The sequence below is a fragment of the Equus quagga genome, chromosome 16 (assembly GCF_021613505.1).
Source record: "Equus quagga isolate Etosha38 chromosome 16, UCLA_HA_Equagga_1.0, whole genome shotgun sequence".
In the NCBI taxonomy this organism is placed as follows: Eukaryota; Metazoa; Chordata; class Mammalia; order Perissodactyla; family Equidae; genus Equus; species Equus quagga.
This window is the reverse complement of record NC_060282.1, coordinates 23,280,493-23,352,581: the sequence shown is the minus strand read 5'-3', so window position 1 is coordinate 23,352,581 and position 72,089 is coordinate 23,280,493. Positions and strand designations below refer to the sequence as shown.

General features: G+C 36.7%; 1 protein-coding gene across 2 annotated transcripts; it reads right to left on the bottom strand.

Moving 5' to 3' along the window:
* Positions 1-14,618: 14,618 nt before the first annotated feature.
* RAD21 (RAD21 cohesin complex component) lies at positions 14,619-43,474 on the bottom strand. 2 transcript variants are annotated; one of them, XM_046642245.1, is made up of 14 exons: positions 43,266-43,474; positions 36,038-36,212; positions 31,402-31,531; positions 30,069-30,168; positions 28,247-28,353; positions 27,337-27,540; positions 26,736-26,861; positions 26,296-26,418; positions 24,055-24,278; positions 22,380-22,539; positions 21,772-21,920; positions 18,510-18,659; positions 17,038-17,121; positions 14,619-16,340 (listed from the first exon to the last, which is right to left on the bottom strand). In XM_046642245.1, the coding sequence occupies exons 2-14, from the start codon at positions 36,179-36,181 to the stop codon at positions 16,149-16,151; spliced, it is 1,893 nt and encodes a 630-aa protein (XP_046498201.1). In that variant the 5' UTR covers positions 36,182-36,212; positions 43,266-43,474; the 3' UTR covers positions 14,619-16,148. The 2 variants fall into 2 exon arrangements, with proteins under 2 accessions (XP_046498201.1, XP_046498200.1); XM_046642244.1 differs by having other exon boundaries at positions 27,337-27,543; positions 43,266-43,471.
* Positions 43,475-72,089: the final 28,615 nt, after the last annotated feature.

The window sequence follows — 72,089 nt, the reverse complement described above, 5'->3', positions numbered from 1 at the left end:
ATTCTAAATACTGAAAGACAAAAACTTTTAGCCAAGAATATTCTATCCAGCAAAATTATCCTTCGGCTATGATGGAGAAATGAAAGCTTTCCCAGATAAACAAAAGTTGAGGGAGTTCATCACCACTAGACCTGCCCTTCAAGAAATGATCAAGGATGCCCTCACACTGGAAACAAAAAGGCAAAGGTCTACAAAACTTTGATCAAATAGATAAATAGACAAAATCAGAAAACTGCAGCTCCCTTTCAAAACAAGGAAGCAAATACTTAAATATAACTTAAAAGATAGACGGAAGGAAAGCATCAAGAGTAACTACCCAACTTCAACTTAGTCACAAACTCACAACACAAAATAGAATAATTTGTAACAACAACAACTCAGAAGGGGAAGAGGACAGGGATGGAACTTTCTTAGGCTAACGGAGATAACAGGCTATTAGAAAATGGATCATCTCATCTATGAGATCTTTTATACAAACCTCATGGTAACCAATAAACAAAAAACCAGAACAGAGCCACAATTCACAAAAAAAGAGAGAACTGAGAAGACCGCCACAGAAAACCTCCAAAATGAAATGGCAGTAAGAAATACAATGGAAGAGAAACAATGGAAACAGAACAACCAGAAAACAGGAGATAAAATGGTAGTATTAAGCCCTCATATATCAGAAATCACTCTAAATGTAAATGGATTGAATTCTCCAATCAAAAGACACAGAGTAGCTGGATGGAATAAGAAACAAGACCCAACAATATGCTCCCTCCAGGAAACATATCTCAGCTCCAAATACAAAAATATGCTCAGAGTGAAAGGATAGAAGATAATATTCCAAGCTAATGGCAAACAAAAGAAAGCAGGTGTTGCCATACTTATATCAGACAAAGCAGACTTCAAGATAAAAAAGAGGGCTGGCCTGGTAATGTAGTGGTGAAGTTCACACATTCTTTTTTGGTGGCCTGGGGTTCACAGGTTCGGATCCTGGGAATGGACCTAGCACTGCTCGTCAAGCCACCTGTGGTGACATCCCACATAAAATAAAGATTGCCACAGACGTTAGCTCTGTGACAATGTTCCTCAAGCAAAAAAAGGAATATTGGCAACAGATGTTAGCTCGGGGCCAATCTTTCTCACACACGCATGAAAAAAATAAAAAAGACAATGAGAGACAAAGAGGAGCAGTATGTAAAAGGGACTCTCCACCAAGAGAACATAATGCTTTTGAATATATATGCACCTAATACAGGAGCACTAAAGTATATAAAGTAACTATTAACAGACCTAAAGGGAGAAATTAACAGCAACACAACAATAGTAGGGGACCTCAACATACCACTTATATCAATGGATAGATCATCCAGACAGAAAGTCAACAAGGAAATAGTGGATTTAAATGATACACTTAAGCAGATGGACTTAATAGATACATATGGAACATTCCATCCAAGAACAGAAGAATACATATTCTTTTCAAGTACACGTGGAACATTCTCAAAGGTAGATCATATGTTTGGAAACAAGGTAAGTAGCAATAAATTTAAGATTGAAATCATCTTTTCTGACCACAATGCTATGAAAATAGAAATCAACCAGAAGAAAAAATCTGGGAGGTCAGAAATATCTGGAGACTAAACAACATGCTACTGAACAACCATTGGATCAATGAAGAAATCAAAGGAGAAATATAAAAATCCGTGGAGACAAATGAAAATGAAAATACAACATACTCTTATGGGATGCAAAATTCACAGCAATACAGGTTCACTTCAACAAACAAGAAAAATCTCCAATAAGTAATCTTAAACTACACCTAACAGAACTAGAAAAAGAAGAACAAAGCCCAAAGCCAGAAGGAGGAGGGAAATAATAAAAATTAGAGCAGAAATAAATGAAATAGAGACTAAAAAAAGGTAGAAAGGATCAATGACACTACAAGCTGATTCTTTGAGAAGATAAACAAAATTGACACTTAGACTGATCAAGAAAAAAAGAGATGGCTCAAATAAATAAAATTAGAAAGAAAAGAGAAATTACAATATATACTGCAGAAATACAAAGGATTATAAGAGAATACAATGAAAAACTATATGAACACAAATTGGACAACCTAGAAGAAATGGATAAATTCTTAGACTCATACAACCTTCCAAAACTGAATCAAGAAGAGATAGAGAATCTGAATAGACCAAACACAAGTAAAGAGATGGAAACAGTAATCTAAAACCTCCCAAAAAACAAAAGCCCAGGACCAGATGGCTTCTTTGGAGGATTCTACCAAACATTCAAAGAAGATTTAATATCTATCCTTCTCAAACTATTCCAAAAAATTGAAGAAGAGAGAACACTTCCTAACTGATTTTATGAGGCCAAGATTGCCCTTATACCAAAACCAGACAAGGACAAGACAGGAAGGAAAAATTACTGGCCCATATCAGTGATGAACATAGATGCAAAAATCTTCAGCAAAATACTTGGAAACCAAATCCAGCAATACATTAAAAGGATCATACACCATGGTCAAGTGGGATTTATAACAGGGACACAGGGATGGTTCAATATTGGCAAATCAATCAATGTGATTGATTAACAGAATGAGGAATAAAAACCACATGATCATCTCAATAGATGCAGAGAAAGCATTTGACAAGATACAACATGTATTTATTATAAAAACTCTCAAAAAATGGGTATAGAGGAAAATACCTCAACATGGTAAAGGTCATATATGATAAACGCTTAGCCAACATCATAATTAATGGTGAAAAACTGAAAGCTATGCCTCTGAGAACGAGAACAAGAACAAGAGAAGGGTGCCCACTCTTGCCACTCCTATCCAACATAGTACTGGAGGTTTTGGCCAGAGCAATTAGGCAAGAAAAAGAAATAAAAGGAATCTAAATTGGAAAGGAAGAAGTGAAACTCTCATGGTTTGCAGATGACATGATCCTATATGTAGAAAACCCTAAAGAATCCATCAGAAAACTATTAGAAATAATAACTACAGCAAAGTTGCAGCCTATAAAATCAATTTGCAAAAATCAGTTGCACTTCTATACACTAACAATGAGCTAGCAGAAAGAGAAATCAAGAATACAATCCCCTTTACAATCATAACAAAAAGAATAAAATATCAGGGAATAAACTTAGTCAAAGAGGTGAAAGACCTATACACTGTAAACTATAAGACATTATTGAAAGAAATTGAAGAAGACAAAAAGAAACGAAAGATATTCCATACCCATGGGTTGGAAGAATCAACATAGTTAAAATGTCCATACTACCTAAAGCAATCTACAGAAGCAGTGCAATCCCAATCAGAATCCCAAAGACATTCTTCACAGAAATAGAACAAAGAATCCTAAAATTTATATGGAACAACAAAAGAACCCAAGTAGTCAAAGCAATTCTGAGAAAAAAAGAACAAAGCTGGAGGCATCACAATACCTGACTTCAAAATATCCTACAAAGCTATGGTAATTAAAACAGCATGGTTCTGGCACAAACACACACACACAGATCAATGGAACAGAATTGAAAGTCCAGAAATAAACCCACACTTCTATGGACAGCTAATTTTTGACAAAGGAGCCAAGAACATACAATGGAGAGAGGAAAGAAAGTCTCTTCCATAAGTGGTGTTGGGAAAACTGGACAGCCACATGCAAAAGAATGAAAGTAGATCATTATCTTCCACCATATACAAAAATAAACTCAAAATAGATCAAGAACTTGAAGGTAAGACCTGAAACCATAACTCCCAGAAGAAAATATAGGCAGTACACTATTTGACATTTGTCTTAGCAACATCTTTTCAAATACCATGTCTACTTGGGCAAGGGAAACAAAAGAAAAAGTTAACAAATGAGTCATCAGATTAAACAGCTTTTGCAAAGCAAAGGAACCATGAACAAAACGAAAAGACAACCCACCAACTGGGAGAAAATATTTGCAAATCATTTATCCGACAAAGGGTTGATCTCCAAAATACATGGTGAACTCAACTCAACAACAAAAAACAAACAACCCGATGAAAAGGTGGACAGAGGATATGAACAGACAATTTTCCAAAGAAGATATACAGATGGTAAACAGACGTGAAAACATATTCAACATCACTAATTATTAGGGAAATACAAATCTAAACTACAATGAGATGTCACCTTGCACTGGTCAGAATGGCTATAATTACCAAGACAAAAAACAATAAATGTTGGAGAGGTTGTGGAGAAAAGGGAACCCTCCTGCACTGCTAGTGGGAATGCAGACTGGTGCAACCAATATGGAAAACAGCATGGAGCTTTCTCAAAAAATTAAAAATAGAAATACCATATGACCCAGCTATCCCACTACTGGGTATGTATCCAAAGAACTTGAAATCAATGATCCAAAGAGATTTATGCATCCTTATGTTCATTGCACACTCACAATAGCCAAGACATGGAAGCAACCCAAGCGCCCATCAACTGATGACTGGATACAGAGGAAGTGGTATATGTATACAATGGAGTACTACTCAGCCATAAAAAAGACAAAATCATCCCATTTTCAACAAAATGGATGGACCTTGAGGGTACTATGTTAAGTGAAATAAGCCAGACAGAGAAAGACAGACACTGTGTAATCTCACTCATATGTGGAAGATAAACACATGGACAAAGAGAACAGATTACTGGTTACCAAAGGGGAGGGGGGTTGGCGGCTAGGCAAAAGAAGTAAAGGGGCACGTATATATGGTGATGGGAAAAAATTAGAATATCAGTGGTGAGTATGATGCAGTGTATACAGAAACTGATAAATAATAGCATACACCTGAAATTTCACAGTTATAAACCATTATGACCTCAATACAATTTTTAAAAAATAAATTAAAAGATGTCTTAAAACCTACCATTTCTTTCTAAGATGATGAAATGTGTTGCCAGTTAACTATAACATTCATTCATTTCATTTATTTTTCTTTTATTTTTCTCCAATTCTATTGAGATAATATTGATATATAAATTGTGTGAGCTTAAAGCATACTTGTTGATTTGATACACTTACATATTGCAAAACGATTACTACCATAGTGGTAGCTAACAGTTCTATCTTGTCACGTAATTACCATTTCTTTTTTGTGGTGAAAACATTTAAGATCTACACTTTCAGCAACTTTCTAGTATATAATACAGTATTATTAACTATAATCACCATACTGTATGTTAGATCCCCGGAACTTTTTTATCTTATAACTGAAAGTTTATACTCTTTGACCAACATCTCCCCTTTCCCCCCATCCCTTAGCCTCTCGTACTGCCATTCTCCTCGCTGCTGCTATGAGTTGTGCTTTTTTAGATGTCATATATAAGTGATATCATAAAGTATTCATCTGTATGTGCCTGACTTATTTCCCTTAGCATGATGCCTCAAGGTCCATCCATTTTGTGGCAAGTGGAAGGATTTTCTTCTTAGACTGAATAATAAATAATAGTCCACTGTGTGTATACCACATTTTCTTTTTTTTTTTTTTAAAGATTTTATTTTTTCCCTTTTTCTCCCCAAAGCCCCCTGGTACATAGTTGTATATTCTTTGTTGTGGGTCCTTCTAGTTGTGGCATGTGGGACTCTGCCTCAGCGTGGTCTGATGAGCAGTGCCATGTCCGCACCCAGGATTCGAACCAACGAAGCACTGGGCCGCCTGCAGCGGAGCACGCGAACTTAACCACTCGGCCACGGGGCCAACCCCGACATTTTCTTTGTCCATTCATCTGATTCCTTATCTTGGCTTTTGCGATTAACGCTACAATGAACGTGAGAGTGCAGCTATCTCTTTGAGAGCCTGTCTTCATTTCCTTTGGATATATCCCAAGAAGTGGGATTGCTGGATCATATGGTAGTTCTATTTTTAATTTTTTGAGGAAAAACTCTGTACTGTTTTCCATAGTGATTGCACAAATCTACATTCCCACCAATAGTGCACAAGAGTTCCTATTTCTCCACATCCTTGACAACACTTATTATCTCTTGTCTTTTTGATAATAGCCATTCTAACAGGTGTGAGGTGATATTGTGGTTTTGATTTGCATTTCCCTGATGATTAGAGATGTTAAGTAACTTTTCATATACCTTTTGTCCACTTAGATGTATTCTTTGGAAAAATGTCTATTCAGTTTCTGTGTCCATTATTAGTTAGATTGTTTTTTGCTCTCGAGTTGCATGGGTTTTTTTGTAATTTTGGATGTTAACCCTTTATCAGATAGATGATTTGCAAATATTTTCTGCCATACGTTGTCTTTTCATTTTCTTGATAGTATCCTTTTCTGTGCAGAAGCTGTTTAGTTTGGGGAAGTTTCACTTGTTTATTTTTGCTTTTGTTGCCTTTGCTTTTGCTGTCAAATCCAAAAATTTTTTTTCCACGATAGATGTCAAGGAGCTTACCCCCTGTGTTTTCTTCTAGGAGTTTTATGGTTTCAGGTTTTACATTCAAATCTTTAATTCATTTTGAATTAATTTTTGTGTATGGTGAAAGATAATGGTCCAATTTCATTCTTTTGCACGTGACTGTCCAATTTTCCCAAAACCATTTATTGAAGAGACTGTCCTTTCCCATTGTATATTCTTGGCTCCATTGTGGTAAATTAATTGACAATATCTGTGTTGGTTTATTTTGGGGCTCTCTATTCTGTTCCATTGATTTATGTGTCTGTTTTTATGCCAGTACTATACTGTGTTTGTTTTTTGCTGAGGAAGATTACCCCTGAGGTAACATCTGTGCCAATCTTCCTCTGCTTTATATGTGAGTTGCCACCACAGCATGGTTGATGAGTGTTGTAGGTCTGCACCTGGGATCCAAACCTGCCAACCAAGGCTGCCAAAGCAGAGTGCGCTGAACGTAACCCCCGTGCCACGGGGCCAGCCCCCATACTGCTTTGATTACAATAGCTCTGTAATATAGTTTAAAATCAGGAAGTGTGATGCCTCCAACTTTGCTCTTTCTAAAAATTTCTTTGGCTATTTGGAGTCTTTCATAATTCCACACAAGTTTTAGGATTGTTTTTTCTATCTCTTTTGGAATTTTGATACGATTACATTGAATCTGTAGATCACTTTTGGTAGTACAGATATTTAACAATACTAATTCTTCTAAATCATGAGCACAGAATATCTTTTCATTTATTTGTGTCTCCAATTTCTTTTATCAATGTCGTATGGTTTTCAATGTCTTTTACTTCCATGGCAAAATTTATTCCTAAGTATTTTATTCCTTTTTGATGCAATTGTAAATCAGATTATTTTCTTAATTTCTCCTTCCCATATTTTTTTAGTATACTGGAACACAACTGATTTTCATATCTTGATTTTGCATCCTGCAGCTTTACTGAACTAGTTTATTAGTTCTAACAATTTTTGGGTAGTCATTAGGGTTTTCTATACATAATATCATGTCATCTGCAAACAGATCCAACATTACTTATTTTTTGATTTGGATTTTTCTATTTCTTTTTCTTGCCTAATTGCTGGGGTTAGGACTTCCAATACTGTTTTCAATAAAAGTGGCAAGTGTGAGCATCCTTGTCTTGTTCCTGATCTTAGAGGAAAAGCTTTTAGCTTTTCACCATTGAGTATGTGTTAGCTGTGGGCTTGTAAGGTATGGCCTTTATTATGTCGTGGTACATTCCCTCTATTCTCATTTTGTTGAGAGTTTTTACAAAGAAAATATACTGAATTTTATCAAATGCTTTCACTGCATCTATTGAGATTATCATATGATTTTTACCCTTTTGTTAAGGAAGTGTGTCACACTGATTGATTTTGAATGCTGAACCATCCTTACATCTGTGGAATAAATCTCACTTGATCCTGCTATATGATCCTTTAAATGTGCTATTGTCTTAGGTTTGCTAATATTTTGTTGAGGATTTTTGCATCTGTGTTTCTTAGGGTTATTGTCCTGTAATTTTCTTTTCTCGTATTGTCCTTGTTTGTTTTGGTATTAGGGTAGTACTGATCTTGTAAAATGAGTTTGGAAATGTTCCCTCTTCCTCTATTTTTTAGAAAGATGAGAAGGACTGGTATTAATTCTTCTTTAAATATTTGGTGGAATTCACCAGTGCATCCATCTGGTCCTTCGCTTTTCTTTATTGGGTGATTTTTTTTTTTTTAAAAAAGATTGGCACCTAGGCTAACAACTGTTGCCAATCTTCTTTTTCTTTTTTGTTTTTTAAGGATTGGCACCTGGGCTAACAACTGTTGCCAATCTTTTTTTTCTGCTTTATCTCCCCAAACCCTCCCTGCACACAGCTGTATATCTTAGTTGCAGGTCCTTCTAGTTGTGGGATGTGGGACTCCACCTCAACGTGGCCTGACGAGTGGTGTCATGTCTGCACCCAGGATCCGAACCCTGGGTCGCCGCAGCAGAGTGCGCGAACTTAAGCACTCGGCCACGGAGCTGGCCCCTGGGTGATTTTTGATTACTGACTGAATCTCCTTACTAGTGATTGTTCTGTTCAAATTTTCTATTTCTTCATGATTCGGCCTTGTAGGAATTTATCTACTTCTAGGTTGTCCAATTTGCTGGCATATAATTGTTCATAGTAGTCTCTTGTGATTGTTTGTTTCTTCCTTATCAGTTGTAATGTCTCCTCTTTCTTTTATATCATTATTTGAGTCCTCTCTTCATTAGTTAGTCTAGCTAAAGGTTTGTCTATTTTCTTTATTGTTTAAAAATACCTGCTTAGTTTCATTGATCTTTCTATTGTCCTTTTAGTCTCTATTTCAGGGGATTGGCCCTTGAATTTGTAATTTTTTTCCTTCTACTAATTTTGGACTAAGTTTGTTCTTTTTCTAGTTCCCTAAGGTATAAAGTTACGTTATTTACTTGAGATCTTTCTTTTTTCTTAACATAGATGTTTATAGCTATAAATTTTCCTCTTATAACTGCTTTTGCTGCGTCTAATTAGTTTTGGTATTTGTGTTTCCATTTTCACTTGTCTCGAGATACAGGCATACTTTGGCGATATTGTGGGTTTGGTTCCAGACCACTGCAATAAAGTAAATATCACAATAAAGTGAGTCACACTATTTTTTTTGGTTTTCCAGTGCATGTAAAAGTTATGTTTACCTTATACTGTAGTCTATTAAGTGTGCAATAACATATCTAAAAAACAACATACATACCTCAATTAAAAATATTTTATTGCTAAAAAGTGCTAACAATTGTCTGAGCCATCAGCGAGTTATAATCTTTTGCTGGTGGAAGATCTTATAAAAAACACGGTATCTGCAAGGCTCAATAAAGTGAAGTGCAACAAAACAGGGTATGCCTGTATTTATTTCTCTTTTATTTTTTGACCCATCGGTGGTTCAGAGCTTATTGTTTTATCTCCACAAGTTTGTGAAGATTCTCATTTTCTTCTTAAAATTGATTTCTAGGTTCATCCCATTGTGGTCAGAGAAGATGCTTGATATGATTTTAATCTTCTTAAGTTTGTTAAGACGTTTTATGGCCTAAAATATGATTTATCCTGGAGAATGTTCCACGTGTGCTTGAGAAGAATGTGTATTCTGCTATTTTTGGATGGAATGTTCTGTAAATGTCTGTTAAGTCCGACATCTGTTCTAATGTATAGTTCAAGTCCACCATTTCCTTGTTTAATTTCTGTCTAGATGATCTAACCAATGTTGAAAATGGGGTATTTAAGCCCCTTACTATTATTATATTGCTGTCTATTTCTCCGTTCCTAGATGTTAATATTTGCTGTATACATTTCAGTCTCTGATGTTGGGTGTATATATATTTATGATTGAGATTATGTCTTCTTGATGAACTGACCACCTTTATCATTATATATTGACCTTTTATGTTTCTTGTTACTATTTTTGGCTTAAAGTGTATCTGTCAGGTATAAGTGTAGCTACCCCTCACACTTTTGGTTTCCACGTGCATGGAATATCTTTTTCCACCCCTTAACTCTGAGCCTATGCCTGTTCTTAAGCTGAAGCAAGACTCTTGTAGGCAGCATCTAGTTGGGGCTTGTTTTTTGTCCATCCAGCCCTTCTGTGCCTCTCGATTGGTTAATTCAACCCATTGCATTTAGAATTGTTATTGATTTGTAAGGAATTACTAGTGCCATCTTGTTAATAGTTTTCTGATTGTTTTGTATTTCCATTATTTCTCCCTGTATTTCTGTGTCTCCCTTTGTAAAGTGGTGATTTTCTGTGGTAGGGTCTCTCTTTCCCTTTTCTTTATCTTTTGTGCTTTAACTCTAGGTTTTTGCCTATGGTTACCATGAGGCTTACACAAGACATCTCTTAGACAACAGTCCATTTTAAGCTGATAGTAACTTAACTTTGTTTGCCTACAAAAGCTTCACCCTTTTATTTTGATGTCATTATTTACCTCACCTTATATTGTGTATTCATTAACAAATTATAGTAGCTATAATTATTTTTTGTCCTCTTTTCCTTTGACCTTTATACTACAGTTAAGTGGTTAACACAACATCTTATTACAGAATTAGAGTTTTCTAAGTTTGTACGTTTACTTTTGCCAATGTGTTGTATACCTTCATATATTTTTGTGTGTCTGACTAGCATCTTTTCATTTTAGCTTGAAGAATTCTTTACAGTATTTCTTGCAAGGCAGGTCTAGTAGTGATGAACTCCCTGAGCTTTTTTTCCCTAGGAAAATCCTTATTTCTCCTTCATATGTGAAGGATAACTCTGCCAGATAACTTTGCTGGCTGACAATTTTTTCTTTCAACACTTTGAATATGTCATTGTACTCTCTCCTGGCCTACCTAGGGTTTCTGGTGAGAAATCTGCTGTTTGTATAATGGGGGTTCCTTTGTAGGTTACCATATTTTCTTCCTTGGCTGCTTTTAGAATTCTTTCTTTACCTTTGATTTTTGACAGGTTCATTTTTATAATGTGTCTTGGATAAGCTATTTTACATTGAGATAATAGGGTGATATCAGCTTTGTGAACTTGGATATCTAATTATCTCCCTAGGTTTGGAAAGTTCTTAGCTATTTTTTCTTTCTTTTTTTTAAATTGAGGTATAATTGCCATACAACATTATATTAGTTTCAGGTCTACAACATAATAATTTGATATTTGTATATATTGCTAAATGATCACAGTAAGTCTAGTTAACATCTGTCACTATACATAATTATAAAAATTTTTTCTTGTTATGAGAACTTATAAGATCTATTTTCTGAGCAACTTTCAAATATGCAATACAGCAGTATTAACTATAGTCACCATGCTATACGTTATATCCCCATGACTTAATTATTTTATAACTGGAAGTTTGTATATTTTGACCCCCTTCACCCATTTAGCCCACCCTTACCAATCTGTTCTCTGTATCTAAGAGCTCCACCCCCTTTTTTAGATTCCACATATAAGATTATACAGTATTAATCTTTTCCTGTCTGACTTACTTCACTTAACACAAGGCCCTCATGTCATAAATTGCAAGATTTCATTCTTTTTTATGGCTGAATAATATTCCATTGTATGTCTATACCACATTTTCTTTATTCATCCAAAGATGGACACAAGTTGTTTCTGTATCTTGGCTATTGTAAATAATGCTGCAGTGAACACGGGGTGCAGATATCTTTTCAAGATACTGCTTTCATTTTCTTCAGATAAATACCCAGAAGTGGATTTGCTAGATCTTACGGTACCTCTATTTTTAATTTTTTGAGGAACCTCCATATGATTTTCCATAGTGCTTGCAACAATGTATATTCCCACCAACAGTGCACGAGGGTTCTCTTTTCTCCACTTTCTTGCCAATACTTGTTATTTCTTGTCCTTTTGATAATAGCCATTCCAATACATGTGAGGTGATATCTCATTGTGGTTTTGATTTGCATTTCCCTTATGATTAGTTATGTTGAGCATCTTTTCATGTATGTGTTGGCCATCTGTATGTCTTCTTTGGAAAAATGTCTATGTAGATCCTCTGCCCATTTTTTAATGTTTTTTTTTCTATTGAGTTGTATGAGTTCTTTATATATTTGGATATTAACACCTTACCAGATAGATGATTTATACTTTCTCCCATTCAGTAGGTTGCCTTTTCATTTTGTTGATGGTTTCTGTTGCTGCACACGTTTTCAGCTTGATGTAGTCCGTTTTTGATTTTTGCTTTTCTTGCCTTTTTTTTTTTTGGTGTCAGATCCAAGGAATCATTGCCAAGACTGATTCAAGGAGATTACTGCCTATGTTTTTTTCTAGGCATTTTATGGTTTTGGGTCTTACAATTGAGTCTTCAATACATTTTGAGTTAATTTTTGTGTATGGTATAAGGTAGTGGTCCAGCTTCCTTCTTTTGCATGCAGCTGCCAGTTTTCCCAATGCCATGTATCAAAGAGACAATCCTTTCTCAATTGCATATTCTTTGCTCCTTTGTTGTAAATTAATTGACCATGTATGTGTGGGTTAATTTCTAGGCCCTATATTCTGTTCCTCTGATCTATGTGTCGATGTTTACGCCAATATGACAATATGTACTGTTTTGATTACTGTATCTTTGTAATATAGTTTGAAATCAGGTAGCATGATACTTCCAGATTTGTTCTTCTTTCTCAAGGTTGCTTTGGCTATTTGGAGTATTTTGTGGTTCCAATGTTTAGAATTGTTTGTTCTACTTTTGTGAAAAATGTCATTGAAATTTTGATTGAGTCTGTAGATTGCTTTGGGTATTATGGACATTTTAAGAATATTAATTCTTTCAATTCACAAGCATGGAATATTTTTTATTTGCATCTTCTTCAATTTCTTTAATCAGTGTCATATAGTTTTCAATGTACAGGTCTTTCACCTCCTTGGTTAAGTTTATTCCTAGGTATTTTATTCTTTTTGATGCAATCATAGGTTGCAAATGAAATAATTTACATTATTTGACAGTACTGAAGGAATATAACTTTAACATAGGATTTACACTTGATTAGGGCCCAGATACTTACACGTGTTTTTTGGTTTACCACCCTGTCAATATTAGCTAGCTTTGTATTCAAATCAGTGATCTTAATTCAGCATTTGCCTTTTCACTGACATTAAAAAAGTCCTATTCCTTAAATTCTTATTATCCTGCTAGTTCCCTTATTAATGAGCTAAATAGAATTTTGACATGTGCTATTTATATGAGCATTGTGAACATTTTCGTAATTGCTGACAGTACTCTTAAGTATCTTTTGAATGAATGAATGAATTGGGTTGTTGCAGTCATCTCTACAAGTCTTAAATAATGCTAACAAGGGAATGTATTGAAATAAAAGAATCAGCAGGTATTGAAGACGTAGAAGGTGAAGGAGCCACTCACCAAGGTAAGGCATTAGCGGGTGTGAAGAAGCAGAACTAGCTCAGTTTTAGATGGATTGAGACACATGTGGTCCTTCCAAGTGGAGATGTCCATCTCACATGAGGTGCCCTAGTTTAAGAACCTTGCCCAAGTGCACACACACTGAGCGGCCTGAATCAAAGCCAATGTTATCCCCATCATACAAAGGTTAGCTGCTTTTCAAATTGCTTTTAACTAGCTCCTAGGATTTTTACAACTCTTGGAAACAGGTGGAACTTGATGTTTATTTTATCTTAGAAGCAGGCCCTGATAGAGAATAAAAGCTTCTTGAATTTTAAGCTTCATAATCAAATTAAGATTAGGAGCTGGGTTTCCAGACCCCTGACCCATTGCTCTTTCTACTGCACCCTTCTGGCAGCTCTAAGATTGAAGAAGTAAATCGAGACACACGGTTCTACTCTCAAGACTCCACCTAGGCTTTTTGTCCCAAGTCAAACACTTACTGGTTCTGCTATACCCAAAACAAAACCATTTCACCTTACTTACTATGCTGAGCTATCACTCAGATCTAAGCAAAAGCTGTCTGTCATCTGAGAATACCTTCTGGACTACACCCCAGGAACTTTGGTATGCTGTACTCTAGGTTCTCATCCTTTTTCACAGGTTATAATCCTTTACTACTCCATGTTTACCGTAAGCGGGGAGTCCCAAATTAAGGCATCTTTGGGTTTAAGCAGAATTGGTGCTTAGCAACCACCGGTTTTCCTACTATAAACAGCATTAAACTGTGTAAGCTTAAGATACAGCGGGGCTTAAACCATGCAGTCTTAGTATCTTAAAACTCACAGCTGGGAGTAGGACAAACCAGAGGCTTGAACGCAAAGGCAGGTACATTCCAAGTTACTGAAATCCCTGGCTTTTGGTTGGCTTCTCAGACGGACCCAGAAAGCCTCTGGTACATGCTCATCAGCTGAGTCTGTTTAGGATCCCAAGGACATACACCCATAGGCATCTCATAATTTGTACCTATTTAGCATTTACAGAGATAAATCTGTGCCCCAAATATTCCTCAGCACAAGCCATTTGCTGGCTTCATTTTAATCTTAATACATTCTAAATTATATTATAGAGATTATACATCTACCAAAGTTTCAGCTTCCATGGCTCTTCTGTTAACTATTCTAGCCTCTCATTTTTTAAGTCTAAGACCTTGAAAAATTCACTATTTGAATAATTATTAAGGCAAATAAAAGAGGCGGCATAATTAATTTCTTTCATCAATGTCCTGGGGAACAATACCAACTGAATGATCAATACTCCAACATTTACAGCTTATAACACAACTTTTATTAGAAAAGTTATACATAACATAGCATCAACTATTTTCAAGAACAATATTAAACCCGATAAGCAACAAAAACCAGACTAACAAAATGTGTAACAAGAAACTAATGACCTTTCTATAATCAAACATTCAATTATCTACAATGTCTTTTTACAAAGGGAGAAAAATCCACGGTTTACAGGCACATCATATTGAAAATAAAGCTGCAATAGCAATTTTATACAATTACAATTCTCAAGAAACTGAATCATCAAAACAGTAATTACGAGTTCACAAATTTAAAACATTTCACATAATTTTTAAATTATTGGGTATACACTGAAGTCTGAGTTTCAAAAGTGATTTTTTTTCCCACAAAAGTGCCAACACTTTTTCAGTGTGAGTAATTTTGCCCTAAAAAGTTAAGATATGTTTTGATAATCATCATAGTCACATAATTTCTGGTGCTATCTGGTCTGTTAATAATAATAAAGCCTTTATTTGGATGTGTGTTTTTCTTCACTTAAATTATAGGAAACCAGATATAGGATTTCTGTTGCAAAGCTATTAAAATAAAGTTCCAAACACAGGAGTGTGCAGCATTGGAAAAAGAGACCAGTACTAAAACTTATAATAAATATGAGAGAAGCCATTAGTTTTTACAGCGTTGTCTGCTTAAAGGTTAAGTCTCCCAGGTGTACAATTTCCCATCAGTTTGTCCTTTTAGTTGGCATAGCAATTTCTATTTTCATGATCTGAATACTCAAATATATTCAAACATCTTTTAAAACTTTGATTTATAGCTCCTGGAAAGTTATGTTTTTTATATTCACTCTATTCTAAAAAGTCTATTTCTGCTCATTTTAGAGCCTCACTAAAACAACAGATTTCAGGATAGTAAGGTTCATTAAAAAGTCTCAAGTGGAATGATTTAATAAAATAGAACGCTTTAAACCAAGTCCTATCTTTTTGTAGCTGAAGGGGACTAGTTATAACACAATTTCACACATCCCCTTGGTCATTATGGAATTATACTTTAAAACATATCTCAAGAGGACGATCTCTGTTTCGGGCACCATCCCTAAGCACAGTTGTTACCAAAAAGATTGCTGGTGTTACTGATGGGAAAAGACAATTTCTTTCCGTCCAAGACTCACACCATAGCTCTTAAATTGTCAGCCATTTATCCTGACAAGTTTCCCTTTCCAATAGAGAATGGACAGCTAAGATAAAAATCCTGACTTTTGACTGCTACTCAACATTATTACATGCGCCAATATTGCACAACATCTGTTCTGAACTGTTAAAACAATCTTCTGGGTCCTTGTTTTCTCCATCAGAACACAATCACAATCCATACAAGCAGTTTCTCTTAAAGATGAAATTGTTAAATTTATAAAATGAAGAAAGAAAAAGGCAGACACTTTGTACAAAAATCTAAATTTTCTCAAAGGGTTTTGTGTGCCCTACACATGGGGGCAATTTGTACACACTAGTGAAATGAACACTAGCTATAATGTTTCTAGCTGCTCAAATAATGTGGAACCTTGGTCCAGGCGTTGCAATGATGTCACTGTATGGTTCTTCCTGTGTCAGCTCAATAGCTTGCTGCTTTTTAAGAACCAAGAAGCTGTAGAACTTTGCTGCAGCTTGCTTTCTGTTTGTGTTTCGACATAACTCAAGCAAACTGATGGATTCAGCTCCAGTTTTAGCAAGAGCTCGCTGAAATAAAAAAGGGAAGAATTAAGCGAAAGTAATCTACACAATAAAGTAGTAATTTTAAAAGGATGCCAATTTTGAATCTTGGAAAAAGTATACTGTATATTCTGTTGGAGGCTGGGAGTGGACTTTTTGGAACAGTTAAGAAGGTAAAAGGACAAAGTAGATTACATCTAAAATCAAAAAAAGCAAAGTTGTTCCAACAAATATTAAAACAATTCATTTCTTTGGACATCTATTGCGATAAGTAGTAAAATCTAGCGCTTTCAGGTCTTAAAATTTCAACTGATTTTTAAATCTGACTGACCTTTGAATCTATTTTAGGAAACCTTGAATAACTTGCCTGGTATTTCTTAGTTGTTCAAGATATCTCATATATATCTGATACATTCAGGCCCAAGGATAAGTGACAATAATTAAATCTGCTAAACCAAAAATAAGATGATGCAGACACAAAAGAAGTTCCATCAAACATCACTACAGTTCTGCTGTGCAGGATAACCATTTGGAAAGTGTTCACCTGGATGCCTTCCAGGAAAACTCTTGGCCTAACGGTTTACGTATTAAAATAGTTTGAAATAAGTAGTTTTGGAAAAAGTTTCACAAAGGCAGAATTTTTGGTTATAGCATTTAACTATTTTTTGAGGGAGCAATGCCAAAAATCTTCCAAGTCTTTTTCTCTGAGACTGCACTGGCATACCTGAAGCCCATGAAGCATCTGCTGGGTCCTTTTGTTCCATCTTCTTTCTTCCTGATCCTGATCACCCCCTGAAGCATCTTCATCCTGAATGAAAATGGTCCCCCAACAAAAAAAAGCTGACAAAACAATTCTGCTGAAAAAGGAAATATTTCTGTATCTTCTCAAAGCTCTGAATTAGAGTATTTGGACTGATAGAAAATTATACTTTATATTGCTGAGAGAAAAAATCACTTAGCATCTAGTATGAACACTGAAGTTTGTCTTTCCTAAATTACAAAAAGAAAGTCCTCTGTACCTGCACGCAATCATTTGGCTGAATATATGACTGTACTGGTCTATAAGGATATGGTCTACACGGTCCCTGGACCACTTCTAGGTGGTGAACCGTTGGTTATAGTCTGACAGACTCCTAATCTCATTGTGGACCAGTACCAAGGACCCTGCAGACTCACGAGTACTGGTCTATATGGTGTTTTAAAAGAAATGGGTTATAATTCATAAAATACATTTTACTTGAGCTGCCCAGTTCCCAGTCACCTGCCACCTACAGACCTGCTTCCTAAATGACTTTCTGAACTGTAAATACTGATTCATCAACAATAAGTCTGAGATAATGGCACACCCTAGTACATAGGCTGCTCTGGGGCTAAATTTTGACTTTAAAACAATGTAGTCCTCATAGTAAAGATAAGCACTAAGTGGTTATGCAATCTATAGCTGGCATAATGATAAATTACAAGTACAAACAGATGCTACTGAAAATGTACCCAACCCATAACCATTAGCCTTGGGAGAAATTTAAAAGCTTCAATGCTACCTGAAGACCCTTTAAATTTAAAATAAAGGTCTAAATAAAACATCTGACAGAGCATCAAATAGAAGAATATATTCTAAGTCTTACACAACAACCTCAAAGATCCAGAAAAAAACGAGGAAAAACAAAGACCAGCCAAAGCATGCCCCAGGAAAGGGAAATCCCATAAAGCATCTCTACTTTTTAGAAAATAAAAGTCATTCAAGCCTTCAACCCGTCTATTTCAAGCCAAGACACATCCCACTGCAGTCTCACGAAAACAAAAACAAAACCCACACAAGTAGAAAATGATCTTATTTCCAGGGCACAGACAGAGAGGTATTACCAGAGACAGATGTTAATAGCAGTTAAGAACTGACCCCTGGACCGCAGGGTAATAAAGCAGCTAGAAACAATTTAGAAGTCAAACAAGAAATCACTGAAAGGGTAGTCCACATCCTTCAAAAGCCCGCAAAGGAACCAGTGAGCTATAGCACAGCATAAAATTTGACGTTCTTAATGACCACCAAGAATCTGGTTACATTTCAACATTTTCCATCACCCTGATGCTCAACATCAATTAACTTAGCTCAAATATGAAAAGTAAAAGGGAAGTGGTTGAAGATTTTTGCTAAATCTAGAATGGGAATTTATTCATAGGTCTTTTACGTTTCCTCACCTCCTCCTCTTCATCATCTTCTTTCTCCTTCTCCTTCTCCTTCTCCTTTTCTGGTAGAAGTTCTAACTCTGGAATTAACTGACAGATGTTTGGAGGCTCTTCGGGAGGCAGCTCTACAGGAGGTATTTCCATCTGTTCCACCTGCTGAGGCTTAGCGCAATAAAAACAAGGCAACTTAAGATGCACATTTTAAGGGTAGTGTCTTCTAAATACACAAATATATAGCTGCTGAAGTTTTTAGAATGGAAATACTTGGGTCATATCTCCATAGTGCTACACAATAAAAAACTGATTATAGTGTAGATTTTGTTCTTTTATCATAAAGTTACAACATTAAAGTAGTTTACAAAAGAAATTAATCCATTATCTTCTTATCATAGAACAAGTGTTTTGTTTTTATACTTATTTTCTGGGAGTCAAATACTTAAAGGTCTACATGAGAAATTTGCAAATAACAAGAAAAACAATAAACAGTCAAAAAGCCAAAAACCTTCTGTAGTAGCATTTTAGGAAAGAAACAGAACTCACTCCAGGGCAATGCAAAAAGGCCTTAACATCAATTAGCCTGCTACTGTCAACCATTATCACCTAATATTGCCTTAAGGCTATTAGAACTAAGCTTGGCTCTGAGTGGGAGTCTTGCTGGTCTTATAGCAGCAAATAATAGGAATGAGGAGACTATTTTTCTGGGTCCATCTCTTGAATTTCCTTCTTCTCAGACTTAACATAAACAGTTGAGAACATTAAAAAATAAAGTCTTTAACGAACCAAAGGAATGACAAGGGAGCAATTACCAGGAGAGTAGTACTAGAATAACCCACTCATTACCTGTTCCCATTCCCATTCCTGAGCTCCTACAGAAAAATGCTTTTCTGACAACTCCTTACCACCAGAGGGCACAGAGAACTAGTTCTTAAAATTAGCAGAGTATTCTTCTGCCACTCTCTCTCAATGGACGCTGAACCAAGAGCCTAAGGTTACCAAAAAGCCTCCCTTTGCCCAGATTAGGTTATTCTATAGATTTCAATTAAGGTTGGGAAGCCTTAAACCAGACCTTACTTCCTTTACACATATTTTAGTTTTCCTGTCCTAAGTGAACCTCATGGTAGTCCGTCTGAATGAAGTAACTTGAACGAACGTCGCTTCACTTTTTTTTTAAAGCAATCTGACAAGCATTCTGATTACTTAAATAAGACAGCCTAAAACTGCCTAGTATTGGAGATAAGCAGCAATGTTGCTAAAGAATAAACTAGAACCTGAAACAGGATAGCCCAGAAATAAACCCATCCATATATGGTCAATTAATTGACAACCAAGGAGCCAAAAAGATACAATGGGGAAAATATAGTCTCTTCTATAAATGGTGCTAGGAAAACTAGACAGCAAGATGCAAAAGAATGAAAGTGGGCTACTACCTTATACTATACATAAAAATCAACTCAAAATGGTTTAAAGACTTGAATATAAGATCTGAAACCATAAAACACCTAGAAGAAAACATACGCGGTAAATTCTTTGACATTAGTCTTGACGATTTTTTGGATTTGGCAACAAAAGCAAAAGTAAGTGGGGCTATATCAAACTAAAAAGCTTCTGCAAAGGATACCATAAATAAAATGATAAGGCAACATACAGAATGGAGGAAATATTTGCAAATCATCCGATCAAGAGTTAATATCCAAAATACATAAAGAACTCAAGAGCAAAACAACAATCTGATTAAAAAATGGAGAGAGCATCTGAATGGATATTCTTCCAAAGAAGATATCCAAATGGCCAACAGGTACATGAAAAGGTGCTCAACATCTCAAATCAGGGAAATGCAAATCAAAACTACAATGACGTATCACCTCACACCTGTTAGAACAGCTATTATCAAAAAAGACAAGAAATAACCAGTGTTGGTGAGGATGTGGAGAAAAGGGAACCCTTGTGCACTGTTGGTGAGAATGTAAGTTGGTGCAGACAATATGGAAAACAATAATGGAGGTTCCTCAAAAAATTAAAAACAGAACTACCACATAATCCAGCAATTCCACTTCTGCATATTTATCTGAAAGGAAATCACTATCTCGAAAAGATATCTGCGCCCCCGTGTTCATTGCAGCATTATTTACAATAGCCAAGACATGGAAGTGTCCTAAGTGTCCATCAATGGATAAAGATGTGACATATATACATCTACAATGGAATATTATTCACCATGTGAAAGAAGGAAACTGTGCCATTTGCGACAACATGAATGGACCTCGAGGCCATTATGCTATGTGAAATAAGTCAGAGAAAGATATATACTGTATAATATCACTTACATATGGAATCTAAAAATACTGAATTCACAGAAGCAGAGAGCAGGTTGGCGGTTACTAGGGGCTGGGGAAATTGGGAGATGTTGGTCAAAAAGTATCATCTTATAATTGGAAGTTTATAACTTCTGGGGATCTAATACACAGTATCATGATTATAGTTAATAAAACTGTTATATACTTGAAAGTTGCTAAGAGAGATTTTAAAAGTTCTCATGACAAGAAAAAATTTGTGACTGTGGTAATCATTTCATAATATATACATGTATCAAATCATTATGTTGTACTCCTTAAAAGTAACACAGTGTTATATGTCAATTATATCTCAATAAAACTAGAAAAAAAAGCCGTTTAATCATGCTGACAAAGAAATGAAAAAACAAGATAAAAATACAGTGGTCAGACATCTGAAACTAGGCTGATAATTACAAAAGTGACGATCTGTCCCCACCTGGCCTGAAATGTGCAAGAATCTACTAGCTTATTTTTAAGCACAAAAATTCTCTTTTATTTAGCAGGGAGTTTGTTTCATTTCACTTACGACATCTTTCATACTTGTAGAATTTAACAGGTTCCATATACTGCTTTTGTTATTTTACTTAGAACTGTCCCCTGGATTCACCCTGGACTAATGTTTGAGAAAGAAAAAAATACAATATGCCAGAACTAAGTTAAGAGTCAAGGAGGTCACATTAGCCAAGAGTGCTCACTCTGAAGCAAGACCCCAACCAAGAAGAGCGAGAGACTGAAAACGTCTGGAACCTCATCTCCCACTTAGCGCACACACTGTGTTCATATCCTCAGACGCCATTCTTTCTCTCTGGACCCATTTCTTGCCATTTTCTTCCTAAACCAAGAAACTACAAAGAGCTTAAACAACACTTGCTACTACTAGGGATCTAAAATAATCATCTGAATACCCCAAAACATCTTGAGGGAGACATGCGCTTACTTACAGGGATCACAGGCTCTGGGTCAATCTGTCCTGCTTTTCGCTTAACCCCCTGAGGTGGTGGTGGGGGCATGGCTGACTCATCCAAGTTTGTTCTGCTGGTCTCCATCACTGACTCCTGGAGGCGGCTTGGCTCTTCCAAAATGGGTTCATCTGCAATTGGTTATATGAAGAGGAGACTTGGGTCATATGGTCTTCAACAATATTTCTGAACTATTTACTTTTAATACTAATACACTGAGACACAGGTACTTTTTCTAATGAAGACAGCTGAAAAAAATCTTACCTCTGCAAAGATTACTCAATTTATAACAATACACTTAAAGGTGGGAAGGGGCCTTAAAAGGCCAAGTCCCACCTCCCGTCCAACGCAAGGCAACCCTTTAGCAGACTACCACTCAGCTAATTCTGAACCTTACATCATTCTGAAAACAGAAAGCTTCCTTTATCTAACAAAATAATCAGACAATAGAATAAGGCATGGATTCCCCTATCCAAAAATTTGAGTATACTCCTTTCTTCCTAATTTCTTTTACTTTGGCAATATATAGGTAAATTTTATGCCAAATGTTCATTTAACTTTCATCAAGGAACTCTTTCAATAGAACAGACCGATAACATCACGCTGCTGATGTTGCTGGGGCTGGTCCTCTCTGGGAACCTCTGGATTCTCAAATTCTTTGAGGAATTCATCCAAATTATCAGCCTCGCCTCCTTTCCTCCTTTTCCTAAGGTCTTCTGGTACTAGTGGTGTAAGACAACGTGTAAAGAGCTGTTTAAAAAAAAGGAAAATCTCAATTATAAAATGTCACATTAACTGAAAATCCACTGGAGATTTCTGTTTTCCATAAGTATGTTTTAATAAATATAGTCCTAATCAGTTTATATATAATCTAGCATGATTTCTATTTAGTGTTATATTCATTCTTCATTGTAAATACAGACTTTCAAATTAAATAAGATTTTTATTATCCATTGTCTTATAACCCAGAAAGATAACACTAACGTTTTAAATTTACTTGCCTGCAGTTTTTCATATTTATACACTTAAAACTCAATCTAAGTGGATTCATACCAAATAGCTTAAAATATTAGTGCTTTCTTCACTTAATATTACATGATAATTTTATTAACTATCATTTTTAATATTTTTAATGACTGCATAAAATTCCAGAGTGGAGAGAGATATATGTGTGTGACATATATGAACCACTTTTCAATATTTTAAGTTTCTTTCTTTAAAATTTAACTGTAAATGATGTCATCAACACCTTTACAAATGTAGCTTTTTTTCAGATTTTGAACTATTTGCTTAGGAAAACTTCCTAATACTGAGACCACTGAAGTCAAAGAATATAAATATGTCAAGGACCGTCTTCCAAATGATTATATAACTGTGCTTCTAATAAACAGCAGTTTTACCATAGCCCTGCTTTTTTGGAACACTTTAAATTTACAATACAGTAAAATATATAGTAACATCAACTGGTTCTATCTATATTTCAACTTTAGACAGAGAAATACTCTAACCACACTGCCTTACTCCCTGGATGCCTCAGAACCTTGTTTTGGAATAGTCTAGAACCTAAAGTGATCAGAAAAGGGCCTGAAAATGAAAAAAAAATTCTCATAAAGCCAGAATTCTTTTTTTGGCTGGCAAAGATTTGCTGAGCTAACATCTGTTGCCAATCTTCCTCCCTCTCTCTCCTTTTTCCCCCACTCCCCGAAGCCCCAATATATAGTTGTATATTCTAGTTGTAAGTCATTCTAGTTCTTCTATGTGAGCTGCCACCACAGCACGGCTACTGACAGTTGAGTGGTGTGGTTCTGCACCTGGGAACTGAACCTGGGGGACCGAAGTGGAGTGTGCGGAACTTTAACCACTAGACCATCAGAGCTGGCTCCAGAATTCTTTATTGTGGGAAAAGAATCCCATGTTTTAGCCAGAAAGCAACATGTGAAGATTGCAGCCTTCAAAGACAGTACACACTAAGGCAAGATAAGTAATAATTTATCATAGGAGGTTGAGGAGAGAGAACTATTATTAAAAATGTCAGTGGGTTTTTAGGGAACATTCATTCGGCATCTTTTAGAAATGCAGGTGTCACTTATCATGATCTTTCAGATTAGTTTATGTTCAGTATACTGTGATTTAAGGGAGACAGAGAAGATGCCAAATAGTTGAAAAATACTTGATCAAAAACGATCCACAGGTTTTAAAAGTTTATTTTTAAAAATGGTCAAAATGTATGTGAAATAAAAAATTTAAAAAGGCAAACTGTATTACCTTCAGTAGTCTGTTATTCCACAAAGGCTGAGCAGGTAAAGAGAAGAGTTTTTCTACTCCCCCTGTCTCTTTCCACATCATCAATTTCTTGGTGGGTGGTGCCAGATCCAAAGTAGTAACAATATCAGAATAATCACTAAGTTGGGCTCTAATTGTCTTGCTATCCAACTCTTTGACACTGTCAACAATTAGTTTCCTCTTTCTCTTGGCTTTTGTTTCTTTGACTGGAATCAAAAAGAAAATAAGGTCATTTTCCTGAGAGGCCAGCATGAAACATACAACTATCAGATTGGTCTCATTCTATCTCTGCTTTTCTACACACCTAGGAGAAAAGTTAAGCCTCGAGGGCAGAATCTGCTTTAAGTGATATTTCCCAGGTACTATGTAGAATAGAGGCTAGCAAACAAGAGGTGTTCAGCAGAAATCTGCTGAATGAATGAATAATTACGCATAGACTTGTAGCACAAAACAAGCAAAATACTGCAAGAGCCAATACATTTTTGCCCATGTAGCTTTATACTGTAAACATGGAACATATGAGACTTGATTCAGAGTTGGGCTCAAGTTCTAGGTGCTGCCATTTATTAGCAGAGTGACCATTAAGAGAAGTTAATTTCATCTTGCTTCCCTCTTCTTTTTCTCATTTGAAGTATGGCCAACCACTTAGGGGTTGTAAAATACTTAGTATAGTGTCTGGCATAGATTAAGTCCTCCATAAATGGTTCCAATTACTATGACTTTTATTGGAAAAGTTACAATTCATATACAGCAATTATACAAGCAGCTCGATGAAGTGAAACAATCCCAAACCCAGTCAGATGGAACAGGAATTCCACCTTAGATACTGTTTGTATATTCATTTCTAATTCTGACTAAAACTCTGCAAAGACACAGAAAAGCTCATGGGATTAAACAAATTCCTTAAGATTTCATCCTGACAGGTTATATACCCCATAGTTTTTATATATAAAACATTCATGTGGTTCAAATTTCAAGTCAAGAAGATGTTACACAGTGAAAGCCTCTGTCCACTCCCTGGCCTACAGCTGAGCTCCCTTCCCTGAAAGCAAAAATTCAAGTTCTTCCAACGGCCAGCAAAGCCTATCCTATTTTAAACAATGCAGTATTTAAACACGCTTACCTCGTTTATAGTTGTCTGTAATATCTGTCACTAATATACTACCTATTTTATTACCCATGATCCCCTAATTAGTATCTAAGTTCCACGAAGATAAAGACTTGTTCACTGTTATATTTTTAGTTACGTAATAGTAAGCATGCTTTATAAACCAGAAGCCTAAGTTACAATTTTTAGCGATCAGATTCTAAGGAGGAACCCCCCCAAAAATTAGTCTTGTTCTACTCAAAAGTCGTAACTATATCTTGAATTATACTGTGACTGATCTCGAGTTTTCTACTCCCTTATAACCATAAACCATCTAGAAATTTAAAAATTCATGTCCAAATTACATCTCAAATTGCCTCTTTTACTCAGAAGCAACACCCCCAATTAAATGTTTTGCTATGTTTATTTTTTTTGAGGAAGATTAGCCCTGAGCTAACATCTGCTGCCAATCCTCCTCTTTTTGCTGAGGAAGACTGGCCCTGAGCTAACAGCCATGTCCATCTTCCTCTACTTTATATATGGGACGCCTACCACAGCATGGCTTGCCAAGCGGTGCCACATCCGCACCCGGGATCCAAACTGGCAAACCCCAGGCCGCCGAAGTGGGAATGAGTGCACCTGACCACTGCGCTACCAGGCCGGCCCCCTGCTATGTTTCTTAATAAACACTAAAATAAACAGAATACTGATTTTAGAACCTCTGATATTTCCAGTTAAAAAAAAAAAGAATTTTAGATTTTTCCAGATTGTAACCCAACTATACAGAATCTAGAATTTGGAAGATAATTGATTAATAAATCTTGTACTTTACTGTAAAATGCCTTGCAATGTTTTCTGATTGTTACACATGTGACCTGCTAGCATTTTGGGAACCCCAAAAGACTAAGATAAATATTAGCAGAAAGCTTGTTCTATACTTTTATATTTCACAGCAACTCACACAGATGTTCCATAAGATACTTTAATTATAACTGAATTAAGTAAAGATTCTATGATAGATGACTGTGACAAAGGAGAAAGCAGCTTAGTCATCTAAAATGAGATCAGCAGATTAATGGACAAGAGCCAGAACTAGGACTTTATGTTCTTATTAGTCAAAAAGTTTATTTGCTCACCAGTGATATCAATAGGTTCCAAAGCAAAGGCTTCTTCCTCATTCGGAACAAGTGTTGTCTGATCAGTCATAGTTGGCATTGGTTCAACAGGATCCACGGAATCAGGACTATCAGGCCCACCCACTATAGAAAACAGAAATTTGGTCACAAAAGGCTTTGGTAGTATTTAATATATATCCTACAAATAGGGGGGAAAATCCCTCTGAGAAACTGAAAGAAACCACTGGTACAAAGACGGTACACTTTTCTAATTATGAGGAAGTCCCTCCAGAGTTGAACCCTCCTGGCCAAAAAAGGGGGAGGGGCACAGGGTTAAACAATAAGAGAATCAGAACTGGTAGCTCATTAAAAGCTGGAACTTTTAGTTTGTGGTGTTCTATGTTAAATCTTCTTTGGATGCCATACAATCATGCCCAGAGTACAGAAGATAAAATGCTTACTTGACACATTATCATCCTCATCCATATCATCATGTGCAGGCTGCTCTGGCAACATCACCCCTGCCTCAGACAGGGCAGGGGGATCATCAAAAATACCGCCATCATTATTACTAATAAGTTTGTCATCTGAAATAGGGAACGTAGTTTAGTTATAATTTCAAAGAGAAATGTTAAAAGAATAATAGCCAGTCACTGGAAAAATAAAATTAGGTTAAAGTGGATTATACTAAAATCTGTATTCAATCTGCATGTACTTCTCTTCAAGGTAGTGTACAAAAGTATAAAACCCTCAGTATACGAAAAAGTTTCTCATTCTTAATTTACATTTTCTAGTTCATATCTATTTAAAACATTTACTTAATGAGATATCAAAAACAAATAGGCTTTAAGAACTAGTAAAACTTAAAACTCTGAGATAAGCACACTTAAAAAAAATCAGGTATTGTTATAACATTTTTAGGTTACAGTTTTACAGAAAACTTTATTGAAGCAACTGGTCACAATTTACACATATATAGCACCTAGAGAGCTGCTCTAGAGCCAGAATTAGCTTTTGCTCTTAAAAAAGTTATGTTAGAATAACCACTTTGTTGTAACCTACCTAATATACCACCATCATTTCCTTCTCCAAAATTGTCATCCTTATACTGGTCTTCATATTCTAAATGGTTAATTTTCTCATTCAGATTGCTGGTGCTCTGTTCCGGCTCTAATAGGAGGTTTGAAGCACTAGTGCTTACTAACATGTCGTCATCCTCAAAAGCGCTGCCTTCTCTCATTATCTCACGATCATCCATTCCAAAGTCTCCTGAACAAATTTCAGTCATTAGTTGAAAAAAGCTAGAAACATCACTGTACAAAAGACAACAGCCTATAATTTAGTATAATTATGTCGTCACATTTGCTTACTCCAGCCTTATTTATCTTTGAATGCTAAAACATGTAGTTTAAACTTTAAATCTGTAGTATCTACATTTCATAAACTGATTCTGGGACATGACTAACAAATTCAAACACAAGATTCAAATTTAGGTTATCCTAAATATGTTAAGTAAATCTAAATATGTATATACATTAGGTTGCATTAACATTCACAGACCTAAACTTTCTTGATAATGTATTTTCATGAAGAAAAGAATTTGACTTGCAACCAGTTTTGAATAGTATTCAAAAAGAATAGTAGGTACACAATGCAATTGCTCCAACATGAAAAAGCAAGCACTACTTCCATGTTGGGACTTGTCACACAAATCAATATATAAGGTTCTATCACCATGTGTGTGGGAGCTGGAGTAGGGAAAGAATGAGTTCTAAGATTGGTGCACAGAAATAATGCTTAATACACTGGTAGGAAGGCGAATTCTTTTCTTGATGAAAATGCATACGGTGAAATTTTAAGTCTTTTTGTCATTATGAATGTAACATATGTCTGGTTTTCTTTTCTAAATTGCTAGTGTCACAACATAATTACAACGTTATAGCTAGTGGCTAGTGATTTGGTTCTCTATTACCAAAATCATTTTCTTGTAGGATACTGATGTTTCCAACTTCTTCTCTCATGGTTATCTCTTCCACTCTACTCTGGTTCAGGCTGAACTGCTGGGCCACATCGATGTCACTTTAAAAGAATTTCAAATACATTTTAGTCTCCAGTCTCACTGTAATGTATTTATAAGGAATAAAATATCCCAACTCTCTATATGAAAAAAAAAGACATACAACCTATCAAGGTTTAGGAGCCTTAATATTTAATACTATATAAATACAATCCAAGAATCTGAATAACTACTTGAAAGTTAATTTAATTTATATTTAAACTTTAAAACCAATAATGACCAGCAAAGAAAATTTAATATGCTGAAATCACTACAAAAGGCGACATAGTATATAGAGGAAAAACTAAGAAATGCATGGGCTAGATAGGCATGAGTTTTCATCAGGGTCCTGCAACTTACAGGTGTGAACTTTGAAGTTACCTGGCTTTTCTGAGACTCTGTTTTTTCCTCTAACAAATAATAACCTCTCATATTGTTTAATGTTACATGTTTTAAAAATTTATTTAATATTTTTAAATACCAATGTGGAATATCATCGGCCAAATTCAGAATGTAAGTACTTGGAAACAAATCACCAGATTTTTTTCAGCACATAAATGGCAAGGAAAAATAAAAGAGGGATGCAGAGGTGTTACAGATTCTTAAGAGAGACTTATGAGACATCAACGAAATGCAGTCTGTAGACTTTAGAGACTCTAACTTAAACAAAATGAGAAAAAAAAGGGCTGTGTGTCAACTGGAGACATCTGAACACTAAGTGGATATTAAACAATTATTTTAATTTTTTTAAAGGTGCAATGTTATTATGGATATGTTTTAAAAATTCCTTACCTCTACAGAGATACATACTGAGGTATTTACAGATAAAATATCTATTTGCTTCAAAATAATCTAGGGGGGTTGGAAGGTGAGCTGGGAAAATATGAAATAAAACTGGCAATATATTGATAATTAAGAAGCTGGATGATCAGTGTATGTTCATAATACTAATCTCTCTACAGTTTAGCTATGTTAAAACATTTCTATGATATAAAATTTTAAAAAAGGAAAACAATAGAAATAGAGGAAAAAAGTAAAGGAGCTAGACAGTGCCTAGCACTAATTAACACACACAATCAAAATCATGAATTTATTTTAATTAGGAATCACAGATCATTTTTAAAAGCAGAGAAATTTGTCAAAAAATAAATGGGGCTTGGTGTAGAGGGTTTCTCGGTTGTCAGTTGTGATAATCACTTGGAAAGTTATAGTCACATTCCATCAAGGTAACGATAGCTGGCTTTGGAGGACTTCAGAAGATGGAAACATACCACAGTATTCTGCTATAAAGGCCATCTCGGTACAACTTTCTCCTCTTAAAAGTGTGTTGTGACAAGGACCCTTTCTTGCTCTTAACATAAAGTTGTCTCAAGTTTGTTAAAAAAAAAAAAAAAAATTGTGCCTGCATATAGCTTGGCCAAGAAGATAACCAGTAGATCACTTTAATATATACCTCTGAAGAAAAATCATGAAACAATAGTTCAAGTAAAGCACACAACTGGACAACAGTTCAGTTTACACAACCTCTGGCCCAAGCATATCAGAATTCTTATATTTTAGCTGTGTTAGAACACTTCTAGATTATATGTTTCATATTTATACAATATCCTAAATGAAAGCATACGGATTTTAGCTACATGTTAACTCAATGTTAAAACACTCCAAGTAAAACTATACATTTAGAAGCCAATGTTTCTTGTAGATTAAATGAACTGAAAAAAAAAAGAGAGAGACATACTCTAAGTCAGGCAGTGGCTGATCAAAGTCATGAAATTCCTCAGGTAAAGTAATAGCATTGTAAGCAGCTTCTCGATTTTCCTCAGGCAGGTCAACAACACCTGGAAAAGAAATGGTAAGCTTGAAGGCCTGGCTACACCACATATTATCTGGGAATCAAAAGAAGGTAGTCAGTATAATTTCCTAAGGTTATACTCTAGAAAGGTTGCTAATATATGCAAAATACCATTGAATGAAGCACGACTACTTTTGTTTTTCTATAATCATAAGCCACACTACTACTTGCTTTACCAAAAAAAAAAGAGTCAAAGCACTAATAATACATTAAGCTGATGTCTCTAAAAGAACATAACAAATAAATATTAATAAGTTTTCTAAATAAGCATGAAATTTATGAGGAAAAGGAACGACTGAAAAGGAGTACCCCAAACGTTAAGACGACTTGGTTATTTCAGGGAGAGTGAGACGACATGATTTTAATATTCTTTATATTTTCCCCTATATTTTTCAAGCTGTCTATAATAAAAATGAGTTGCTTTAAGAGACAAAAATAAAAAGCATGTTATTTAAGCAAAATGCACTTAGTAGCCACATGTATCACAGCCTCTGCCTTAAACATTTTACTTTTAAATAAAATCTTAGATCTCAAAAATTTCACTGTCCATAAATTAAAGTACTAGAATATAACCTCAATAGAAACGACTGTATAAGGCATCTCTCCTACACAGATTATTTTAATTAGAATAAGACTTCATCAATGCTTTAAAAAATTATAGCATGATCTATGAATTCAGTTAAGTACCCTAGTAATTATCTATGCAGATAAAAGTTTAGTTGCTAAAGTCCAGTTTAGAACCAACTATTATATAAGACAAAACACAAAAAACTACAGGGAATATTAAAAAAAAAGTCTCAGTCTCAACAAGTTAAAAGTGAATCTGATTTTAAGAATATACTAAAATTATTTAGGAAAAAACTAAAATTCTAAGATTTTCTTCTCTGAGCTGTACTTTGAAAAACCTCATCACAATTTGCTTTCAACATTTCAACCTCTGATGACTCAATTCTACATAAATTGCTGAAAAAAGGGTTAAAAGAAAAAGGCAACTCCAAAGGAAGAACAAAAAAGGGGTGACTGTCGTACTCCATACATAAAACAGAAGTAAAGTGGGCTTCCTCCCTTGAGCCACTGCCTCTCCAAGCCTGGCCATATTTTTGAAGGGTTCCTTGTATTGCAGTTAAAACAAAATGTGCTGATCTAGAATATTTGTTTAGTAGTTTTTCACACCAAACACTAGAAACTCCAAAGTTTAAAAAAAAAAAAAAGTGAATACCTGGCCGAAAAGCCATCTTTATCTTAATGAACGCTTCATTACAGTCTGCAAGGAGATATTTTGCTTTTCTGTGATAGATTCGAACTACTCCCAGTAAGAGATGTCCTGATGTTCGGAGTGCCATCTTGACCTGTGAATAAAACATTAATAATCTAATTTATAACGTTAATTTTTTGGTTTTGTACGTAATCATATTCAAAGCCTGTACTCTGTACAATTTATAGGCAGTTTTTACTTTATCTCAATACTTTTTATCATTATTTGAAGTTACCTCAGAATTACCTATATTTTATTTCTCACTGCCTCTACCTGTTAATTCCCTGAGTATCCCCAAAGGAGAGACTGGCAGTAATTCATCAATTAACATAGTCATGAAGTAGCCACAAAGCAGGCACTAAGGCGTTCCACGGATTGTTAGCACATGAAGGAGTATGTGGCACTTTTGGCTGCCAATCCAAAGCTACTGCTCCTTGCCGGCTATGTAAATGCTGATTTTGTTTGGGAAGCAAATGTCCCCAGCCTTGAAAGACGACTGTCTCATTCCTCTCTGCTAATTATTCTTTAGTGGTGCACGTGACTCAGTTGAGCCAAGGAGAAATAAGTGCAAAGTATGTCAAAGAGTTTTTGAGGAACATCTTTCCAAAACAGAATGCCCCCTCCTTGTCCTTCTGCCTTTCTTGCATTGTGAGTAGGTGGGGCTTGGAGCTGCCTGCAGTCACCCTGTAACCAGGAGACTAAAACTATAAGCACAAGAAGCCAAGAAACTAAGAATGGTGAGTCCTTGGATGACATCATTAACTGCTAAATCAGTCTTAGATCTCCCCATTTCTAAACTGCTAGTTAAGTAAAACTGTTAATTTCTTTATCATTTAAGCCACTTTTCACTGAGTTCTTATTACTGGAATAGAAAACATACTAACTGATGAAGGATAATGGTACCCATCTTTTTTCACAAGAAAATATACTCCTCAGTCTGTTTTTTTCAAGGTAGATCTTGATCAACGCTTACATAGGATCCAGTGTATAGGATGAGATGCATTAGTTGGGAAAAGAATGAGAAGTAAACACCAAATTTAAAAAGAATGATTCAAAATTCTTTTGGCTACAATAAAGAAAGATTTTGGGAGAATAAGACAATGTGAACTCAAACTTTCCCGGCTTGTTTTCCAAATCACACCACAAAACTCATCAAATTCTAAGGTACCAAAGAAAGTAGTTAAATATTTGCTTCAAGTTTAAATTATAATTAGTACATTCTGTTACTTAAAAGATAAAATAGTGTATTTTTAAGTTATGTGTATACTCTCTATAGTAGTCCAGGATTCTATTTATAATGACTCTCAGGCTCTTCATTTATGGCTACTTCATGTGACTTACAGCATAAATTATGAAGTTTACTGCCATAAATTCTTAGGTATCTAAAATTATCATAAATTTATGATCAAATTTAGGACTCATCAGAAGATAAATCCTTGATAGGAAAAATAATACCCAATTAAAACATTGCTCCTACTGGAAAAATCTACTTTTATGATGTGGTCTTAGGAAATTTAAAATTAGTATCGACTGTCCCTTCACATAAGAAATGGGGGGGGGGGGCCTTCGCATGCCATTATCTTGTCCAAAATAAGCAACTTTTAAAAGGTGGTGTTTAGGCAAAGGCTTTCTTTCTGGATTCGTTTGGTACTGAGTTTAGCCTAGCAGCAGGTAAAATGAGGTATGATATTTTTGCTGTCATGTTAAGAGTGTAGGTATAATAAAGAACACAGGCTACACATCCAGGGAAAGCTATACAGAGCTTGCCAGCAGCTGGCAGGGAGAAGGGAAGGCGGGGAGGCATGCGTTACAACTAGCCAAATGCCTGACACTTGTTTCAAACAACTAAACCAACATTTTCTCATAACAAGAACTGCACACGAGAGCAAACATTACAAATTTTCAGGTCAGTTCACCCTGTGGAAACATCTTTATATGCAATCACAATAAAACAGAATTAATCAAATAAAAATCTACTTGGAAATGGTTTTTAAAGTAAGTTATTCTCTCTCACACATACCCTCCAGCTTTTTACATTATTCCTGAACCGTTTGCCTTGCTTTGTGGCTGTTGGAGCATACCTTCACATATCAGATTGTCTCACACTCTCTTGCAGCATCCCTAAGAGGGTACAAAGCACTCTGCACGTACTATGAAAAAATTCACTGTCCACTTAAGCCAAATCACCTTCAATATTTGCTTATGGATGTTAAAGATTAGCCACCCATGTCAATTGCAAGAAAAGAGCTCAATTTCTCCTTATTTCCATTCACTTATCTCAGTAAGCATACCTATAAAAAGTAGAAAACGTCATGTTCTCATACAATTTGACTAGCAGTGCCGAGTGGTACAATCTCCCCAAAGAGCAAACTGTTAATGCACATCAGAAATCTTAAAAATAAGCATATCACCTGGCCCATCAATTATATTCCTAAACATCAGTTTTAAGAAAAGGCCTACGGATGTGAACAAATGGTTTTGCAAGCAATGTTTACTAAGCAGTTATTTTTAAAAAAGAAGAAAACAAAACAACCTGTAATCCTATCACCTAAAGAAATCTTTAATAGTATTTTGATATGCCTTCTAAGCTTTTATGTGTGCCTATACATTTTTTTTAGTGTTTGAGAGTACATAAAAAACTGCATCACATTGTTTTGTGATGAGACTGCTCATCACAAACAGCTCTGTTCATACCATTATCATAATTTTTAATGGTTGCATTGTACAGGACCAGAGGAATTAAAATTCAAAAAATTAGGAAAAAATATGGGTTATTTAAAAAAATCAAAAGAGAGAGAGAGACAGTAAAACAAATCATGCACAACCAAAACAATGAATTACAGGTCCCATAATCCTTTATCTGAAATCCTAAGATCCAAATGTATTTTGGAATTCAGAACTTCTCAAACGTTATGAAGGTAATGCACTGCATATGTCTTATATTAAGACATCCCCAGGAGTGTCTAGAGCAGCCCCCCTATAATCATATACTTTAGTATTTCTATAGTGAACTTATGAATACACAAATGACCTCACTTCAATTTAGGTCAAGTATGTTTACGTTTTTTGTATTTAGATTCTGTGAATAGAAAACTATGACACCACACAATACCACCATTAAAAATGACAGCAGGACTACGAACAGAGCTTTTCCCGAGTACAGTCTTGTTATGAAACAAATAATTCAATTTTTGTGTATATTCATAAAAAAGGAGAAAAGTTATTTGTAAAAAATATGCACACATGAAAGTCCAGAAGGCATACCAAAATACTAAAGGTTTCTCTACGTGGTAGGACTATAGGTCACTTTTTTCGTGTTTGTAAAGTTCTCATTTTAGTAAAGTTTTCAAATTAGTATTGTCTTATAAATAACATGATAGAAATGTCTTTAAATACTAGTAAATTCCACCAGCTGTATAACTCTAAAACCAGCCAAGATTCCATATACAGACGGAAACTTTATAATTTACTCTGATTCCAAATACAAGCTTTTACTCCCCCTACCTAAGTGTATACTTTCCCAAATAACTTTTCTGAACAAGTCTCTGCTACATCCTAGCTTTATTCCTCTGAGATCCTCTCGCTCTTTCAGCAATAAAGAACTACTCTTATTTATTTAACACATGCCAGCATTGTCCAAACTGCCAATTCTGAGAAGAATAGCTCCCACTGCTGGTCCAGACAGCTGTGATCTCAAATGTTTCACAACGGTGCATGTATGTGTGTGTATGCATATGTATAAATACAAGGTCTAGGAAGCACCTTTAAAACACAGATGTTATGTTAAAAAACTATATTTAAGGACTTTGCCTTTATTTTGAGATTAGTCCTTCATACATTTTTGAAGTCAACATGTCTGTTCCTCAATGAAATGCTAATGATGGTATTAAGAAGATGTAACAGTGTCTACGTGTTTTAAAATCCTCTCTTGGCAACACAAAAGCCCTGTATTACTTTAAGTTATATTATTTGTGAAATCCAAGGGTTGAAACCACTGCCTCAGAACAGATTCAGATGATGTTACTACAAGCTCCTCTAGGAACAAAGCAGTAAACCAGGCAGCTAAGATAAGGACATCTTAACGCTTTCACTTCAGTGGGAGACAGTAATTAAAGATTTAGGGAAAGAGCACAGTGAACGCAAAAAAGTTCTGAGATGGGGAAAAAGCTTGGGATCTTCCAGAAATAGCAAGTAGGCCTGTGAAGCTAAGGTGGAGCAAGTGGTATGGATACTATTTGCCAACTGGCTAATAGTTGGATCTGATTAATGAGTCCTTACTTTGAATGTTTCGTAAATTCCTAAATCAGGAATACCTATACACATGTTTAAGTACCAAAACATCTTGAAAGCCAAATACAAAATATTTGGGTACTGTCCGATCTCTTGCTCATCTACCATTAAAACAGACAAATGAAAATATCTGTTATTTACAGAATTTTTAAAGGGAAGAGAATATCAAACTGGGACTCTGGATAACCTATGGATTTTCTTTCACTCCAATATATACAGATGCCTACCTAAAAAGTTGTTTAATACAATTCTATTTCACATAGACAATAAACAATCGACAAAGTGAATGAAATATCAACATCAAACCTACCTTTGGTGAGATGATACTCTCCACACTGCTCTCTAAATTACACTCAAACACATGGGCTTTGGTTAGCTTCTTATCCCAATGGGCCGCTAGCCAAATTTTGGCCAAAGGCCCTCTTTTACTGAGGACAAAATGTGCGTAGAACATTGTTCTGGTGGACTACGAAACAGGAGGAAACCTGAAGGGGAAAAAATTAATATAAATACCATATGAGAATTGAGATATTTATTGAGACATATAAGAAATCCAAAAACGAAAGTTTTCTTTTTTTTGTTTGTTTGAGAAAGATTAGCCCTGACCTAACATCTGCCGCCAATCCTCCTCTTTTTGCTGAGGAAGAGCAGCCCTGAACTAACATCTGTGCCCATCTTCCTCTACTTTACATGTGGGACGCCTGCCACAGCATGGCTTGCCAAGTGGTGCGCATGTCCGGACCCAGGATCCAAACTGGCGAACCGCGGAACACAGAAGCAGAACGTGCAAACTTAACCGCTGTGCCATGGGGCCAGCCCCAGTTTCCTATTCTACTGAAGGGAAAAGGAACAAAAGAGTCAAATCACTTTCATCCCTGTTGTCATCTTAAAATAAAAGTACTAGTTTTTTTTAAAAAACAAAAACTATCATCAGAAAACTCTTCTTTTTGAGGTTCCATCGAGTGTTCATTCCATTCCTATCCTGATTACTGACTGTGGAAATAGTCTGCTTCTGGCCAAAAAGCTGGAGAATATATTCTTTACAGCAAGAAAAGAATGTCCAAGAAGAAAAACACTGAGGCACAGATATTAATCAATGTGGAAATTTTCATTTTTAGAACTCCATTAAAAATTGAAATTCTCAACTAAATGCTTTACATAATAATTATTACCTCATGATAAGCATTGTGCTAAGTATTTCATATTCCACCAAGCAAAGATAAGTAGGTGGGGTGTCCCATTTATAGGTAAGTAATTTAGAAAAGCTGAGGCTTAAAAAGGTAAAGTATTATATATATTTTTCTCAACTCAGGAACTTGAAAAGCACTTGTCTACTTACAAATACTAACTTCAGGACAATGATACAGCATCAAGTTTATCTTATGACTGAAATGGTCTCAGTAGAAATACAAGTATGTTATTCACGTTTTGTCTTTCAACAAGCTAATATACCAATACATAAGAAAAAAAGGCATCCTGAAAACTCCACCTTGAAGAGTGCATTAACTGTAAATTATTTCCCTTATATTACTTATTTTTCCTCTTTCACAGATTTTAAAAAATCCATTTTGTCAAAGGTAAATTTCTTTTTCTAAAATGTCCATGACTAGAATAAGATATACAAGTCATGCTTTTACAGAAATAAACTCAAGTGTACCCATAACACATGAAAAGTACTTTTTATCACATGTGTAGATTTGTGTAACCAAGACCACAAGCAACTAAGAATTATTCCATTTCCATTTCAACACCAAAGCTCTCCTCTTGCTATCCCTTTAATTGTCACATCCATTCCTTGCTCCCTACTATTTCTAAGACTGGGCAACCACCTCTCTGTTCGTCATCTCTAATTTCGTCATTTTGAGAATGCTGCATGAATAGAATCATACAGTATGTGACTTTTTGGAATCGCTTTTTGTACTCAGCATAATGCTTTTGAGACCCATGCAAGTTGTTGCATGTATCAACACCACGTTCCTTCTTATCGCTGAGTAGCATTCCATATACCACAATTAGCCATTCACCTATTGCAGGACTTTTGCTTGTTTCCAGTTCTTGGCTATTTCAAATAAAGCTGCTACAAATATTAGTGTATACAAACTTCTGGTGGACACAAGTTTCATTTCTCTGGGACAAGTGTCTTGAAGTGTGATTGCTGGGTAGCATGTTAAGAGTATGCTTAGTTTTTAAAGAAACTAACAACTCCTATCAAAATCCTATTTTTTTTTTAACAGCAGTTGACAAGATTTTTCTACAATTTATATGAAAAGGCAAAGGAACCAGAAGAGCTGAAACTATTTTGAAAAAGAATAAAGTGGGAATAATTACCAATTTCAAAACTTACATAGTTACAATAGTCAACATTGTGTGGCAGAGAAAAAGACACACAAATCAATGGAACAGGATAGAGAATCCAGAAACAAATCCACATAAATAAGTCCACTGATTTTTCAAAGATGCAGAAGCAAAACAAAGGAGGAAGGATAGTCTTTTTAACAAATTATGCTTGAGTGATTGGGTATCATCCATAGGCAAAAAAATGAACCTCCACCCAAGCCTCACACATTATATAAAAATTAATTCCAAATAAGCCACAGACTTAAATGTAAAACTTTTAGAAAAAACCAAAGGGGAAAATCTTTGGTACCTAAAGCTTAGTAAGAATCTGTAGATGTGACACCAAAACCATGTCCCCAAAAGGAAAAGAACCCAATAAATTGGCCTCCATAAAATTAAAAACTTCTGCTCTATGAAAGAGCCCACTGAGGATGCAAAGACAAGATAGAGAATGGGAAAAAATATTTGCAAACCACATACCTGACAGGGAGCTGGATCTAGAATATACAAAGGATGCATAAAACTCAAGAGTAAAAAAAAATCCAATCAGAAAATGGGCAAAAGAAATGAAGAGAAATTTCACAGAAGGACATGCTGATGGCAAAGAACAAGAAAAGACACTTAACATCACCAGCCACTAGGAAAGTGCAAACCAAGACCCAATAAAATATCACTGCACATCTATTACAAGAACTAACATTAAACAGATGGCAACACCAAATGCTGGTGAGGATATAGGGAAGCTGCATCTCTCATACACTGCTGAGAATGTACACTTTCTTCTAAATTAGCTTTTTTTTTTTAAAAAAAAGATCCAGAGTAAGTTAACTCTAATTTTCATGTTTTCATAGAGACTGTAAATTTTAAAACGAGAATTTTGCTCTCCGACTTTCAATTAAAAACTGTGCCCATTCCTTCCAATGATGTACAAAAAATATGTATTAGTTAAACATATGACAGGCAAGAGATTTCATGCCTGTCAAAAATGTTTGGGAGGGTGGTGGCATAACTCAGTCAGGTCTGCCTCATCTCCATTTTCCATCACTTAACGGCAAAGCGTCCTGAAATTCTCATTCTTTGAACCAGATGCTCCCAGGGGATCATTAATTCACACTAGCAAAGTTTTCTCAAAAGAAAAAACAGGCTTCATCATTTGCCTAATGTTGTGCTCTTTCTCTCAAATTTGGAGTAAAAAGAACTAAGGAATACTAAACTAGGAAGAATTCAGATCAAACATTTTTAGAAGCATTAAATGATAACACTTCAAGTGCATCTTATACCCCACTTAGCAGTATTTTCTAGATCAAAATATGCTTCCCATAATCAAAGAGAGCCTCCCATGTTGCAAATCAGTGCTTCTACTTCAAGCCTTAAAGTTTATTAGCACAAAAATTAAGCTGCCTTTAGAGCATTATAAATAAAACTACAGGATTTTGCAGAAATCCAATACAGAAGCATGTTCTTAGAAATATAGTCACTGTCATACACAAGCCCCTAGATTCATGATAGAAGATAGCTGTGTTCCAAATAAATTTAAAAACTCCTTAATATTAACTGCTAGAACACTGCCTGTCGCATGACAACTATTAAATATGTGCTTAATGAATAAGGAAATGGGATACACCAAGTGATCTCATAATTGACATATGTAAACAATTCTGGAGATTTTAGAAATTACAACTACTGGCACTTCTCAACAGGTGTCAGCAGCTCATGGCCAGCACTTCAGCGGGTAGTCAGAGTACCAGGCCTAAAATATCCCAGCTATGCTGAGGCAGAGTCCCAAACAGATGCTTTCCTGGCACGCAAGGGGGGGCAGGGGGTGTAAATAAAGCAGAGTGGTGCTAAAATTAATCTAGGAAACAATTAGCAAGAGGAAATCACCCTAATAACTAAAGGAAGCCTGAGGCACAGTGATGGATCAACTATTGGCTTATATCTAAAAAAAAGCAAATCACTGCTGCCTTTTAAACCATTTATTCCCTCAGTAATACCAAATTTTAACCTATCTTAAAGAAAAAAGAGTCTGACTAATCTCTACAGGTTTTGAAGATTCTAAATGCTGCTAATCCTTTACAAAGGCTCTTAGCAGAAAGCCTGCATTTGGTCCCAGAGCATAGTTTAGCAATTTCATGATTTCTCAAATTTTTTCTAGAGGAGCAAACTTCTTCTCAACTGATGCTAAGAAATAACTTCTGTCTGACGTGAAATGGCAGAAAAATGGATACTTTAGAACATATTCAGGAATGCAAAAAGTGGCAATTTCTTTAAGATCTTTCCCCAAAACCAAAGTCAAATTGAAGCTCAAGTTTCTACAATGTTAATCTTTACCAATATTTCCCTCATCTGTTAGAAAGCAGGGTAGAAGAGTGGTAGTATAAATTGGTATCACCTCTTTGAAGGGCAATTTGGCAACATCTTATGATAATTTCAAACACCCATACTTTCTAGCCAGAAACTGCAGTAATAATGCCAAAGATACACTTCGAGATGTACAGTATTAACAAAATTTTTTTTTTAAAAAACCTAAGCTCTAAGAATTTTGTGTGTCCATCCTCCTTTTGACAGTCCTATAAGGTAAATCCTGGCCCATTTTACAGACCAGAAAACAGAGAAAAGCAGAGGATAAGTAACGTGCCAAAGATCACGAGTACTTAATACAAGTGGAACTTGAACTTCAGAGCCCGCACCTGTAACTACAACACTATGTTGCCTTGCCAGCATGAGTTTTAATAGAAAAGTATTAGAAACAACCTGCCTGACCACGAGTAAGTGACTTTTAACAATTAATACAGCCATACAATAGAATCCCATGCAGCCGTAAACAATAACATATACACACAGATACATATAATAAAGAGGGCGTGCTCTCTATATTTACATGCACTTGCATGAGCACAAACTACCTGTGGAGTGCAAATGAAACTGATTACACTGGTTACCTTTGGAAAGTGGGTCTGCAGGGAAAGTGAGCCCTACCCTTTTGTATTATTTGACTTTTTTTTTCTTTAAACTGGAGCATACACATATATCACCTATTCAAAGTAAAGACTATCGTGCTTTGCCACTAACTAGCAAATTAAGGTGCTTAGACTTTATTTTCCCTAACTGTAAAGACCTGGAAGGCTGAAATTCAGCGATTTAGTAACCTTGTAAAACATCAATAGCTAACTCAGATAAGAATGGAACTATTTCTTTAGGGGGCAGGAGGAGTGTCTCATGGACAGAAGGTATTTCCAACCCTGCACACAAGAGCTCTCCTCCTTTTTGGGACTGACATTCTCTGAACAAGAGTTTTACAATCAGATAGGCCCTAGGTTCAAATTCAGCTCCCTCCTTACTTAGCTGTTTCCGTAACGGTTAAAAATGAATTAACATCTGAGTCTCTAGCTTTCTCATTTTTAAAACGGGGAAAATATTTGCTAAACAGGATTATGAGAATTAAACAGAATAGCATCCCTACCACAGTGCCACTGTAGACGCAAATAGTAACTTCGAAAAAAATCTCACAGCATAGCACATACCAATCAGCATGATCATGCCTAACAATTCCGACATGACAACGTTTAAGCAAAAAAACACAAAATCTTTATTTCTCAAAAATTAGAAATTCCTCTTCTGTAACCAAACTAGAAAAGATAAAATTTCTCAGAAGTTTTGTTCCAATAAATAAGAATTGATCAGGAAAGAAACTCTCAACTTTAAGACTACTTTAAACATATACCACTCTAAGCGGAAAACTTACTGCTATGCTGTGCTAACATGTTGCCTTTATAAACACAAAAATAGGTAAAGGTCACGCTCTACCAATGTTACTCTGATTTACGTATAAAAAGCACTGTGTCCACTAGTTATGCACTGCTTCACTTCAACTATCTACCAACTGTTAAGTAATTTAATCACTGGATACGGCATATGTCCTCATCAATATCTCTTTAAAAATAATTATTAGTTGCCTCCAACATTTCAACAAAGAAATTTAATGACTACAATTTAGAAAAGCTTCTCCAGTCTGTCTCCAAAATTCTGCAGACTCACACAGTTACTTGCATTTATACTCATTTTAAGAAAACAGGCATTTTTTCCCCCCTGGAATTCAGCGATTATTCTCAACAGTACAAGCAGAGCAAATATTAACTTTCTCTTGCAACAAGAAGCCTACAAACACGAGCCTTTGGCAGAAACCCTTAAGAACACGAGCGCCTTTCTGAGCACTGAAGACAGCCTAACGAATCACAGCACGAATCGTAGGGTGGCCAGACAAACCCTCCAGCGTTTCCTTCTTTCAAATTTGAAGAAGGCCGCTAAGTCTGGCAGCACGACTCGACAGTGTCAGCCCACACCAGCACAGCAGATCATTTGCAAAGCCCTTCTCAGCGAGGGGGAAAGACACCAAGTATTTGTCAGTCACACACACCTCTCCAAAGCGTCCCTACAACACCCAATATCCTCAATCATTAGAAAAGTCGGGGTGGGGGGAGACCAGTTATGCTAATTTCCTAAGAATCACAAGCAACTTGCCTTGGTCGCGTTTTCTATTGGTCTGTCCGATATTTCATATTCCCAAGATAAAAAATTTTCCTTTACAAAAAGGGGAGGGGGAGCAGCAGTCCCTGGCGAGGGGCCCCCCGCCGCCTGTGCCCGCAAGGGCGGGGGCCGCACGTCGCCGCCCCCGCACCACCCTCGGGGACGGTGGCGCCGCGCCCCCCCGCCCCCAAGGTGGCATCGCGGGCGCCGGGCCCGCCGCCGCTTCCTCCCGCCCCGAATCCCGCGTCTCCCCAGCCAGCCATTTTCACCGCGAAGGAGGCGGCCCGCTGCCCAGAGCGGGCTCGTTCAAACCTCCTGCTCGCCCTCCGCCGCCCGGGGTTCCCCTGCCTCCCCGGGGAGACGCGGCTCCCCAGGAACCGGCGGAGTAACGGCTCTGCCGGCCTTGGAATGGACCAGAACCAGCCGCTCCCGACAGGCGATGCTGCGGGCCGCGCGGGTCCCGGCCGAGGGCGGCCCGGGGCGAAGGGGCCTCGGCGGGCGGCGCAGCGGTCCGGGAGCTCCGAGGGTGGCAGCACGGCCCGCTCCGGGGGCGCGGCGAGTGTCGCCTTCTCCCTCGCCCGCCCGTCCCCACCCCGGAGTCCGGCTCCCAGACGGCGGGGAAGGGGTGGGGGGAGGGAGCCGGAGGGTAAGAAGGGGTCGGCCGGGGATCTTACCTTGCTCTCCGCCGGGAGTTAGGCGGGCTGGGCGGCCTGGGGAGGGGAAAAGGGTCGGGGGAGGGGGCGGGGAAAGGGGGGGAGCCCTTGTGAGGTGTAGCTTCGGAGCAGCTCCCGCCGCCGCCACAGCCGCCGCCTCCTTTCCGATTCACTCAAACAAACAAGATGGCTGCCGTTACGCCGCGGCTCTTCCTGCCGCCCAAATCCTCGGTTCAAATCGGCAGGATGTTTACGGTCAAAATGGTACCTGTGCGCCTGCGCAGCCGGCCTAAGACCAGAAGGAGCGACGCAGGCGCAGTGACCATTTCCTTTTCTTGGGAACCCGCCCCCTGGTTGTGCAGCCCCGAATTGAGCAAGCGCAAAGGTGATTCTCTTGCTAGAGGGTCTTCGAGCGTTGTGAAACTGGAAAGTAGCGCATGCGCAGTGCTCGCCAGTGAAGCAATTATATGGGTTTAGCTTTATTCTTAGGCTTGTTTTAAAGGCAAGAATTATCGTTGTGCATTTTGCCTGCCCCGACACAAAAATTCATTTTGATGGTTCTGTAGCAACGAAGGTAACATAAAACCCATAAAATGTAGAGGTTCATTCATTCAGTCAACCTTTGTTTATAGACGGTCTTCTCTCCATAACCACGTACTGTGATAGCTGTGGTCTGGGATATAATGATAAATACAACAGAAACAGTACCTGCCTTCATGAAGCTTCCAGTATAGCTAGGGAGGAATCAAAATTTCTACAAATACTCGTGCCATGAAGAAGCTGGATATAGAGAGAAATCTAATAGTGGGGGGAAATTGGAGAATGGGAGAGAAGGTCTTCCCTGAGGAACTGATAGTGGAGCTGGGATGTGAAGGTTGAGTTCCAGGAAGAGTGAACAGCATGTGCAAAAGTCCTGTGACAGAAGAGAGCAGGATAGGAATAGAGGAAAAGAAAGCAAGCCCATGTGTCTGGACGGTAACAGAGGTATCTGCACTTTAGAAAGACCATTCAGGCATATTGGGGAAGACTAGAGTAAATGTCTAGATGTAATTTGTGTTTATTTGAGAGATTGTTTTTTAGGAAATAAAACCAATAAGAACTGGTGACCGATTCCTTATAGGGTTGTGGTAGAAGGAGCTGCAAGGATGATTCCTCTGGTTTGGGGTTTGCAGGATTAGATGGGCTGGACTGGGGAGCCATACACTGAGACAAGAAGATGGAGGAGGGTTGTATGAGGGTTTCGTTTGTTTGTTCTGTTGTTTTGTCATCCATCTCAATGTCAAGCTTCTATTCTCCTTAACTGGTCTTTCCACCTACACTCTTGTCCTCCTTCAATTAATTCTCTGCAATGCAGCCAAAGGAATCTTTGCAAAACATGTATCTGGTCACTCCCCTCCTCTTCTAAAAACTTCCATAGCTTGTAGACTATTACTCAAAATGCTTAAGATGATACACTGATCTAGCCCCTGCCTCCTGCTCCAGCTTCCTCTCTTGCCCCATCTTCCTCACGGTGCTCCCGTCACTCAGCCTTTCACATCATTGTGAAATGCACCATCAACACTCCTGCCTCAAGATTTTTGCACTTGATGTCCCCTATGTTTAGAACAATCTTGCATTTCCATCCCCTCCCATTTTGTCTAATTCTTAATCTTTTATATCTTAGTTCAAAAGTCGCCTCAAGAGAGTCTTCCCTGAGCCTCTGTCTTATTTAGAATAACACTATTACTGTAAAAAGTATCCCCTCCCTACCCAGAATTTCAGAGCTTTACAAAAATGGCCCAGCCATTCACTGCCATATGACCATGGGTGAGTAACAGAGCTTCTCTGTGCTCCAGGTTTCTCATCTGAGGGTTGTTGTGAGGACTCATGAATTAATACATGTGGAAGCATTTGGAACTGTGTGTGGCATATTGCAAGTAATCTAAATTCTTTTTAGCACTATTTTCATTGTCATTATGAGTATTATCCTCTATAAGTTTTTTTTCCCTAAAGAATGGCACCCAGAACTAGACAAAATGCTCCTAGCCAGAGTAGGGGATAGTAAGATTATCATTTTTGATGTGGACATCTGGTACTTTTATTTATTCATTCATTTATTTATTTATTTTGTGAGGAAGATTGTCCCTGAGCTAATGTCTGTTGCCAATCTTCCTCTTTTTGCTTGAGGAAGATTGTCCCTGAGCTAACATCTGTGCTAATCTTCCTCTATTTTAGGTGGGATGCCGCCACAGCATGGCTTGATGAGTGGTGCTTGGTCCTCGCCCAGGATCTGAACCAGCAAACTCCAGGCAGCTGAAGTGGGGTGTGCAAACTTAACCCACTACACCACCGGGCCGACCCTGGGCTTCTAGTACTTTTAATCCAGCTCAATTGTACGCTAATTTTTTAACTGCTAGTTTTGGAATTTCTTAAAAGATGGAGGAATAATTTATTTCTCTGTCATAGCTTCTGAGTGTACACACATTTTAAAGTAAAGAAATGTGTAGGAAAAACTGACATTTAAGTACATAAGTTCCTCATTGTCAGCGACAGCTCCCCTTAAGTCCTGGACCTTCCAGGGTTTTAACAACACACAACACAACTTACGTTTACCCTTCTTATGTTGCTGCAACAGGTGCAGTCTTGTGCACCACTTGCTCTGGGGCTTCTGTTTTTGGCTTGGTGCAGGGTTCATCTCACTGGCTGGAGACCATCAGCCAAGTGGCCATGACAGCTGAAACTCAAAGCTTCATCGAGTGAATGTCCTTTTTCAGTTGCGCAAATTTTTTCATTTGTTTTTTGCTTTTTTTTCTCTCTAATGGGGAGTTTAAGAAGCTGGCATTAAGGATAGTTGTTGAAATCCCAAACTGGGGAGTGAAGGGGTAGATGCATTTTTACTATTTTCAGTATGATTTCTCTCAACCAATACAGATTAAATCTTCAAAACATTTAAATCCTTCCTGCTGGTGCAGCTTTAAACAAACTCAACGCCAGCAATTGTTGCATCATCTTAAAAGAAAAAAACAAAAAAAACAAAAATCCCACACTCTTGCATTAACAGATTCTTTACAATAGAAAATTCAACTTCTGTCAGTAAACAATTTAATTCGTCACTTCAAAATAATTTAAGTATATCAGCTGCTAAATGAGCTAAAACTAATCATCTGGGAAGTCTCCTGTCAGGTTAGGGACCACATGGCTAGGACCACATTATGTGGTGAATGCTTCTTCACTGTTAATGCTAACATTCAGTGTAAATCTCTCTCAGTTTCAAACTATGGTCAGATGAGCATGCATTGTCACTTCCTCTCTCTCTTTTGTTACATTAGCTTTTAGAGTTTTTGTCAGTGGAATCCCATATATTTCCTTTTGAATAAAAACAATTCTGTTTCCCTAATTTCTAGTAACAAATTGGATTCTAACATTTAAATCAACAGCTTACTTTTTTTCTCTAAGACTTTTTTTCTCTATCTTTGAAGGAAGGATGGTTATAAATATGGGCTTTGGGTTTAAATTTGTCCCTTCTACCTCCCAGCTGTTTTATATGCAGCTTACTTAATGTCTCTAGGCTTTGATTTCTTTATCTATAAAAATGAGGATAACACTTTTCATGACTGTTGAAAGAACTAAATGAGATCCTATATACAAAGTACTTAGCATAGTGCTTGGAACTAAGTAATCACTCAGTAAAGTGTGATTATTACTCTTGCTCCTTCTACCTTCTGAGTCATGAAATAGCCAGCAAGGTACAGCAAATATTTATCAGATATTCAACTTCTAAGAACTTCAGGAAATACCTGGATACTCTAAATGACCTTCTTAACTATCTTTGCTCTACGTCCATTTTGTAACCCTTCTTTGAAAAAGTTCTCTCTTCCTGTCCCTCTCTCTTTTTCTCTCTTCAGTACTGAACTCCTGAAGTCCTATAAATTCTTTTCTCTTGAACCATTTGTTCTTTCCCAATAGCTGTTCACCAGAGCTCGACTTCCCTTTCATGGATTTTTATATAGTTTTTCCCATACAACCTTAATCCCCTAAATCTGCTTGATTTGGTTCTTTATTTTATTTAATCTTTTTGGTGAGGAAGATTGGCCCTGAGCTAACGTCTGTTGCCAATCTTCCTCTTTTTGCTTGAGGAAGATTCACCCTGAGCTAACATCTGTGCCAATCTTCCTCTATTTCATATGTGGCATGCTGCCACAGCATGACTTGATGAGCAGTGTGTAGGTCTGCACCTGGGACCTGAACCCACAAACCTTGGGCAGCTGAAGTGGAGCGTGCGAACTTAACCACTATGACACTGGGCCAGGCCCCTGGATTTGGCTCTTTTAAACAAGGTACATATTCTGTTCTGGACTGAAGTTCCATCCAACATATTCATTCAGCTCCTTGTCCTAAAATGTCGAGTTAAATTTTCTTGCTACAGAAGTCGGTTACAGTCAATATCTCCTTTACCTGGAGATACTTATTTGATGAATGTGCATCTGTCAGTTTTAAGTAATTGTAAATTTGTTTGACTAAGACCATGGCAGGACAGATTTAAATTACAGATTTAATCTTCCTTCCATTGAAAATGGTCTACTTTTCTTTTCTGATTGCTCAATTGATGACTTCTATGATTTGGGCTAATCCTTGTCTGAAGAAATGGATGCTGCCACTGTCTTGAGTATGTTTATAAAATAGCTATGTTCTTTCTATGTCTTATTATTTCACTATGTCACAAATGCGTGTGCACATGCGTGCACACACACACACACACTTGAGACTTTTTTGTGAGATAAAAACTTAAGAAAGAGATGATCAACCCATAGTATCAGAGTTAAGATTTACACACAATTTTATACACTTGTTCTTCTGAATTGCCAAACTTTTAAAACACAATTTTCTATAACATAAAATAAATTATAATGAGTAGGATGGATTAGATTAAGAGAGGAATAAGGCAACTAGATAGATTTTTCAGGAGTATTTCAATGTTAGCCATGAGTGAATATTAAATATGTTGCACCACAACTTTTAAAAATTTTATTTAAGTAAAGAAAAATCAAAGTATAAAATATTTGTTGTGTGAGGTTTCTAAAGTTCATTAAAGAAAAGTCCAGAAAGAGTGAATAGCCTCTTTAAGATTTGGGATTAAGCAGAGAAAAATGGACAGAATGTGGCTGAAAAGAAAATTATAGATTCTGGCTTTTCTTCAGAACATATCTTTTTCATCCCTAAAAGGGATGGTAATATTTTGATCAAAAAGAAAATGGACTTTAAGAACAACAATCACAGTAAAAAATGTTATAATCAGACACAGAAATTATAGAAGCAGCAGAGGGATTAGGGACAAAAGATCAGTACAGAAACACCAATTCTTAACACGCTAGATATTAAATAAGTGAGTGGTAACGGTATGTGCGAGAGTTTCATAAGCTATCGAAATGGTAGATTTCATTCATAGTCACATGCTCAGCTTCAGGCACGTGGGTTTGAGTCAGGGTTGTGCTCCAGAGAGGGGCTGCAAACAGCCCAGTCAAGGCTGCGTTAAGGGTCTCTCAGGCAGATAGATGTCAGCAAAGAGAAATCCCTGGGGGCCGGGAGCAGGCCCAGGGATTCACAGGTCTCTGGGGGCAGATGGGAATGTGACAGAGGTTGAGACCAGAGGAAGCTGCAGAGGCAGAAACTGGGTCAGGGTCTTTGTGAATCACTTGGACTTTTCTCAGAAAATTTCATTACGCTAACAACATTTCCATGCTGGGAGCAGTTTTCCTTCTTTAGCTGGGAGTTTTTATCAGTGACTGTTTTGATGCATTTCCTCAGTTTTCAAGTCCATCATCTCTTCTGTAATAGGGCTGTATCTTTGAGAATAATGGGTGCTTATCAAAAGCAGATGGATAGTGTTTCCTCTGACCCCCTCTAGCCAGACCAGCATGCAGGCATTTTTATTGTTATAACACGATATACATGGTTCCTTTCATTCTGCAAAATGGCTTACTAAAAATACTAGGGCAAATTGCAAGAAAATAGGGCTGGGGGAGATGTCTTAAAACTTATACAACTAACAAAAATGGTAACATCTTAATAAAAAATCCTTGCAAACTTAAAAAGACGTTAAATTATCACTAATTAAGGAAATAATATGGTAAATACAGCACTTTTCCTAAAAAGAAGGGGAAGGTGGCGTGTTCGGAGGGGTGTAAGGAAGAGTAGAAGCTGCTGAGTCATGAGACGAGGGTAAAATGCACAGAGATAAGGCAAACTCCTGCAGTAAGCACTTCGAAGACATGGCATTCGGCTACGCTGAGCCAGGAGCCCACTTGAAGTGAGTTGGCATCATATACAGTCCTGGGTCCTCCACCGCTAGACGCTCAACTGTGTTAATGTGCTTGGCATGCACTTGATGAGGGCAATAAATTAATGTGTTGGGAAAAAAAAAATCACACCTAAACTAATGTGACCTCCATATTATTTGGAAATAATCCCCCATCTGCTAATCCTACGTGAGGAATTAACATGATAGAAACTCACACAGTAACAGAACAGACTGGAACTCTTTCCCTAAGACTAAAGATGAAGTTTTATTATTAGTGAGGTCTGATATATTCATGGCAGAGTGGCAGACAGTGATGCTTTTCCAATTTTAATGGGCTTACAACTCATCTTGGGAACTTGTTAAAATGCAGATTTGCATTCAGTAGTTTGGCGTGGGGTCCAAGATTCTGTTTTTTCTTGGTTTGTTTTAGCAAGCTTCTAGGTAGTTCCAAGGCTGCTGGTACGTGAAGCACATCAAAGAGCAAGGATGTTTTTGAGAGTAGAGTTTGGAACCAGGTAGACTTGGGTTTACTTCACGGCTCTTCCATTTAGTAGCTGTGTGACCTTGAGTGAGGCGCTCAGCTTCTCTGAGACTCAATTTTCTCATCTGTAAAGTCAAGCTAATTATATCTACACCTTCATGGCTATAGTGTTCATTACATGAGATGATGTAGCTAAAGCACCTAGTATAGTGCTTGGCACATTGTTTGAGCCCAGTAAATAATAGTTACTATTTTAATATTATTGTAGTTACTATTGTTGGCATATTTAGATATTTAATGACATACTTATTTTCCTCAACATATTTACTATTCTTTTCTCTTGAGATCTGCCGATTTTGTCCTTCACTATTGATCTTTATTCTATATTGAGTTCAAAAACTCAGTTGCTGAGGGACCAGCCCCATGGCGAGGTGGTTAGGTTTGGCATGCTCCACTTAAGCGGCCCAGGTTTGTGGATTCAGGGCAAATCTTCCTCAGCAAAAAACAAAAAGAAAAAACCTCAATTGCTTTCCAACATCTTTCCCTTTTTCTTTAGTTTGGCACAAAGCACCAGCTAAAAGATTACATTTCCCAACCTCCCTTGAATGTAGGTATGGCCAAGTGACTATGTTCTGTTCAGTGTTAGGTGGGCATTCCTAGAAAATTTCCTTAAAAAGAGCAACCCACAATTCTTTTCTTTCCTCCATCTTGCCTCTTGGAATGTGGATGTGATGGCTAGTGCTCCAGCAGCCATTTTGACCATAAGCACAAGGGTTATGCCAAGGATAGTGGAGCAGTGAGATGGACAAGCTTGGAGCCATGATAACTTTGTGGAGCTCTCATTTAACCTCTCAACTGCCCACCTCTAGATTTCTTTCATGTAATTGAGAAATAAAGTTGTGTCTTGATATTTTTGTTTTTTTTCTATTTGTAGTTGTATCTAATCCTCATTGACACAAACACTTACCTGGTTCAAGTGCTTTACAAGATACAAGGGTTATAAAAATGAATGTCTGGTCTCTAACTACAAGTAGCTCAGTCTTCTATGTCATACCAGTTAGCTGTCTTTCCTAGAGTACTGTTTTATCATTTCATTGGGAGAATTTTACCCACTATACACTTCACTTTCAAGCACCTCTGCCCCCTCATTATTTTTTTGATCATGCTGGTAGGTCTCCCACCAAGTCTTTGTCATACATTCCATCTTCTTTTAAAAACACAACATTTTACATGATAGGGGAGAAAATCAGGACCTGTAAATCAAAAGTCATAGCCAGCTTCTCCAGCATCTTCTTTTGCTTTCACAGTCACTACTTTCATGGTGAAGAATTGAATTTACAAGTTTAATCCCAAGACTTGGCAGTTCCTTATTCTAGACTTTGGGCTCGCTGGCAATACTTTACAGGTTTCCTTTGAAGGCAGCATTTCATGTTATCTGAAATTGTTGGTAGTTGGTGAATTTGTTGCGTCCCGGAAAGCTCTCTATTATGTGTCTCTCCAAGACGCCACCTCGGAAACCAAAAAGTATTTCTCTTTGGCCATGTCAAGTCTGTGTAGGAAAGTCTCTGCACACCTGGTAGAATTACCAAGGTGCAGCAGTAATGGATTATTCCTGGGGTAGGATTTTCTAGCTAGCACCTTTTCCTCCTTAGCATTATATTGGGTATAGGTAACTATAGCTGCTTCTCTGGATGGTCCAGAATCAATCACCCTTAATTGGCAAAGATGCATCTGATATAAAACTCTTCTCTTTTATAAGCACTGTGTACTTCTTATATGGAATCAACTCGATTTAATTTATGTTAAAATGTCGCTTCAACCACTGATAGGATTTTAAGTTTCATAATAGAAGTTTTCAAACTGGACAAACTCTTTGTCCACTAGCTCACAGGAGGTCAGTTCAAAAGGATGTTATTAAGGAATTATTTATTTTAGGTGTGAAACAGTATCATGGTTATATTTTTAAAGAGCATCGTTATCCTTTAGAGATAATCCTAAAATATTTACATGTTAAATGATAGAAGAAGAGTGGGTGTGGGTATAGATAAAATAGGATTGTCTGTGAGTTGATAATTGTCAAAGTTAGGTGAAGAGTATATGAGAGATCACTTTTATTCTCTCTCTACCTTTGCACATGTTTGAAATGCTCCAAAATAAAAAGTTTAAAAGAATAAAAAATTTAGATCAAGACATGGGGAATAATTTTAACCTTAAATAAGCAAATTCCAAAGATTCACAGAATGTTTTTCAATCAGCATTTACTCTAGACCATTTGGAATTTATTAAAGTATACTTACATATAACCATCCAACAAGTATTGATCTGTTTTATTCACCAACAATTGGTCAATTGGAAATAGGATTTCTCATTCATACATCTTGCTCTTAGCACAAATCAGTGAGCTTTATCCACTGTTTCACTACAGGAAGATGAATTAGGGTGAAATCTAATTGCTATTTTAAGCAACACATCAGTCTCTATGATCTTCCATATTTTCTGTTCCTTCCCTACTGCCATCATTCATTTCTTTCCACAGTGAGGCCATGAGTCTCAGAGGCAAAGGTGGGTCATGATATTATCTGTTAAGGATCTAACAGATCAATGGCAGTCTTCATCTTTTCATCCCAGGATGAACTCTGCCACCCTCTATGTCTGTCTGTTAACTATATATATAATTACCCATTCATCAAGCATCTCTTTGATGATTATTATATTATAGCACTATCTTCAATATTTTCAAAACTTTCCCTTCACACCACATTCCCTTCCAGCTGCTGCACCATTTCTCAGCTCCCCTTTAGAACAAAACTTCTTGAAAGCATTGTTCATGTTTTCCACCTCCAATTCCTCCCCTTTATTGTGGTAAAATACATATAACATAAAATTCACCATTTTAAAGAGCACAATTCAGTACATTTACAATGTTGTACAACCATTATTACTGTCTAATTCTAGAATATTTTCATCACCCCAAAAGGAAAACCCATACCCATTCAGCAGTCATTCTCTATTTCCTCTTCCCTCCAGCCCCTGGAAACCACTAATCTATGGCTTTCACTATTATGGGCATTTCATGTAAATGGAATTATACAATATGTGACATGTTGTGCCTAGTTCTTTAACTTAGTATATGTTTTCTAGGTTCATTTACATTGTAGAGTGTATCTGTACTTCATTCCTTTTTATGGCCAAACAATGTTCCAAATATGCTAGATTTTGTTTATCCATTTATCAGTTGATGGCAATTTGATTGTTTCCACTTTCTGTCTTTTGTGAAAAGTGTTGTTATGAACATGTGTGTGCAAACATTTGAACACTTGCTTTCAATCCTTTTGGGTATTTACTTAGGAGTGGAATTGCTAAGTCACATGGTAATTACTGAGGAACAGCCCAACTCTTTCCCAGTGTCTGCACCATTTTAGATTCCCACCAGCAATGTATCAGGGTTCCAATTTCTCTATATCCTCATAAACAACAGCTATTTTTTGTTGTTTTAAAAAAAATTCTATGCATCTGAATGTATGTGAAGTGCTTTCTCATTGTGATTTTAATTTGCATTTCTCTAATGGCATTGAACATCTTTTCATGTGCTTGCTGGCCCTTTATATATCTTCTTTGGAGAATGGTCTATTCAAGTACTTTGTTCATTTTTAACTGGGTTGTTTGTCTTTTTGTTGTTGAATTGTATGAATTCTCAATATATTCTGAATACTAGACTCTTATCAGATATATGATTTGCAAATATTTCCTCCATTCTTGGTCATTCTTGACAAAGGATGGCACAGAGCCCAAGGATCTCAGATGTTCTGATATCCAATTGTGTGTGTTGAAAGTGTAATTTAAGAAAGGCAATTTGCCTTTAGGCTCAATATTAGCAGAAATAAAAAATACCTCAAATCCTTGACTTGTAGGCAATAGTAGAGTCCATTCGTAAGACCCAAACACTTCCCCAAACATTGAAGTATTTAGGTGTGCAATTTAGTTCTCAGACTGATATTTGAAACATTGTCTTGGGGCCACAAGTAAAATAAATGTTAATGGATTTAAGCAAAGCTACCCCAACAGAAATTCAATGTCTTTGAGTTTTTCCTGATTCCTGGACGTTTGCAAAATAATATATATAGATTAAATTTAATATACTGGATTACCAGGCTTGGAAATCTGACCTTACATGTCTGACATTACAACTGATAGGTTGATTTATTTTGGAAGTCAGTAGACTTCTCACATTTGTGTAAAATAAAGATACACCTTGCAGAATCCCTAGGAATAACCTAGAGATGATGTATCAGTCAGGGTCTATCCAGGAGACAGACATCACTCCTTCATTTGAGTGGAACATTTCAATATAAAGAATGATTATGTAATAATCAACAAATAACGAATTTATAGCAGGGCATTAACAACCACAGGATAAATAATTAATAGTTAACTAATAACAGGAAATTAACAACTAAGCGATAAAGAGAACTCAGAATATAAGAATAGAAGCTCTAGGGAGTAGCTATTACCTCTACAGCTGAGGCTAAGTACCCATGGAAGGAAGAGACCTGAAAGGAGGCCAACGTTGGAGAGGGTGTGGCTGTGCCCTATTAATGGCAGAGAAATTTGCTGAAGTGCCACCAGCTCGGGCTGGCTGAAAACCACCTGTCGGGGCCCCAATGAAACGAGCTAGTAATCAGCCCTCTGGGAGGTTGGGGAAACTCACTGGGAAGCCACCCTCTGAGGTGCTAGTGAGACTCTCCAGCGGCGCCAGCGAAACTTGCTGGAGCGCGAGCGCCGCTGGGTGTCCCATATGCTGCTTGCTTTCAAGAGCTGCCGGAGCGAAACCTGCACGCAAGAAGCAGGAAGAGCCACCTCTTCCTCCAGCGATATCTCTTCCACGCCCCCTGCTGACAAAGCCTCACATTGCACCAGCCGACAAAGGGGAAATGTTTACATAGTTCAGCTCCTGTATCACAAAGCAAGACAAAGAAAGGTGGATTTGCAGCTGAGAGACACTAAAGTCATAACGGGCGCAGATGGTGTTTTGTGACTATTCGAGAGAAGAATCAGGAAGAAGATAGTTTATGAGGAAGAAATGCAGAGGTGATTACTTTTTATGCAATGCACAGTAGCAGAGTGATGAATTTGAGGACAAAAGGTTAGTAATGGCTGAACCAGGAAACCTGTAATAATTAAAAAATAGATATATTGAGGATTATCTGAATTTGTAAGCCAAAAAGCTCCCCAAACAGGAAATTCTGTCTTGGAGCAGACCCAAAGACAATGCCAAAAGCAAGTGCTGTACAATTAAGTATGAGGCGATGTCACGTATTCTAGATAAAGGGGTCTATTAAATGAAGCATTGTGGATGTCAGCAAGCAGGTGATTTTGTTTGTTTTGTCTGGCAGTGCTCTGGTGAAGGAGACTTGAAATCAGACCAACCCTAATTCTGAGGGCCTGGAAAAAAGATAAAATTTTCCTTTTAGGGGTATATCAATTAAGACTTTTTTTCTGCAAGTAATAAATGACTTTTTTTTTCCTGTGAGTAATAACTAACAATGGTTTCAAGAATAAACAATAAAACATTTACTCTCACAAAGCAAAACATCTGGAGGAATTATCTCCTTGATAGGCTCAAAGACCCACATCTTTTACATCTTTCTGCTCTATCATCTTTAGGATGTTGGCTTGTCGCTTCACGGGTGGAACATGGTGCTGTTGCTCTAGACATCGTTTCACCATTTAAGACAAGAAGGAAGAAAGGCGTTGCCGTGTGCATCTGTGCTCAGCAAACATCACTGATTTCAAACTGTCTGACAAATAGTTATTGAGCCATCATGTGTGTGGCAATGTGTCAGGCTCTGGAATTTAATGATTAATCAACAAATGTGCAGTCAGAGCCCTTTAGCAAATCCTACACTTCCAAATGTGACACTTCTCCTTCCTACAGTTTCCATTTCCATCTTATACACCTCTGACTTCGCACAGAGCAGGGTCCTTCTCCAACCCCTGCACACTTACTGTGGTTCCTGTGCCCTGAAACTTCCTGGTGCGCTGTGGGAGTTGTCCTATTTATTTACACTAGATAATGTATTTAGGATAACATTTTATGTGATGGTGTTTTGTGACAGAATTCTCTTATATAAAATCCTTTTTAAAAATATAATTTCTATTGATGTAGCAAAGATTTTATTCTCTCCCTCCCTCCCTTCTCTTTTAAACCTAATAAACTATTCTGTTAAATAATATGAAACTGCCATTTTTAAGGGGGCATTCTCTTTACTGGAAATCAGGGTCTGATTTCCATTTGAGTAGTGGCTAAATTATTGTTGACTTTGATGGCAAAGAGAGAATCTTTCTTTTCTTTTAATGACTTGTAATAATAATGACAATTTCTCATTATATAACTTACAAACTTAGAAGGGCTATTCATTCCTTCTGTAATTTCTTGGACCAATTCTTAAAAACTCATGGAATAACTCTTTAAGTAGATAGCAAAAAACAATGTGTTAAAATTGCAATATAATTAACTCACACGTTATTTGATAACCTTGTATTACTGACTTCCAAATATCTCTGAAAAAATATGTTGGGTCTATTCATCCTCTGATCTCTTCTTCATTTGTTTTCTATATTATGGGATCTTCTCTTACCAGCTTTGTCTTTTCAGAGGAGTAGCCTGTTCTCAGCTTGTCTGTATAGTATTATATAAATAATAGAGAAGATTTTCCCCCTATGATATTTTTCTGACATGGTTTTCTCTTCGAAAAATGTTTTCAGTTTCAAAAGCAAACTCAACAGATATGCAAAAATTAACTAGACATGGAAAGAGTTTATCTGCTTCTACAGAATGTGCAAAAGACAGGGAGGAAAGCCAGAGTCTCAGCCTCTGATTGTCCCAAATCACACAAGTCATCAAGTGAGTACTCAGAAAAGGAAAACAAGCCATTTTTAGTCGAAAGAAGATTTGAATCCATAATATGCACTACAAACCCACGAGGATGTTTCAAAACCAAACAGCCAATTTTTGTGACTTAATTTGAGTTTCCTAGTTCAACATATCTTGAAAATTCCATAAAAATATCATCCAGGATACATTATGCAAAATGCTTAAATATTGAGATGCAAGATTTTCTTGTCTCCCGGGAGCAGTCTTAACAGGCATCCGTAGCAGGTGCAAACTATTCCGGGCAAAGGACTGGGCTGGAAAGAATATATTTATCCTTCTCTTCCAGAAATCCATGTTTCTGAGAGATTAGGAAGAGAGATTTCTGGGACCGAGTAGGTTTGAACTATTTTGAGTCACTGGCAGAAGAATCTAGAATGGTTCATTTTGTTTGTGGAATCATATAAACTTGGGTTTGACATATTGCTGTCATTGGTATTCCTGATGCTCAGTTTTCTTGTTGTAAAATGGGGATATAGTATTAGTCAGGGCTCTGTTGTGGATAATAATAAACATTTGGATGATCTAAGATGAATGAGATAGATTGTGGAGAGGAGTTGGCTCTAGCTGTGTCTCCAAGAGTCACTCCCAGAATATCAACTGGGAACCACCCTCCAAAGAAAATGGCTACTTCTGCAACTGTCAGGAAGCTGGGGAATCAGGAAGGCATTGTTGGGACGCTCGCTTCCAGAATCACACCACCTTAGCTATGGACTGGAGCTAGAAGCTGCCACCAGCGTTAGAGCTCCAGAGCTGAACCACGCCTACTAAATCCAGTCCAGCAAAATGGAGATTGCTGGCATCCTCACCTTTCCTTCCTTTTATATACTAAATGAAGGCAACACATATTTATTGAATACTTAGTACAACAAATAAGTAAAACACATAGTATGTTAGAAGGTGATAAATGCAAAGGAGAAAAATAACGCAGGGGATGGGAATAGAGAGAGTTGAGGGGGTGAGGGAAGGCTTCCTGAGAGGCGATCTTAATGTGAAGATTTGAAGGAAGTGAGAGGATGAGCAATGCCGATCTCTAGAGAAGGTGTCCAGGAGAGGGAATGGAAAGTGCAAAGGCTCTGAGACAGGAGCTTCCCTGACAGTTTCAAGGAACAGGGAGGATACCAGTGTGGCTGGAGTGACGTGAGGGGATGAGCCCCCAGTCAGAAAGTCACACTTATTCCAAAGCAGAAATTTCTTCAGATTTCTCAGCTAATTCATCACTTGGTTTGCTATATAGGTTATATATTTTGAATGAGGATATTCAAAGACTTGGATAGAATTCAAACTAATATATGTTCGTGAAATGAAAGAACAGATCCACTAATACCAATATATTTGAAGCCACTGTACTTTCAAATAATATTCTGTGCTATTAAAGATGTCATTATCTCGTTTGGTGTTTTCCCTCATTTTTTTTAGATCTAATCATAATAATTTTGAAAATACATATGTCTTTAATTTAACTTTTTTGTGTGAAGAATTAATGAGCTATATGATTGAATTCTACTTTTTGGAAGATCCTTACAATAGGCTTCATCTTTATTATAGTACACCCATTACATCAAAAGAAAATCTGAGTATAAGTTGTCAGGACATCACTGAAACATGTCTTTTTTTTTTTTTTTTGAGGAAGATTAGCCTTGAGCTAACATCTACTGCCAATCCTCTTCTTTTTGCTGAGGAAGACTGGCTGTGAGCTAACATCTGTGCCCACCTTCCTCTATTTTATATGTGGGACACCTGCCACGGCATGGCTGGACAAGTGGTGCATAGGTCCACACCCGGGATCCGAACAGGCGAACCCCAGGCTGCTAAAGTGGGATGTGTGAACATAACTGCTGGGCCATGGGGCCAGCCCCTGAAACACTTCTTTTTTTAATTTCTTTTAATTAATTTTATTTTTTTTATTGTGGTAACGTTGGTTTATAACATTATATAAATTTTGGGTGTACATCATTTTATTTTGATGTATTTTAATATATTTACCACCCAAAGATGAATTACAATCCCTTGCCACACACATGCCTAATACCCCTTTTGCCCTCCTCCCTCCCTCCTTCCCCTCTGGTAACACCAATCTGTCTCTATGTGTTTGTTGGTTGTTGTTTTTATCTCCTACTTATGAGTGAGATTATACAGTATTTAACTTTCTTTCTCTGACTTATTTCACTTACCATAATACCCTCAAGGTCCATCCATGTTGTCACAAATGGCCAGATTTCATCATTTTTTATAGTTGAGTAGTATTCCATTGTGTATAAATACCACATCTTCGTTATCCGTTCGTCCCTTGATAGGCACCTAGGCTGCTCCCAAGTCTTGGCTATTGTGAATAATTCTGCAATGAACATAGGGGTGCATAGATCTTTATGAATTCATGTTTTCATGTTCTCTGGATAAATACTCAGCAGTGGAATAGCTGGATCATATGGTAGTTCTAGTCTTAATTTTTTGAAAAATCTCCATACTGTTTTCCACAGTGGCTGCACAAGTTTGCACTCCCACCAGCAGTGTATGAGAGTTCGCTTTTCTCCACATCCTCTCCAACACTTGCTATTTCCTGTCTTGTTAATTATAGCCATTCTGATGGGCGTGAGGTGATATCTCATTGTAGTTTTGATTTGCATTTTCCTGATAGTTAGTGATGTTGAACATCTTTTCATGTGCCTCTTGTCTATCTGTATATCTTCTTTGGAGAAATGTCTATTCAGATCTTTTGCCCATTTTTTAGTTGGGTTGTTAGTTTTGTTGTTGTTGAGATGTATGACTTCTTTACATATTTTGGATATTAACCCCTTGTCAGATATATGGTTTGAAAATATCTTCTCCTAATTGTTAGGTTGTCTTCTCGTTTTGTTGATAGTTTCCTTTGTTGTGCAGAAGCTTTTCAGTTTGATGTAGTCCCATTTGTTTTTTCTTTTGTTTCTCTTGTCTGGTCAGACATGGCACTTGAAAATATGCTGCTAAGACTGATGTTGAAGAGTGTACTGCCTATGTTTTCTTCTAGAAGTTTCAGGGTTTCAGGTCTTACATTCAAGTCTTTAATCCATTTTGAGTTAATTTTTGTGTATGGTGTAAGATAATGATCTACTTTCATTCTTTTGCATGTGGCTGTCCAGTTTTCCCAACACCATATTGAAGAGATTTTCCTTTCTCTATTGTATGTTCTTGACTCTCTTGTCGAAAATTAGCTGTCCATAGATGTGTGGGTTTATTTCTGGGCTCTCGATTCTGTTCCATTGATCTGTGTGTCTGTTTTTGTGCCAGTACGATGCTGTTTTGATTACTATAGCTTTGTAGTGTATTTTGAAATCAGGGAGTTTGATGTCTCCAGCTTTGTTCTTTTTTCTCAGGAATCCTTTGGCTATTCAGGGGCTTTTGTTGTTCCAAATGAATTTTAGGATTCTTTGTTCTATTTCTGTGAAAAATGTTGTTGGAACTTTGATAGTGATTGCATTGAATCTGTAGATTGCTTTAGGAAGTAAAGACATTTTAAGTATGTTAATTCTTCCAATCCAAGAGCATAGAATATATTTCCATTTCTTTGTGTCCTCTTTAATTTCTTTTAACAATGTTTTATAGTTTTCAGTGTACAAGTCTTTCACCTTTTTGGTTAAGTTTATTCCTAGGCATTTTATTCTTTTTGTTGCAATTGTAAATGGGATTGTGTTCTTAATTTCTCTTTCTGCTACTTCATTGTTAGTGTATAGAAATGCAACTGATTTTTGTATGTTGATTTTATATCCTGCAACTTTACTGTATTCATTTATTATTTCTAAAAGTTTTTTGGTGGATTCTTTAGAGTTTTCTCCACATAAAATCATATCATCTACAAATGGTTACAGTTTCACTTCTTCCTTTCCAATTTGGATCCTTTTCATTTAGTTCCTTTCCGCCAGGTATTAGAGCATGGGACAATGAAGAAGAGGCAACAAAATGGATTAGAGAAGAAGAAATCAAAGAGGAAGGAGGAGAACCAGGAAAGTAAAAGGTCAAAAAATGTTTAGAAAGGGAATAATGTGTAATTCTTAGGATTTCCTACCACTCTGTGACATATAAAGGAGATAAAGCTAGTCTGGGGAATACCTGAAGTCATCAGGCCTGAGTAATTTTATCAAGAGAATGAGGAGCTCAGTTTTGCCCTTTGGTTCTTGTGCCTGCAAAACATCATGGAAGGATGGTTAAACTACTCTCTATATATTTCTCCTTGTGGCCACAACCTGAATGGTTTACAGTTTGTGAATAATTTTATAGAAAAACAACTATATTAATAAAAGGAATTGCTGCAGAAAGGCAAGTGTGGAAAGACAATACTCATCTGCTCAGTGGACAATGGAATCCAACATGGATCAGTAACAAGTTCTCTAAACATGTCTGGGATGATTGATGCTAGAGCGACAGAAAAGTCTTCTCTCATGTATCCACCACTATAGTATCATACAGACTATTTTCACTGCCCTAAATATCCTCTGCGCTCTGCCCATTCATCCCTCCCTTCCCCTCCAACCCTGGCAACCACTGATCTTTTCACTGTCCCTGTTGTTTTGCATTTTTCAGAATGTCATATAGTTGGAATCATACAACATGTAGCCTCTTCAGATTGCCTTCTTTCACTTTGTCATATGCATTTAAGGTTTCCATATCTTTTCATGGTTTGATAGCACATTTCTTTTTAGCACTGAATAATATTCCATTGTCTGGATCTACTGCAGTTTATTTACTCATTCATCTATTAAAGGAAATCTTGGTTACTTCCAAGTTTGGGCAATTATAAATAAAGCTGCTATAAACATCTGTGTGCAGGTTTTTGTGTGGATGTAAGTTTTTAACTTCTTTGGGTAAATACCAAGGAGCACAATTGCTGGATCATATGGTAAGAATATGTTTAGTTTTGTAAGAAGCTGCCAAACTGTCTTCCAAAGTGGCTGTACCATTTTGCATTCCTACCAAAAATGAAAGTTCCTCTTGCTCGGTATCCTCACCAGCATTTGGTGTTGTCAATGTTCTGGATTTTGGCCATTCTAATAGGTGTGTAGTGGTATCTCATTGTTGTTTTAATTTGCATTTCCCTAATGAGATTTGATGTGGAGCACCTTTTCATATGTTTATTTGCCATTTGTATATTTTCTTTAGTGAGGTGTCTGCTAAGCACTTTGACCTATTTTTTAATCAGATAGTTTTCTTATTGTTGAGTTTGAGTTCTTTGCATATTTTGGATAACAATCTTTTATCAGATGTGTATTTTGTAAAAATTTTCTCCTAGTCTGTAGTTTGTCTTTTCTTTTTCTTTTTTTCTTTTTTTAAAGATTGGCGCCTGAGCTAACATCTGTTGCCAATCTTTTTTTCTTCTTCTTCTTCTTCTCCCCAAAGTCCCCCAGTACATAGTCGTGTGTTCTAGCTGTTGGTCCTTCTGGTTGTGCTATGTGGGACGCTGCCTCAGCATGGCTTGATGAGGGGTGCCATGTCCATGCCCAGGATCTGAACCGGTGAAACCCTGGGCCACTGAAGTGGAGCACATGAACTTAACCACTCGGCCACAGGGCCGGCCTCCTTTATTTTCTTGATAATGTCTTTTGTAGAGCAAGAAGTTTTAATTTTAATGAAGTTCAGCTTATTAATTATTTCTTTCATGGATGGTACCTTTGTGCTTCATCTAAAAAGTAATCACCAAACCCAAGGTCATTTAGATTTTCTTCTGTTATCTTCTAGGAGTTTTATAGTTTTGTGTTTTACATTTATGTATGTGATCCATTTTGAGTTAATTTTTGTGAAGAGTGTAAGATCTGTCTTTAGCTCTTTTTTTTTTAACATGTGGATGTCCGCTTGTTCCAGCATCATTTGTTGAAAATCTAAGCACATTTTAGGTATTTATTTATTTACTCCTTATGAAAACCTTATGAATTAAGTGCCATCAATATCCCCATTTTACAGACAAGCAAATTGACAGCAGAGAAGCTTAGTAACTTATCCAAGATCACTAGGAAAGGGTGGAAGCTGTATTTAAACCCTGAAAGACTAGCTTCGTAGACTGTGCTTTTAACCATTGGGCTAATGTTGTTAATTCTCGCCAATAATTATAACAATGATATTGATAATCACTGCTATTTCTTGAGCATTTGCTATATCAAAGGCACTTTGACAGGTGGTAAGTGAAACCAGACATGGCACCATTTAGTTTCTAGAAAGAAATAAAACATTTTATGCATATACTATGTATATTTATACATGTTATTTATTCTGTTATAGGTAATATTTTTATCCCATTTCACAGATGGATAAACTGAGACTTACGGAGGTTTAAGTATCCCCTAGGAAGTGGCAGGCTCACTCTTTGAACTGAGGTCTGTCTGACGATATAACCGACGGGCTCAACTATCAGCCAACACTTACTTAGCTTTTGGAAATTTAGTTTTGCCAGTGGTCTCTGCTGCATCCTGCAGGTCTTTCCTAATAAAGGGAAGTAAAACAACTCTTTGCCTGAAACTCAAAGATGGGATCAAAAACTCAATGTCTCCCTTAAATTGTGCAATTCCAGCACATCTAGTGTGGTTTTACACCTCATCCCAGATTGCATTTATTACTCTTGTTCCAAATACAGGCCATAGAGACCAAGTAGGCTGCTTCACGAAATATGGGATTGCAGGAGGAGTCTTTTAGTTTTCTAATGGGGGAGTACAGGATGCCAGCAATAACTTCCCATGTTTCCATTAAGATATATTATTGGTGCTTGCATTCACATAGTTGAATCCATAAATTTATAGAAAATTGTACTCATTTTCTTCATCTTGGAAGTCAAAAGTTTCCAAGTAGGAAAGCAAATTGACTTTCATGTAATTTTCTTAGTTCATTTATGTTGAGGGGCCTTTTACTATCTGAAGTTTTCTGAGTGTAGCTCAGAGCCAAATGAATCTTTCACTTCAAATAGCATGAAACATCTGGGAGTTGGTTCTTATCTGTTAAATTAATAGTTCATGGAACTCCAGTTCTGTAGCATTCGTCCTAAATTCAGGGTGGAATGAAAGTCCTTTTCCTTGATGAAAAAACCTTCGCTGCTATGCTGCGATTGGTTTTTCCAAAGATTGCAATTTTGCTCATTGATTTAATTAGCTGATTCTCATTCTATTTTACTTTGAGAAGATGTCTCTCTGGAATTAAGTGAATGTTTTTTAATAGAGATATGATGCAGACAAGAATTAGTTATCAGCTCCTACAAGAGATTGTTGATTTAGTCATTAGACTGTCAGGCTGAAGTGACCTGAGATTAAGAGATACTTTTCAAGAGCACTCTTCACATGGTAAAAATTGAACATTCCCTATAAGTTCTTCCCTTTATATTAACAATTACACCTTTTAGAATTCAAAACAAATGGTACACACGAAATTCTCTGTTAAACACTCTCTATAAGAAACACTCTGTTAAACACTTTCTGTGGAGAATTTATTTCACTAAAAACTTGCAATTCCAACCTACAAAACTGTTCCCTTTTGTTCTAAACATTGCACTGTTCTCCAGATGGGATCTGACCTTCACAGAATAACACTGATTGATCCTCTCTCTCACTATAAACCTTTAATGATGATATGGAAGACCCAAACACAGTGCAAAATAACAGCTTACTGAATATTAATTGCATTGGAAAATAGACTGACTTCATATTAGTTTTTTTCTTTTTTGCTGTATCCTACTTTTAACCCACACTAAACTTACTGTTCATCAAAGCCCCTCTGATTTTTTTTGCTATTATACCTGCAGCTGCTGACTCACATCCTCCCGCATACGTGCAATTGCTTCTTATATTTATCCTCAGTTAAATTCTTATTGGTGGATTTTTGGTTTCATCTTAGTTCGCGTAGGTCTTTTTCAGTTTTGATTTTGTCAACAGTGTCATCTGGAAATGTTTTGGCTATAACTTCATCCAGGTCATTAACAATAAACAATGAAGCAAATAAGAACTATCAACTGCAGAGCATCAAGGGCAGAGTCAATATCTAGTTAAAGCAGTTGAATTGATTCTGTTACCATGTGTATACGTACATGGACTCAACTTTACCATTAACGTACGCTTTTCTAACTTACAGAGACTAATTCATACACCAGAATACCAATGGATTAATTTGTACTAGAAGATTTAACTGCTGTGACTAACGTTATCACCGCGCCCGCCAGCTGAAATTCTCCTTCCTATTATCAAGATACCTGGGACTCCAACTCAATGATCAGAAAGTTGCTTTCTGAGAAGTACCTTGCAGAGCAAAATCAAGTTGAATTCACCTAAGAATTATTTTCATCTTTTTGTATTCTCCCACACAGATTAGCAAGAAGTCTTGATTTACCAATTGGCTGTGTTTCAAATGTTGACTTCAGATTTTTTTGGTTAGAATTTGTAACATTTCCCCCCATTAATAATATTACTAAGGTGGTTAAATTCCAGCTGTTCTATAAAAGCTTTTTTCAGCTGTAATGTGGATAAAACAACGTACTTTTAGAAAAATAGTGGGAAATGGTAGCTGTCTTAAGACTAAAATTAAACAAAACAAACAAATTGAATGAAGTGGTACATGAAATACTCACAAACATTCTCCCCTCTTCAATTTCACTTGTGTTAAGCTCACCCCAATCTGCTTTCAACACTTTTTCTCCATCCTCATGGCACACTGGGTACATCTATAAAGCGGCATTTATTACACTGCACTGCAATTATCAATTTACCTTGCTGTCTTCTTTACTAGAAGAATCTTTTGTAAACTATGACTTGCTAACAGAGGTTTTGAGATGTTTTCAAAAAAGTGTTTGGAGGATTTAATTGTGAGTATTATGCAAACTAAAAGGCCTCTAGAAGGCCAATTCAAAGATTCATTCTTAGTAAGGATTTCTAGGAAAAGAGAATGATTATCTAATCTTTGCTGGAATATGGAAAATAAACGTTTCGTAACAGTCACCGAGTGAGAGTCAACTGGGAGGATGGATGCCTGGTTTCTCAGACCAAGTCTTAAGTCCATTAAATCTCATGAGAAAATTGCCTGTGTGTTTTATCAGGAGGGCTAATTTCTTCCCAGAGGGAGGTCTGGAATAATATTACAAAACAGGGTTCTGTCCCATATCAAGTTTTGAACAATTTTTTTTTAAAGAGATAATGGGGTCTTGTATAAATAAACAACCCTGATTTAAAAAAAGTATGTGGTTCAGTTCAGTCTTGTTAATGAACCCAAATTTAGCTCCCCACTCTTGGAGATTACAATCGTGTATTTCTGAGGATAACATGAGTGAGAATTTTTGTGTGTGTGTGTACACTCCACCCTCTCCATCTAGGGATTCAAGATCAGGAAACTGTGCCCTCAAGCGCTGCGATCGTTGATGACAAGGCAGGTGTTGCAGAGTGTGTTGAAACAAGACAGGAAGAATACAAGTGTTAATGACTTTACATTTCAAGCCAGTAAGGGCTAGTTCAAAAATGAAAACCTGAAAGACCTACAAGATATTAAAATTGTGGGGAAATCAATTTTGCCTTAGCAAAACAATATCACAGTAATGTACCCTGAACAATAGACGAAGGCAATTAATGGGAAGTGTTATCTAATGTGACCAGGTTTGAATGCCATGAATCTGATTTGTTTTGGAATCAGATCTTTTTTGGCAAGATTTATTAATTCTTTTAAAAATATATTTAATGCCATTTAAATCATTCTTACTTCCGTATTTTATAGGACACCTTGATTTGTGCCAACCTAGAGTTTGATGAAAGTAAGACTTTTTGGGAAGGTAGAACCCAGAGGTTGATGAGAGATTAATACACAAATTCACTTGATCTTAGCCAAAAGACCGAGAAGCGATAATATACAAATTCAAATAGGTCAGGGACCATGCTTAATTTGTCTTTGATAAGTAGGCAGTTAGAAAGTTTTTGTTGGGTGAACTTATTGGATAAATGAGAAAATATGTTCTGCACTCATTTTAATCTGTTAGGGGCTAACCAGTACACGATACTGTGCTGAGTCATAGTCCTTTGATGAATGAATGAATGGAATTATCTATTGACCACCATCTGAGAGCCAAGGATTCTGAGGTCACAAAGGTGATTCCATTACCATCACTATATTTGTCTTGTCTTTAGCAACCACTCGATGCTTTTTTGCTGACAAATTAAATCTTCCTTGTCTCTGTTTTAGGAGACATATCATTCACATTTCCTTTTCTCTTTTTAACATATCATTTTAACTAAAATATTTTACTTTTTGAAGAGACTTTATTACTCCCTTTTTCTATTTTTTTAATGGCTTAACAATAGCTATTAAGAAGACTAGAAGGAGGAGCTGGCTCTGTGGCCTAATGGTTAAGTTTGGCACACTCCACTTTGGTGACCTGGTTTTGGTTCCTGAAAAGTGTACCTACACCACTCAGCAGCAGCCATGACGTGGCAGTGGCTCACATACAAAACCAAGGAAGATTGGCACAGATGTTAGCTTAGGGAGAATCTTCCTCAGCAAAAAAAAAAAAAAAAAAAAGGCTACAAGGAGTATATTGATATTAAAGTGAGGTGATGTGATTAAGGCTGTGTTTTATAATTTTTGTATTTTTCTACAACTAACATGTATTACTTTTTACGTAAGAACTTGAAAAATATTTTACACCTAAAGTTGACTTTGTTTCTTCTCCATTTCTGAGTTTTCTCATACCCAGAGCTAAATACTCACATAACCTCCAAACCCTATGAGCTCACACTTACATAACTCACAATCGATATATGAGAAGAATTGTAGAGTTGTAGAAGGAATTCAAACAGCCAGAATAAGATTGGGCTAGATTTTGTGATTCTACAGAATTTATTATATAGCCTACCTTTAAGATAAATAAAATGCCAGTCCTGTCTCCGTGGAGCTTGTACGTAGGGAAGTACATATATCATCTAAAATACATGTAGTGAGTGCTAGATGAGTGAAATTCCCAGGATGTGATGGAGTCGAGAGGATGCTGTGACTCATTTCACCTCCCAGGAGGATCAGAGCATGCTTTTTCAAATAGGCAGTTGACTCCTCTTCAACTGAGTCTTGAAGGGTTGAGAGTTGTGAGATAGACAAGGTAGGAGGGTTTAGTCCCGGTAAAGGCAAAGGAACCTGTACAAACATGTTGCCAGTGTCACAGATGGCCATGGTCATAATGTGATCAATTTAGAGTTGGTGGCCTTCACAATTTTGGCTTCACTTGAGTTGTTGCCACGGAATGGAAGTGACCCTCTCAGAGGAATTGTCAGTTGTCAAAATGACTGAGACCCAGTAGTGCAAAACAGAGCTTACTGCCTTTACCTCTGGTCTTAAGCTATTAGAATCCCCTTGACTTCAAAAAAAGATTGTGAAGTGAGGCAGCCAGTGCTTTTAAATATAGGTTCTAGAGTCAGACTGCCTGGCTTCACATTTCCAGCACCACCATCTAGTACCTCTTTCAACATGAGCAGATTGCTTGACTTCTCTCCGCTTCAGTTTCCTTATCTGTAAAATGGGGGTAGTAAGAGTAACTACTTCACAGGGTGCTTGGGAGCATTGACAAACGCAGTGTAAGAAAGATCATTGAGGCTGCACTTCCAAGCCTTTCCCTCCACTAAAGCTTTTGTCAGTAATCCTGTCTTGGTGGTTGCCAGGCTCAAGAGTGGAAGAAAGTAGTGTTACTTATCGGATTCTTAAAACCTCACTCATTTAAAGGGCCATGTGGGGTTGGAAAGACCTAATAGTTTGGTTTTTTAATTAGACTTTTTTCTTCATGGACGATGACATGTTAACTGAAAAGAACACTGATTGGCTATTGATACCTTATTGCAGTTTAGTAGGTGGCTCTTTTGGTTTATCAAATTGGAAAGCAAAAATGTGGCTCATATTTCACGGAATCAGTTTGGGAGTCAAATAAACTTCCTCTAGGACAATGTCTTTCTCTAAACATGATAGATAAAGTTTATTAACTGTGAGCCTTTCTTCCAGTGCCAGCATTTTAAATAAGCTCCATCTTATATTTTAAAATTTTTCACCAGAATGGGATCATGTCTACTTAAATAGAAAAGCAAAAAGCCAGAGATATTCTTCCAGGAGTTATTTTAATTATTAAGCACCTCTCAATAGATATTTATAATTCTCGGACTATGGAGTCAAATTTTGTCTTGCTAGTAACTACTTGAGATTATAAAATCCAGTAGAAATAATTTATTATATTAATTAAGAGACATTGTAGTGACATGTTTAATAGTAATAGGAATCAGACAGTATTATTAAAGATAGAGTGGATATATAAAATAATTGTATTCTTGAGTAAAATTTATCTTGATTAACTTCTAAAAATAACTCAATATATTTCATCTCTCTGATATTTTTATTATAATTCTCTATGAATATCATTTAGCCTAGGTAGGCTATTTAATTAATTAAGTATAAATTGTACTGTGTCAAGGCAGGAAAGAATAAAGTTATGTGTAAATGTTACCACATCTGAGAATAAATGATAAAAATTAATCTAACCAAGATGCTAGTCATAAAAGTAAATTACACGGATTGAAGAAAAATGTGAACGTCAAATAAAAAAGAGGAATTACATTCTAAATCTAAGGCAAGGTGGATGGGTAGAGTTGAGTTCCAGATAAAGAAAGATTTAGGGGCCGGCCCAGTGGCTTAGTGGTTAAGTTCGTGTGCTCTGCTTCAACATCCTGGGGTTCACTGGTTCAGATCCTGGGCACGGACATACACCACTCATCAAGCCATGCTGTGGCGGTGTCCCATGTAGAAGAACTGCAAGGACTTAGAACTGGGAAATACAATTATGTACTGGGGCTTTGGGGAGGAATTAAAAAAAGAGGAAGATTGGCAACAGATGTTAGCTTGGGGCCAATCTTCCTCACCAAAAAGCATCAAATGCAAGGACAAAATTTTAAGTTCATAGCTATAACCAGACTTAACTTCAAACCAACACATTTCAATTTAGATTCTTTCTTACCCTGAGCTGCAGCACTACGTCTCCATTCATGATGAATACTGTCAAGAATGACAGTGGAAAATGAGTTAAAACATCATGAAGCTCCTCCTAGAATGGAATGCCATCCATGAGAGAGGAAGGAAGACAAATTAAGTCTAAAATTAATGCATATCACCAGCTCCCCCCAAATATTGACTCATAATCAGGCCAAGGTAAACTCTTTGTTATATATTCTTCAATTTTCAATTTTTCCTGGATAAAGTCAGTAAGCATGGGGTTTTTCCAAGAAAAAACCAAATATCTCTCCAAGAAGGCTATGGTAGGAATGGTAAATTGCCAAGAGAAATAGTCAATGAAGGCAAAAAAGTAGACTTGGTTATTTCTATTTAATGCTTTTCCACTCCTTTTTTAAATTACAATTTATTTCTATTTTTTCCAAAACTTCCCCTTAATTGACACATGCTCATTTTAGAAAAAGTGTTAAAATAAGGAGAAACAAAAGCAGAAAAATAGCCCATGAAATGTTTACTACTTAAGGAAAAGTACTCTAAATGTTATTCCACACTCTCCTAAACTTTTGTTTTTTGACTTCATAGTGTTCATATTGAATATACATTCCAAATGTACATCGTATTCTGTATTCTATGTATAATATATACATATTTTTTCTGTATTTTTATTCACTTATCAGTTTAACATAAGCATCTTTGCATGTTATAACACACTCTTCATCAAGATAATTTTTAACAAAGTCACAATATTCTGACAAATATACACAGTCCCAAAAGATATGAATATTTTATTAACTTGATACAGATAGACAAACAGCTTTCCAAGGATTGTACCATTTTACACCATCATGATACCATGATATTGAGTGAGAATGCTTATTTTGCTATTCTTTCTAACATTAACCTATTTCTGGACTGTTTTTTCCATTTCTTAGATCTCTTTATTAATTCCTACATTAGTACCCAAGTTTAAATAATAAAGCTTTAGAATGTGTTTTGATATTGGACAGGCAAATGTCCCCAAAGATTCTTCCTTTTTTACCAGTTCTTTGAAAAATTTATTAGGCCTGTCTCCATATTAACATTGCAATTGCTTCTAAAAGCAATAAAAATAGCCCTGCAATTTTGATTGTGTCTTACTGCTTCAAACCACTCAATGATTTACCTTTTCTCTAGGGCAATGTTGCTCAACTGCGGGTGATTTCATTCCCAAGGGGAAATTTGGCAAGATCTGGAGACATTTTGGTGTTGCAACTGGGTGGGGGAGGCTGCTCCTGGCATCTAGTGGTTAAAGGCCAGGGATGCTGCTAAACATTCTTTGCTGCACTGCAGAGGATGACCTCCCTCTCAATAACAAGGAATTTCCCCAAATTTTCCAAAATGTCAACAGTGTGGAAGTTGAGAAACTCTGGTCTATGGGATAAATTGAAAATCCCTTTTCTTGGGGCACCAGCCTCTCTTTGGTCTAACTCAATAGTCTTCAAACTGAGGTATCTATACCTCTGGGGATCAGTTTCTGGATCTTCAAACTGACCTGCTGGATAACATGCCCAAGGTCAAAATAATACTTCTACATTAGTATTAAATAACATACCCTGTGGTGTAACTATCAATAAGAATAATTTAAGTATCAAATAATCGACTCATAAAATATTGATCCCTTTTAGGACATTTCAAATGCTAATTAATTGTCCCAGGATATGGATTAGGGATAATTTGCCTTATGCTCTTAAGTGCAAGTCTGCACACACATACACACACCAAAATGCTTATATTGATGCAATTGAAAGTAAATTATCATGCTGACCACAAAACAGCCTCAGAAAACAGGAACTACAAGGATTTTCATTCCAGTGTTACTTATAATAATAATAAAATTTATTTAAACGTTTAATAAGAATGGTTTGGTTTAAAAAAAATCTTGATACATCCTTGGGTTTGTCAATTGCAGCAATTTTTATATTTTGAGTTGGAGAATTCTTTGTTGTGGGAGACTGTCCCGTGCATTGTAGGATGTGCAGCAGCACCTCTGACCTTGACTCATTAGATGCCAGTAGTACCTCACTTCCCCATTTGTGCCAATCAAAAATGTCTCTAGACATCGCCAAATGTCCACTGGGGGCAAAATAGCACCTGATTGAGAACTACTGCTCCACAAGATGGAATACTAGATTATGAAGCTATTAAAAATATATT

Coding starts and splice junctions, on each gene's coding strand:
- RAD21 (XM_046642244.1), bottom strand. CDS start 36,181: ATGTTCTACGCACATTTTGTCCTCAGTAAAAGAGGGCCTTTGGCCAAA. Junction 28,354..30,068: donor CAGCCACTGCCTGACTTAGA/GTATGTCTCTCT, acceptor ATTCTTTTAAAG/TGACATCGATGTGGCCCAGC. Junction 21,921..22,379: donor TCAGCAGCGTGATGTTATCG/GTCTGTTCTATT, acceptor AACCAATTGCAG/ATGAACCCATTTTGGAAGAG.